The sequence below is a fragment of the Lolium rigidum genome, chromosome 4 (assembly GCF_022539505.1).
Source record: "Lolium rigidum isolate FL_2022 chromosome 4, APGP_CSIRO_Lrig_0.1, whole genome shotgun sequence".
Classification (NCBI taxonomy): Eukaryota; Viridiplantae; Streptophyta; class Magnoliopsida; order Poales; family Poaceae; genus Lolium; species Lolium rigidum.
In genome coordinates, this window is record NC_061511.1 from 20,792,913 (window position 1) to 20,865,001 (window position 72,089).

General features: G+C 44.0%; 1 protein-coding gene and 2 long non-coding RNA genes across 4 annotated transcripts; all 3 read right to left on the reverse strand.

Annotated features, from left to right (window-relative positions):
• Positions 1-22,655: 22,655 nt before the first annotated feature.
• LOC124649287 lies at positions 22,656-25,688 on the reverse strand. Of its 2 annotated transcripts, XR_006986601.1 has the most exons (6): positions 25,655-25,688; positions 25,059-25,121; positions 24,377-24,479; positions 23,620-23,919; positions 22,856-22,897; positions 22,656-22,767 (listed from the first exon to the last, which is right to left on the reverse strand). It is a non-coding gene; the product is annotated as an uncharacterized LOC124649287 (long non-coding RNA). The 2 variants fall into 2 exon arrangements; XR_006986600.1 differs by lacking the exon at positions 25,655-25,688 and having other exon boundaries at positions 25,059-25,601.
• Positions 25,689-26,276: 588 nt separating this feature from the next.
• On the reverse strand, positions 26,277-28,222 carry LOC124646751 (chromatin assembly factor 1 subunit FSM-like). Its single transcript, XM_047186823.1, has 6 exons — positions 28,090-28,222; positions 27,693-28,021; positions 27,472-27,571; positions 27,076-27,220; positions 26,842-26,968; positions 26,277-26,450 (listed from the first exon to the last, which is right to left on the reverse strand). Exons 1-6 carry the CDS (start codon positions 28,220-28,222, stop codon positions 26,391-26,393), a joined length of 894 nt encoding a protein of 297 aa, XP_047042779.1. The 3' UTR covers positions 26,277-26,390.
• A 7-nt stretch (positions 28,223-28,229) lies between these two features.
• Positions 28,230-30,217, reverse strand: LOC124708796. The gene is made up of 3 exons (XR_007005326.1): positions 29,544-30,217; positions 28,626-28,675; positions 28,230-28,534 (listed from the first exon to the last, which is right to left on the reverse strand). It is a non-coding gene; the product is annotated as an uncharacterized LOC124708796 (long non-coding RNA).
• Between the last annotated feature and the right edge of the window lie 41,872 nt (positions 30,218-72,089).

Sequence of the window (72,089 nt, forward strand, 5' to 3'; positions counted from 1 at the left end):
ACAAATAATAATGATTTCCTATGCACACCTATTCCTCCACCTGCTACTACAGCAGAATTCTTTGAAATTAAACCTCGCTTTATCGAATCTTGTTATGCGAGAGCAATTTTCTCGGTGTTAGTTCTGATGATGCTGCTACCCATCTCAATAATTTTGTTGAATTGTGTGAAATGCAAAAGTATAAAGATGTATATGGTGACATTATAAAATTAAAATTGTTTCCTTTCTCATTAAGAGGAAGAGCTAAAGATTGGTTGCTATATCTGCCTAAGAATAGTATTGATTCATGGACTAAATGCAAGGATGCTTTTATTGGTAGATATTATCCCCCTGCTAAAATTATATCTTTGAGGAGTAGCATAATGAATTTTAAACAATTGGATAATGAACATGTTGCTCAAGCTTGGAAAAGAATGAAATCTTTGGTTAAAAATTGCCCAACCCATGGACTGACTACTTGGATGATCATCCAAACCTTTTATGCAGGACTGAACTTTTCTTCGCGGAACATATTGGATTCAGCTGCTGGAGGTACCTTTATGTCCATCACTCTTGGTGAAGCAACAAAACTTCTCGATAATATGATGATCAATTACTGTGAATGGCACACGGAAAGAGCTCCACAAGGTAAGAAGGTAAATTCTGTCGAAGAAACCTCTTCCTTGAGTGATAAGATTGATGCTATTATGTCTATGCTTGTGAATGGTAGGACTAATGTTGATCCTAATAATGTTCCGTTAGCTTCATTGGTTGCTCAAAAAGAACATGTTGATGAGAATTTCGTTAAAAATAACAATTACAATAATTCTAGGCCATATCCTGCTAATGGTAACTCTTATGGTAGATATGTTTCACCTAATGAGGAAAAGATGTTAGAAATTGAAAGATCCACCAAGAGCTTTATGCAATCACAATATGAGCAAAATAAATTGTTTACTAAAACTATGAATGAACAATCTACCTTGTTGAAGAATATAGGAAATCAACTAGAAAATCTGAATATGGAGATTTCTGGGTTGCAAACTAAACTTGCAAATGCTGAAAACCGAATCTCATACATGTCTACGTCACAATCTTCTTTAATTAATAAAATGGCTGCTAAACCTCGAGGATATTGAAAATAAAATTGTTACTACAGCAAATGCCATCCAAGTTAGAATTAATGAGAATATAAGATTGATGGCTGAATTGCATGCTAGGTGGGAAAGAGAAGAAAATAAAAAACTAGCTAAAGAGAATAATGTAGCTAAAGTTTGGACTATTACCACCACTAGTAATGTTAATGTTCCACATGTTGCTGCACCTCCTACTATCAATGGTAAATAATTGGTGTTGGAAATGTTACTACTTCTAGTGCAAAGCCTGCAAAATTGCCTGAAACTGCTAAAACTGCTGAAACTGCCTGTGATAAAACTGCTGAAATTTTTTCCAACATTGGGGATGATGATCCCATTGCTTTAGATTGTAATGGTTTGGATTTTGATGATTGCCACATCTCTGAAGTTATAAAGTTCTTACAAAAACTTGCTAAGAGTCCCAATGCTAGTGCTATAAATTTGGCTTTCACAAAACATATTACAAATGCTCTCATAAAAGCTAGAGAAGAGAAACTAAAACTTGAAACTTCTATTCCTAGAAAGCTAGAGGATGGTTGGGAGCCCATCATTAAGATGGAGGTCAATAACTTTGATTGTAATGCTTTATGTGATCTTGGTGCAAGTATTTCCGTTATGCCTAAGAAAATTTATAATATGCTTGACTTGCCACCATTGAAAAATTGTTATTTGGATGTTAATCTTGTTGATAATGCTATAAAGAAACCTTTGGGGAGAGTTGATAATGTTCGCATTACCCTTAACAATAACCTTGTCCCCGTTGATTTTTTTGTCTTGGATATTGAATGCAATGCATCTTGCCCCATTATATTGGGAAGACCTTTTCTTCGAACTGTTGGAGCTATCATTGATATGAAGGAAGGTAATATTAAATATCAATTTCCTCTCAAGAAAGGTATGGAACACTTCCCTAGAAAGAGAATGAAGTTACCTTTTGATTCTATTATTAGAACAAGTTATGATGTTGATACTTCGTCTCTTGATAATACTTGATATACACTTTCGCGCCTAGCTGAAAGGCGTTAAAGAAAAGCGCTTATGGGAGACAACCCATGTTTTTACTACAGTATTTTTATTTTATATTTGAGTCTTGGAAGTTGTTTACTACTGTAGCAACCTCTCCTTATCTTAGTTTTGTGCATTGTTGTGCCAAGTAAAGTCGTTGATAGTAAGGTTCATACTAGATTTGGATTGCTGCGCAGTATGCATTTCTTTGTTGTCACGAATTTCGACCTGCCTCTCTGTAGGTAGCTCGGACAAATATGCCAATTTACGTGCGTGATCCTCGGATATGTACGCAACTTTCATTCAATTTGGGCATTTTCATTTGAGCAAGTCCGGTGCCTCGATAAAATCCATCTTTACGGACTGTTCGTTTTGACAGATTCTGCCTTTTATTTCGCATTGCCTCTTTTGCTATGATGGATGAATTTCTTTGTTCCATTAATGTCCAAGTAGCTTTATGCAATATCCGTAAGTGTTAAGAATGATTATGTCACCTCTGAACATGTTAATTTTTATTGTGCACTAACCCTCTAATGAGTTGTTTCGAGTTTGGTGTGGAGGAAGTTTTCAAGGATCAAGAGAGGGAAATGATGCAATATGATCAAGGAGAGTGAAAGCTCTAAGCTTGGGGATGCCCCGTTGGTTCACCCCTGCATATTTTAAGAAGACTCAAGCGTCTAAGCTTGGGGATGCCCAAGGCATCCCCTTCTTCATCGACAACATTATCAGGTTCCTTCCCTGAAACTGTATTTTTATTCCATCACATCTTATGTACTTTGCTTGGAGCGTCGGTTTGTTTTTGTTTTTGTTTTTGTTTAAATAAAATGGATCCTAGCATTCATTGTGTGGGAGAGAGACACGCTCCGTCGTTGCATATGGACAAATATGTCCTTAGGCTTTACTCATAGTATTCATGGCGAAGGTTGAATCTTCTTTGTTAAATTGTTATATGGTTGGAATTGGGAAATGCTACATGTAGTAATTCTAAAAATGTCTTGAATAATTTGATACTTGGCAATTGTTGTGCTCATGTTTAAGCTCTTGCATCATATACTTTGCACCTATTAATGAAGAAACACCTAGAGCTTGCTAAATTTGGTTTGCATATTTGGTCTCTCTAAAGTCTAGATAATTTCTAGTATTGAGTTTTGAACAACAAGGAAGACGGTGTAGAGTCTTATAATGTTTACAATATGTCTTTTATGTGAGTTTTGCTGCACCGGTTCATCCTTGTGTTTGTTTCAAATAACCTTGCTAGCCTAAACCTTGTATCGAGAGGGAATACTTCTCATGCATCCAAAATCCTTGAGCCAACCACTATGCCATTTGTGTCCACCATACCTACCTACTACATGGTATTTCTCCGCCATTCCAAAGTAAATTGCTTGAGTGCTACCTTTAAAATTTCCATTCTTTACCTTTGCAATATATAGCTCATGGGACAAATAGCTTTAAAACTATTGTGGTATTGAATATGTACTTATGCACTTTATCTCTTATTAAGTTGCTTGTTGTGCGATAACCATGTTCCTGGGGACGCCATCAACTACTTTTTGTTGAATATCATGTGAGTTGCTATGCATGTCCGTCTTGTCTGAAGTAAGGGAGATCTACCACTTTAATGGTTAGAGCATGCATATTGTTAGAGAAGAACATTGGACCGCTAACTAAAGCTATGAATCATGGTGGAAGTTTCAGTTTTGGACATATATCCTCAATCTCATATGAGAACATTAATTGTTGCTACATGCTTATGCATTAAAGAGGAGTCCATTATCTGTTGTCTATGTTGTCCCTAGTATGGATGTCTAAGTTGAGAATAATCAAAAGCGAGAAATCCAAAATGCGAGCTTTCTCCTTAGACCTTTGTACAGGCGGCATAGAGGTACCCCTTTGTGACACTTGGTTAAAACATGCGTATTGCGATGATCCCGGTAGTCCAAGCTAATTAGGACAAGGTGCGGGCACTATTAGTATACTATGCATGAGGCTTGCAACTTATAAGATTACATGATACATATGCTTTATTACTACCGTTGACAAAATTGTTTCATGTTTTCAAAACCAAAGCTCTAGCATAAATATAGCAATCAATGCTTCCCTCTACGAAGGGCCTTTCTTTTACTTTTATGTTGAGTCAGTTCACCTATCTCTCTCCACCTTGATACGTCTCCGACGTATCGATAATTTCTTATGTTGCATGCCACATTATTGATGATATCTACATGTTTTATGCACACTTTATGTCATATTCGTGCATTTTCTGGAACTAACCTATTAACAAGATGCCGAAGAGCCAGCTTGTCGTTTTCGTCGTTTTTGGTTTCGTAAATCCTAGTAACGAAATATTCTCGAATTGGACGAAATCAACGCCCGTGGTCCTATTTTGCCACGAAGCTTCCGGAAGACCGAAGAGGAGTCGAAGTGGGGCCACGAGGCGCCACCACCATAGGGCGGCGCGGCCCAGTGCCCCGGCCGCGCCGACCTATGGTGTGGGGCCCTCGTGTGGCCCCCCACGTTGCCCTTCCGCCTACTTAAAGCCTCCATCGCGAAAACCCCAAGCACCGAGAACCACGATACGGAAAACCTTCCGTAGACGCCGCCACCGCCAATCCCATCTCGGGGGATTCTCGAGATCTCCTCCCGCACTCCGCCGGAGAGGGGATTCATCTCCCGGAGGACTGTTCACCGCCATGGTCGCCTCCGGAGTGATGAGTGAGTAGTTCACCCCTGGACTATGGGTCCATAGAAGTAGCTAGATGGTTGTCTCCTCCTCATTGTGCTTCATTGTTGGATCTTGTGAGCTGCCTAACATGATCAAGATCATCTATCTGTAATGCTATATGTTGTGTTTGTCGGGATCCGATGGATAGAGAATACCATGTTATGTTAATTATCAAGTTATTACCTATGTGTTGTTTATGATCTTGCATGCTCTCCGTTATTAGTAGAGGCTCGGCCAAGTTTTTGCTCTTAACTCCAAGAGGGACTATTTATGCTCGATAGTGGGTTCATGCCTCCATTGATACCGGGACATTGGACGAAAAGTTCTAAGGTTGTGTTGTGCTCGTTGCCACTAGGGATAAAACATTGATGCTATGTCTAAGGATGTAGTTGTTGATTACATTACGCACCATACTTAATGCAATTGTCTCGTTGCTTTGCAACTTAATACTCGGAAGGGGTTCGGATGATAACTCCGAAGGTGGACTTTTTAGGCATAGATGCAGTTGGATGGCGGTCTATGTACTTTGTCGTAATGCCCAATTAAATCTCACTATACTTATCATGACATGTATGTGCATTGTTATGCTCTCTCTATTTGTCAATTGCCCGACCGTAATTTGTTCACCCAACATGCTTTTATCTTATGGGAGAGACACCTCTAGTGAACTCGTGGACCCCGGTCCATTCTTTTATACCGAAATACAAATCTGCCGCAATACTTGTTCTTTACTCGTTTTCTTGCAAACAATCATCTTCCACACAATACGGTTAATCCTTTGTTACAGCGAAGCCGGTGAGATTGACAACCTCACTGTTTCGTTGGGGCAAAGTACTTTGGTTGTGGTGTGCAGGTTCCACGTTGGCGCCGGAATCTCTGGTGTTGCGCCGCACTACATCCCGCCGCCATCAACCTTCAACGTGCTTCTTGGCTCCTCCTGGTTCGATAAACCTTGGTTTCTTTCTGAGGGAAAACTTGTCGCTGTGCGCATCATACCTTCCTCTTGGGGTTCCCAACGAACGTGTGAGTTACACGCCATCAAGCTCTTTTTCTCGGCGCCGTTGCCGGGGAGATCAAGACACGCTGCAAGGGGAGTCTCCACTTCTCAATCTCTTTACTTTGTTTTTGTCTTGCTTTATTTTATTTACTACTTTGTTTGCTGCATTATATCAAAATACAAAAAAATTAGTTGCTAGTTTTACTTTATTTGCTATCTAGTTCGTTATATTAAAAACACAAAAAAATTAGTTACTTGCATTTATTTTATTTGATTCATCATGTTTCCTTTTAATTTTACCACAAAAGACATACCGGTAGGACGCGGGTCTATAATTGGGAGAAACAATATAGAAGAATTTTTCAGTCATGTTAGTACCACTGAAGATTTTGAAGATAGACACTTGGTAGAACTTGCTCCTACTTATGAAATTGTTGCTGCTGCTTTAGTTCGCATGTTGGAAACTAAATTTTTTAATCTCAATCCTATAATACAACATATGTTTCTTACACTCGGTGATATGGAAGAGGGGGAAAAGAAAGATTTTGTTTTAGAAACCCTTCTTAGAGAATTTGGTGGTCTAGCAAGAGAGGCTAGAAAGGTCTTTGCTAAATTTAATATGCTTGGTTCTCATACTAATTTTGTTGGTCTCCTTGAAAAAATGGACATGGATAGAATAAGGTACACTAATAATATTAATGATGGTGGGGAGATCAAAGCACCAATACCATGTAAACTCCTAGCTATAAATGATGCACTAGAAAATAACTATGCTTGGCTTGTTCCTGAAAACTTGTTCGATGAGAGTAGCAAGCCCAAGACTAATGAAAAGGGATATCCAACATACTATGCATGGTTGAGAAAACTCCCAACACCCAAGGTAATGTTGATGCTTCATCTCTTGATGTTACTTGATATACACTTTCTGCGCCTAGCTGAAAGGCGTTAAAGAAAAGCGCTTATGGGAGACAACCCATGTTTTTACTACAGTATTTTTGTTTTATATTTGAGTCTTGGAAGTTGTTTACTACTGTAGCAACCTCTCCTTATCTTAGTTTTATGTTTTGTTGTGCCAAGTAAAGTCTTTGATAGTAAAGTAAATACTAGATTTGGATTACTGCACAGAAACAGTTTTCTTTGCTGTCACGAATCTGGGTCTAATTCTTTGTAGGAAACTCAGAAAATTAAGCCAATTTACGTGAGTGATCCTCAGATATGTACGCAACTTTCATTAAATTTGTGCATTTTCATTTGAGCAAGTCTGGTGCCCTAATAAAATCCATCTTTACGGACTGTTCTGTTTTGACAGATTCTGCCTTTTATTTCGCATTGCCTCTGTTGCTATGTTGGATGAATTTCTTTGATCCATTAATGTCCAGTAGCTTTATGCAATGTCCAGAAGTGTTAAGAATGATTGTGTCACCTCTGAACATGTTAATTTTTATTGTGCACTAACCCTCTAATGAGTTGTTTCGAGTTTGGTGTGGAGGAAGTTTTCAAGGATCAAGAGAGGAGTATGATACAATATGATCAAGGAGAGTGAAAGCTCTAAGCTTGGGGATGCCCCGTGGTTCACCCCTGCATATTCTAAGAAGACTCAAGCTGTTTAAGCTTGGGGATGCCCAAGGCATCCCCTTCTTCATCGACAACATTATCAAGTTCCTCCCCCGAAACTATATTTTTATTCCGTCACATCTTATGCATTTTGCTTGGAGCGTCGGTTTGTTTTTGTTTTTGTTTTGTTTGAATAAAATGGATCCTAGCATTCACTCGTATGGGAGAGAGACACGCTCCGCTGTAGCATATGGACAAGTATGTCCTTAGGCTCTACTCTATAGTATTCATGGCGAAGTTTCTTCTTCGTTAAATTGTTATATGGTTGGAATTGGAAAATACTACATGTAGTAACTCTAAAATGTCTTGGATAATTTGATACTTGGCAATTGTTGTGCTCATGTTTAAGATCTTGCATCATATACTTTGCACCCATTAATGAAGAAACACTTAGAGCTTGCTAATTTGGTTTGCATATTTGGTTTCTCTAGAGTCTAGATAATATCTAGTATTGAGTTTTGAACAACAAGGAAGACGGTGTAGAGTCTTATAATATTTACAATATGTCTTTTATGTGAGTTTTGCTGCACCGTTCATCCTTGTGTTTGTTTCAAATAACCTTGCTAGCCTAAACCTTGTATCGAGAGGGAATACTTCTCATGCATCCAAAATCCTTGAGCCAACCACTATGCCATTTGTGTCCACCATACCTACCTACTACATGGTATTTATCCGCCATTCCAAAGTAAATTTCTTGAGTGCTACCTTTAAAATTTCATCATTCACCTTTGCAATATATAGCTCATGGGACAAATAGCTTAAAAACTATTGTGGTATTGAATATGTACTTATGCACTTTATCTCTTATTAAGTTGCTTGTTGTGCGATAACCATGTTTCTGGGGACGCCATCAACTACTCTTTGTTGAATATCATGTTAGTTGCTATGCATGTCCGTCTTGTCTGAAGTAAGAGAGATCTACCACCTTAATGGTTGGAGCATGCATATTGTTAGAGAAGAACATTGGGCCGCTAACTAAAGCCATGATTCATGGTGGAAGTTTCAGTTTTGGACATATATCCTCAATCTCATATGAGAATAATAATTTTTGTCACATGCTTATGCATTAAAGAGGAGCCCATTATCTGTTGTCCATGTTGTCCCGGTATGGATGTCTAAGTTGAGAATAATCAAAAGCGAGAAATCCAAAATGCGAGCTTTCTCCTTAGACCTTTGTACAGGCGGCATGGAGGTACCCCATTGTGACACTTGGTTAAAACATATGTATTGCAATGATCCGGTAGTCCAAGCTAATTAGGACAAGGTGCGGGCACTATTAGTATACTATGCATGAGGCTTGCAACTTGTAAGATATAATTTTCATAACTCATATGCTTTATTACTACCGTTGACAAAATTGTTTCATGTTTTCAAAATAAAAGCTCTAGCACAAATATAGCAATCGATGCTTTCCTCTTTGAAGGACCATTCTTTTTACTTTTATGTTGAGTCAGCTCACCTATTTCTCTCCACCTCAAGAAGCAAACACTTGTGTGAACTGTGCATTGATTCCTACATACTTGCATATTGCACTTGTTATATTATTCTATGTTGACAATTATCCATGAGATATACATGTTACAAGCTGAAAGCAACCGCTGAAACTTAATCTTCCTTTGTGTTGCTTCAATACCTTTACTTTGATTTATTGCTTTATGAGTTAACTCTTATGCAAGACTTAGTGATGCTTGTCTTGAAGTACTATTCATGAAAAGTCTTTGCCTTATGATTCACTTGTTTACTCATGTCATTACCATTGTTTTGATCGCTGCATTCATTACATATGTTTACAAATAGTATGATCAAGGTTATGATGGCATGTCACTTCGTAAATTATCTTTGTTATCGTTTTACCCGCTCGAGACGAGCAGTAACTAAGCTTGGGGATGCCGATACGTCTCCGACGTATCGATAATATCTTATGTTCCATGCCACATTATTGATGATATCTACATGTTTTATGCACACTTTATGTCATATTCGTGCATTTTCCGGAACTAACCTATTAACAAGATGCCGAAGAGCCGCTTGTCATGTCACTGTTTTTGGTTTCGTAAATCCTAGTAACGAAATATTCTCGGAATTGGACGAAATCAACGCCCGTGGTCCTATTTTGCCACGAAGCTTCCGTAAGACCGAAGAGGAGTCGAAGTGGGGCCACGAGGCGCCGCCACCATAGGGCGGCGCGGCTCGTGCCCTAGCCGCGCCGACCTATGGTGTGGGGCCCTCGTGTGGCCCCCCACGTTGCCCTTCCGCCTACTTAAAGCCTCCGTCGCGAAACCCCAAGCACCGAGAACCACGATACGTAAAACCTTCCGCAGACGCCGCCGCCGCCAATCCCATCTCGGGGATTCTCGAGATCTTCTCCGCACCCCCGCCGGGAGAGGGATTCATCTCCCGGAGGACTCTTCGCCGCCATGGTCGCCTCCGGAGTGATGAGTAAGTAGTTCACCCCTGGACTATGGGTCCATAGCAGTAGCTAGATGGTTGTCTCCTCCTCATTGTGCTTCATAGTTGGATCTTGTGAGCTGCCTAACATGATCAAGATCATCTATCTGTAATGTTGTATGTTGTGTTTGTCGGGATCCGATGGATAGAGAATACCATGTGATGTTAATTATCAAGTTATTACCTATGTGTTGTTTATGATCTTGCATGCTCTCCGTTATTAGTAGAGGCTCTGGCCAAGTTTTTGCTCTTAACTCCAAGAGGGAGTATTTATGCTCGATAGTGGGTTCATGCCTCCATTGATACCCGGGACAAAGGATGTAAAGTTCTAAGGTTGTGTTGTGTCGTTGCCACTAGGGATAAAACATTGATGCTATGTCTAAGGATGTAGTTGTTGATTACATTACGCACCATACTTAATGCAATTGTCTGTTGCTTTGCAACTTAATACCGGAAGGGGTTCGGATGATAACCTCGAAGGTGGACTTTTTAGGCATAGATGCAGTTGGATGGCGGTCTATGTACTTTGTCGTAATGCCCAATTAAATCTCACTATACTTATCATGACATGTATGTGCATTGTTATGCTCTCTCTATTTGTCAATTGCCCGACTCGTAATTTGTTCACCCAACATGCTTTTATCTTATGGGAGAGACACCTCTAGTGAACTCGTGGACCCCGGTCCATTCTTTTATACTGAAATACAAATCTGCTTGCAATACTTGTTCTTTACTGTTTTCTTGCAAACAATCATCTTCCACACAATACGGTTAATCCTTTGTTACAGCGAAGCCGGTGAGATTGACAACCTCACTGTTTCGTTGGGGCAAAGTACTTTGGTTGTGTTGTGCAGGTTCCACGATGGCGCTGGAATCTCTGGTGTTGCGCCGCACTACATCCCGCCGCCATCAACCTTCAACGTGCTTCTTGGCTCATCCTGGTTCGATAAACCTTGGTTTCTTTCTGAGGGAAAACTTGCTGCTGTGCGCATCATACCTTCCTCTTGGGGTTCCCAACGAACGTGTGAGTTACACGCCATCATATCTCAAGAAGCAAACACTTGTGTGAACTGTGCATTGATTCCTACATACTTGCATATTGCACTTGTTATATTACTCTATGTTGACAATATCCATGAGATATACATGTTATAAGTTGAAAGCAACCGCTGAAACTTAATCTTCCTTTGTGTTGCTTCAATACCTTTACTTTAGTTTATTGCTTTATGAGTTAACTCTTATGCAAGACTTATTGATGCTTGTCTTGAAGTACTATTCATGAAAAGTCTTTGCTTTATGATTCATCTGTTTACTCATGTCATTACCATTGTTTTGATCGCTGCATTCATTACATATGCTTACAATAGTATGATCAAGGTTATGATGGCATGTCACTCCAGAAATTATCTTTGTTATCGTTTACCTCGCTCGGGACGAGCAGGAACTAAGCTTGGGGATGCCGATACGTCTCCGATGTATCGATAATTTCTTATGTTCCATGCCACATTATTGATGATATCTACATGTTTTATACACATTATATATCGTATTTATGCATTTTCCGGCACTAACCTATTAACGAGATGCCGAAGAGCCGGCTCGTTGTTTTCGCTGTTTTTGGTTTCAGAAATCCTACAAAGGAAATATTCTCGGAATTGGACGAAATCAACGCCCAGGGTCCTATTTTTGCACGAAGCTTCCAGAAGACCGAGGGGGAAAGGAAGTGGGGCCACGAGGCGCCGCCATAACAGGGCGGCGCGGCCTGGCCCTTGGCCACGCGGCCCTGGCGTGTGGGGCCCTCGTGTGGCCCCCCGCGTTGCCCTTCCGCCTACTTAAAGCCTTCGTCGCGAAACCCCCAGTACCGAGAGCCACGATACGGAAAACCTTACTGAGACGCCGCCGCCGCCAATCCCATCTCGGGGGATTCTGGAGATCACCTCCGGCACCCTACCGGAGAGGGGAATCGTCTCCCGGGGGACTCTTCACTGCCATGGTCGCCTCCGGAGTGATGATTGAGTAGTTCACCCCTAGACTATGGGTCCATAGCAGTAGCTAGATGGTTGTCTTCTCCTCATGTGCTTCATTGTCGGATCTTGTGAGCTGCCTAACATGATCAAGATCATCTATCTCGTAATTCTATATGTTGTGTTTGTCGGGATCCGATGGATAGAGAATACTATGTTATGTTGATTATCAATCTATTACCTATGTGTTGTTTATGATCTTGCATGCTCTCCGTTATTAGTAGAGGCTCTGGCCAAGTTTTTACTCTTAACTCCAAGAGGGAGTATTTATGCTCGATAGTGGGTTCATGCCTCCATTAAATCTGGGACAAGTGATGAGAAAGTTCTAAGGTTGTGGATGTGTCAGTTGCCACTAGGGATAAAACATTGATGCTATGTCCGAGGATGCGGTTATTGATTACATTACGCACCATACTTAATGCAATTGTCTCGTTGTTTGCAACTTAATACTGGAAGGGGTTCGGATGATAACCTGAAGGTGGAATTTTTAGGCATAGATGCATGCTGGATAGCGGTCTATGTACTTTGTCGTAATGCCCAATTAAATATCACAATATTCATCATATCATGTATGTGCATTGTTATGCCCTCTTTATTTGTCAATTGCCCGACTGTAATTTGTTCACCCAACATGCCATTTATCTTATGGGAGAGACACCTCTAGTGAACTGTGGACCCCGGTCCATTCTTTACATCTGAAATACAAATCTGTCGCTATTGTTCTTTACCTGTTCTTTGCAAACAATCATCATCCACACTATACATCTAATCCTTTGTTACAGCAAGCCGGTGAGATTGACAACCTCACCGTTTCGTTGGGGCAAAGTACTTTGGTTGTGTTGTGCAGGTTCCACGTTGGCGCCGGAATCTCTGGTGTTGCGCCGCACTACATCCCGCCGCCATCAACCTTCAACGTGCTTCTTGACTCCTACTGGTTCGATTAAACCTTGGTTTCTTACTGAGGGAAACTTGCTGATGTACGCATCACACCTTCCACTTGGGGTTCCCAACGGACGCGTGTTGTACGCGTATCAAGGCTGTATTGAAGAAGTCTTGGGGAAATATATTGACAGCCGAAGAAAAGTTAGTAGCCGACAAGTTATTCGAAAAAGTGCTCCAGATAAAGGAATATGATGACCAGGCGATGATTGGCACCGAAATTGTTGATGTGTTCCCGAAGCGCCGCATCCAACCAGTTATGTCTAGGACTCACCAGATGTGGCTATACTCGGGTCCCATGGATGAGACTCGAGTTAATGTTGAAGAGTTGTCAGGAAAGGAACTGCTAGATGAAGTCAGACGATTGACCCATTTTAGGCAAGCGAACTCAATACCCCTGTTGGCCCGTCATGAACCTTTTGACCTAGCTCACCAACCAACCGAGGTAACCTTCTGTTTTTGTGCGTGTACTTCCAATCGATATGTTTTTCATTATCTCATCGAACAGTTTTTGCCTCGATATACCCTTTCAAATGTCAAATATCTTCCAAACTTGTCAAAAGAGCAAGAAGACCTTGAAGAAAATGAATCCACCGCCAATGTGGAATCTGGCACAGGAATGTTCAAAATCAATGAAGCCCTCTCAAAAGAGGATATCGATCCTACTAGTCTTGAGGCTTCCTCTACCGTTCATAGGACTTGTGATGATGTGTTGTTCGATACAACTGAGTCGAGTCATGGCAATGAACCTGATCGCGCTACTTTTGTTCGGGCAGCTCCGGAGAAGGCCAGTGCCCAGCTGATGTGGGCATTACCCTTTGGGTAACTAATATTGCGTTACCTCCTATGGCCCAGCCAGGGGCCCATGAAGATCATCTGCTAAACAAGGTGGGCCGCCATGTCGGTTCACCGTGAAGGATTCTTGAACGGCAAGAAAAGGAGACGAAGGAATAATGAAGGTTTAGATGTGGCGTTCTTTGTAACCTAGTCGTACTCGAACAGACCTCTCGAGACCTGGCTCACAATATAAGGGCCAGGAGAGGGGCTGTCGAGGGACACACAATCAATCTAGCCATAGACACCGCAAGTCGAGAGTTGGGTCATACACAAATCTAGCTTCCTGCCGAATTCTTAGTCGTAGCCTTCGGCTACCCCATTGTAACCCGATATTCACAATAATCAAGATCAGACAAGCAGGCAGCAAGGGTTTTACCTCATCGAGGGCCCCGAACCTGGGTACATCTCTCTCCCCGTTTGTTTGGTATCTGATGTCTCGTGTTAGCCTGCAGGATTCCGTCAATCCTAAGCCCCTCAAGGTGGGCATTGCCGAGGAGCACCCTCGACAATTGGCGCCGTCTGTGGAAATCCTGTCGGCACAGGACTCGGCATCGGTTCCTTTGGCCATGCTTTCAGCAGCTTCATCATCATCGCCGGCAGTATCGTCGGCCCCTTCGTCACCAAGTTCGGGGAACTCGATTCGATTCGGGTCCTTCGAATTCATGCCGCATGACAACTCGTCTTGCTCAACCTTTTTGGATCTGCAAGGAGGACTGGGCTTGACGTTTGGAAGCATACACTACAACATCAACGCTGAGGGCATCCTTCGACTGCCCGATACAATAACCTCCTGTTCGGCGAAGATACCATCGTCAACAACAACAGGGTCAACCGCAACCACTCCGGACTCGGGCAGCTTATCGACTGAGTATTCCGCTTAAACAAACTCTTCACCACCAACGATCCCTCGGTCAATGTTATCCATGTTAGTTGGATCCGATAATTCTATGTCATCCGACATGACTTCGTATTACTGTACAAACTGCAACACCAGGCATGGGTTAGGCTCAGATGACACACCGCTCCCCTGTAGCGCAAATTATTCTTCGGGTGAGTTAAGTATCGACATCATCATCGGGACAACTACCTGGAGGGTGGTGCATCACCAGATCTATGTCACCCTCAGTGCGGCAAACGGAGGAGAAGATGGAGAATGCACACCACACGCCAATAGGCGCCGTAACCCTAAATATAGCGCCAGCAATGACGACAGCGATTACACTATCGCCAAAGAAGAGTGGGCGGTGGCTCGAGCTGCAATACTTAATAATACTGGGCTTCCCTCTGGGACCTTGGTAGGGACCCTTAATGTGTACCGTTCCATACTAGAGAGAAATCGAGTAGGGCTGTCGAATGAACAGGCAACTCTCGATCGGCGTCAGTTTGTGGCCAATAATCAATCCAGCGAACGGCGGAGGGCCTCACAGGCAGGTGCATCTCGAAGCAATCAAGGATGCCTCGGCTTTCGGAAGAGGATGCAAGGGAAATAACTTCGAACATGTCCAAATCTTTTATGACTACAGACACCGCGGGCATGTTGAGGCCGAAAATTGTTGAAGGAGCCACGGCTAATCTCGCAGCATACTTAATCAATCAGCAACCACCACCCGAAGGACCCATGGCGCAAGCTCATCGGGGTGCGGTAGAGAGCCTCGCAATCCTTGGAGATAAACTTTTCCCTCGTAAAGAAAAGTCCACGCATCAGGGCAGTGGCTCGAAGCAACGTTCGAGAGACGCCCGGGATGACATTACTCAAAGTAGGATCGATAAAGCTCGGTGGCGACGAGCCGCAAGAGGAGGGTATGATAGTAGCGATTCCGAAAAAAATCAGGATTACGGCGGTGAGATGCGAGGAGCCGATTGCTTGAGTTATAAGATTCGAGAAACAATGCCACCCAAAAGGTTCAAACCCACTCCCACTGATGCTACCAAATACGACGGACAGCAGGAGCTGAGATCTTGGATAGACGATTATCTACAAACCATGATTTTACACAAAGGGAATCAGATAGCGGCAATGCAATGCTTGCAGCTTTACCTGAAAGATTCGGCACGCGCTTGGTTGAGGGGTTTACCTAAAGGCTCCATCAAGTCATTGGAGGACCTGGTCAATGCTTTCGTCAAGAACTTTCAAGCAACTTACAAAAGGCCTGTCGGAATCGAGGAATTATGTCACTGCCAGCAGAAACAAAAGGAGTCGATGCAAGCGTACATCGGAAGGTTTACCAAGCTGTTGAACGCTACCGAAGATGTCTCAGTCGACAGAGCAATCGACGCCTTCAGCGATGGCATTCGGCGAGAAGCATACATTGAAGAGCTTGGTCGAAAGAAACCAAAAACTATCACCAAGTTGATGGAAATCGCCAATAGTTGGGCTGATGGAGAAGATAATGTGCGAAAACCGCGTCCGGCAGCGACGAAGAAGATGACGATCACCCGAGGAATGACTCGGGTGGTCAAAAAGATCGGCACAAGAGGAGGAAAGATCGCGGGTACGATGACACTAACATGGTAGCTGCCGGATGATCTGATCGACGAGATAATCGGTATGACGACAGGCGCGACGATTGGCAGGATAATCGTGATAATTCAGGAAATCGTGGCAATTACAAAGGACGACCTTCAAGGGTCCCAAAACTACCTTTTGCCGAACAGTTAAATGCTCCCTGTTATCTACATTCATATATCGAATCCAAGGTGACAAGAAGAAGTCGAGTCATCTGCTCAGAGATTGTCGGTAGTTCATCGAGATGCAGAAATTTATTCAGGGGACGCAGCAGCCAAATCCACCACCACCACCTCAACATCAAGTTCAGCAAGTACAGCCTCATAACCCCAATGAGTCCTTTCCTCCACCAAGAGGACACATGAGTATGATTCACAGAACTGGTGTTTCAAAAAGAGAGATGAATAAACTTAAACAGAAAATCAACCTCGCAGAAAGCATCATGGCAAATATTTTTCACCTCTATACGAGGGGATACAACACGGTACAATACATGAGACATATAGTGATACTATAGCTAGTTATACATGATATTTAACATTTATAACTATTGAAGTATTATAAAAATCACACAAAAGTTATCACTGATTTAGTCAACGTCACGAAAAATCAGATTAGATTGCACTACACGAAACCTAGGTTCCGTATCAATCACCTTAAAAGAGCTCATGTTTCAAAAGGGAAACCACGCATGTGGATTACACGACCTGCTGGCCACCTATATATAATTGGAACACGCATAGACAAAAAAATCAACATCAAATTACAGGAATTCCAAATTTAGTACGAGTATACAAAGAAAAAACAAACCCAAAAAATAATTAGTGGTCGTGCGTGCATATCTTGTCTCATTCAAAACTTGGCGCGCGGGCCTGCACTAGGGTTTGTTTTTCGCAGGGTAGGATTCCTGGGTGTCGAAGTTGGTGGCACTGCATATCTTTCGGCTCCCCCTCTCGAATCGGGTCCCCACGGCCGGGAGGTTGTTGCTGAGCTTGGTCATGGCGGCCTTGAAGGCAGCGTAAAACGTGTCGGGGTTGTCCCTGTACGTTACCATCAGGCCTCTCGCGAAGCTGTTGGTCCGCAACTCCCAGTCGGACTTGAAGCGCACCATGTTCTGGAGGTTGGCGTTGTAGAAGCTGTTGTCGAGGGTGTCCACGGGCGCCGTCATGTCCACCTCGTTGGGAGTGTAGTGGGATTCTGCGACGGCTGTGCTTCCCATGTCGCGGATGTTGTTCTTGAAGGAACGAGTCATGTCCCCAGGCGACTGCGCTTCTTCTCTGATGATGACTCCCTGGTACGTGGCGTTAATCTCGTTGGGACCGGGGGGAGGGACGGCGAGGGCCACATTCAAGCGGTCCGCGAACGGCAGCAGGTGGGTGTCGCCGATGCAGTGCGCGCCGGAGAGGGCGACGAGGTCCGTGGCGGTGAACTTCTTGGCCGTGAAGTTTCCCAGGAGCTGTGCGTAGGTGAAGCCGGGCCCCGGGAGGTTACTACCTGGCTCGTCGGCCATGGAGAAGACGCCGTCTAGGCGGCCAGGCCCGTCGATGGCGTATTTGATTTTCGTCTTGCTCAAGACGTAGGTGGCCTCGCGCGCCGCGAACGCGACCACGTCGGCGCATGAGGCGTTGACGTTGATGACCTTGAGCGCTTCCCTGATTTCGTCGATCATCCCCAAGCCACGGAGGCCTCCGTTGCTTGGTGATCCCTGCTCCGTTGGCCCAGTAAGGTTTGCCTTGGTACCAAAATTCGTGGTGTTGAACGGCGTGCTTGTCAGCAACACGGATCCGTCCAGACCCTGGCAAGTATTATCAAGCCATATATTAGTATTCGGTTTTGCTAGTTCGATCTCCGCTAGCTTGTGCTTGTCCTACACTATTCAACTGAATTGTGATCTGTGCATATAATTGGCCTGTTGGGTTGCAACAACTGAATTTTTTCAGTTGCAAATGGCCAATGGGATGCCAACTGGATTTTTTTGGTGTTGTTTATTTAGCTAGCCTCCCAATTTGCACTACGGAGATAGTGCTTCTGATTTTCAGCTTACTATGTAACTAACCGTTGAACTTTAATACAGGATAGTGAACTGAACTAAACTCACTGCAAGAAATGTACATGTGCTATATAGAAGTATAAAAAAAGAGTGTTTCTAACAAACTACACCGCGAGATGCCAAAAACAGCAAGAATTTACCCTGACAAAGGCGTCGTGGAACAGGAGCCGGACGAGGCCTGGCAAGTCGATTCTTTTTTCGGGTTTCTCCAATATTCCCCTAACACATGTCTCCATTTCAGTTGTGTACAGGGTTGCCGCCACCGCCGGCTTCACCTGTGCAGCAAGGAGGGCAACGACAGCGACGAAGGCCGAGAGCAGGAAGATAGACCTTTTCTCGTTGAGATTCGCCATGATGACCGCCTCTCTCAATTCAGCTCCAACTATTCGCGAGAAGCTAGAGCTATATTATCGCTTGGGGGATCGCTAGCTAGAGATCGAATGCTTTGATCTCAGCTGTGGATGGTTTAACTTCGGTGAACAAGGGGTGTATATATACTGCTTAATAAGATGATTATCTATGCACCTTCTGATCCGCGGATCTGATAATTAAACACCTATGGAATGTTCGGTCGAACGTGCACGACAATCATTCTCTTACTACTCTTCATCATCTCCAATCAAAATAATTAACTTGAAGAGCTGCCGGGCGCCGCGTAATTAAGAAAGCTAGGTCAACATATGGTCCAGCTGTCTGGAATTCCAGCAAATTAAGAGGGATTTCTCGTCAACTTGGGTAATAGTATTGCTCCGATCATGTCAATGTCTCTTGTTTCTCTAGTTAATTTGTGTTGGGTGTTTACACAATCTAATGCAACATACTCGACAACCCAACAGTTATGGAGTCCGATTGCTTTTGACTTTTTGTTTAGGCGTTGCCAAACTCGAACAGAAACAGATCCCTCAAGTTGGTGAGGACGACTTCGTGGTTTGTTCGGAGGAGGTTGTCCACTCCGTCCCATCCGCCTTGCGCAAGGGATATTTGTCCAATCCAATGCACATGGCTGACAACCTCACAACCCACCACTTGACTCCGGTTGCTGCTCAAGGAATTACAAACCCGAAAACAAACAGACCCATTCAGTATTGTTATTTGTTAGGGACCATCTAAGGACTTCTTTGTATTGCAGGAATTTCAAAACATAGAAATAGGTAAAATGTGTCAGGTACACTTAATTCCTACATGATTTCAGAAAATTGGAATTCAGTAACATGCCTCTTAATGGTGCACATCAAGGAAACATCGGAATTTCACAGGATTGGACAGAGAGAAATAGAGTACTACCCAAAGTATAAAATTGCGAGCTATGCTTTCTAGGGGAGGCATTGTCGAGACATGAAGTAACCTATAGCAAAACTATAGCGGCGCTAATTAAACCACTTCGCGGATTACCCAAAGCAGGGGAAACTTCCGGAAAATGGGTATGATTTTTTTCGATAAAGGGAATATATTAATATCAAAACAATACCAATTACACCCAGCCTCTGCAACAACGCACCACCCTAATGGCACTACGGATGCCCACAGCCAAAAAAAGAAAAGAAAACTAAGAAACAAAAGTCCCGCTACAGTATCTCGGTCCTAACAACAGCAATACATCAACCGCCAAGACAACACCTGAAATACAGAATCTCCAAAAACGACGCCTCCAAGAAGGGAACAGTGCACGAACACCATCGTCGCCCGATCAACGATCTTAGGTTTTCACCCTGAAGATAGTCCCCGCTCTCAAAACAATGCCTCCAATAAGGTCATTGCCAGGCACAACCAGTTAAGGCCAGACCTTGGATTTTCACCCTGAAAAGTAGGACTCTGAACTTCACCTGTGTTGTCGCCCCCACTTTCATACCGCTGCTGTGAAGCCCGGAACACCAAGCAAGTCCCTCAACAACGCGAAGACTTGAACCTCCCTTAGCTAGTCCTCCCCTCCGACCTTCATGAACTTCTCTTCTTCCGACTTTCATCATGGATCCATAGTCACTTGATGTCAACACAGAAAAAGAGCTTCGCGCCGCTCCCTCCAGAATCAATCGGTCGGAATAAAAGCATGGGTGCGCACGACCGAATACCACTGATCCAGCAAACTCCAGGCAAAAAGCACTGTTACATTCGCCGGTGGAGCCTTCCAGAACTCAACACTCCGGCTAGATCACGAGTCCATGCCTCCGGTAGGTCTTCCTCTTCACGCAAGAGAGACCCTAGGACCACCGCCTTTATTCAGGTCGGACCCCCACGTCGACGACCATCCCGGGCTGGCCACTCCAACCCTCCACCGGCGACTCCGTCGCCGGCTTCCAAGCATCTCCATCTCGCCGCCGGAATGCGGTGATAGATCGATAGATCCACCACCACCAACCGCAGGCCAACCCTCTCCGGCGAAGAAGAGGACCACCTCCACCGTCTTACCCAAGGCTGCTTCCCCGGGCGACCTCGTGTCGCGGGTGAAGCCCGAGATCGCCTCCACTCACCAGCGAGGCGGGGGAAAGTGGCGCGAGGCCATGAGCCCGGCCGCCGCCCACCACCGGTCCCTCGTCGGAGTGCTGCGGAGAGCCGACCGGAGGAGGGAGGCCGCAGCCGCTGGCCGCCGCCGCCCATCCCAACCGCGCCGGCCGAGGGAGAGCCGACGGGAGAAGGGGGCGCAGGCCGCCGCCGCCCAACCCATCCGCGCGCCCGCCATGCGTCGAGGAAGGGGATCCGGCCGCCGTCCACCAGGCGTCGACGAGGAAGGGCCCCCGCCGCCGCCACGCCCCGAGGGTCTTTGCCCCGGCGGCGTTTAGGGCTGGGAGCTACGGGAGGCTGGGGAGTTACGAGGCTGGGAAGTTACGGCAAAAACATCCTCCAAAAACATGACAAGAAAACTGGCGTCATATATTTATATCATCTCAAATATGACTTCCATTCGTGGGTTCAGAAATAAGGGCTAGAGGGAGGTCGAAGATGTTCTCCGCATTCACATCCTCTCCATCTTCTTCCACCGGAGGTGGACCAGCCGGTCGCAGCTTTTTTTTTTGACACAAAAAAATAGTAGGGAAGGCCCCTACTGTGTAATTTTATATATACTAGATGACCCGTTGCGCTATCGCGCAAATGCAGAATCTAACCTATAAGTTTTAGCTTATTTTAGTATTAAGAATTATCTTGGAATTTAGCTGCTTTAGTATAACTATAGACACACCATTCCAATCCGTTGACCAAGTACTATGTCGTAGCCATCCACACCATCAACCACAGTCACCCGCGCCATCAGCCACCTACGCCATCAGCCTTCTATTGCTCGCCCCAAGATTTACCATTTCAGAATTCTAAGACAATATGTTGTCATTCCAGAATCCTAACATAATACCTTTTTTTATAGAAATAGTAGGAAATCCTAAAACCCGTTGCACCACTGGCGCAAAAGGGTGAAGCGAGGCAATATTCAAGTCATAAGTTTTATAATAACTTATTTTAAATTAGCTCGTTACTTGATCTAAATGGATGGCCATTCCCTATCTTTAGCCGACAATATTGCAACCATAAGTTTTATCCATGATATTATATATGTCTGAGATTTATATCTAAGCCATAAGCAGAGCACATTGAACATAATATGTAGGCCATGATTGAAGAACATATGATTGCTTTGACCAACTTACATGTCAATAACAGTACAACCTGTGTACCTTATGAAGAAAGGAGAAGTTAATCAAAAGATTTAAATAAACAAAATGTTGTCAGCGGGTGGCTTTTTAGGAACCCTCCCCTATCTGATAAGGTTCTACTTAGAAAAGCTTACGTAGTTACCACATGAGATTGATTTCACAACAAGAAGATAAACCAGGTGGCAGCGTGAAGGCAGATAGGTAGGGCATCACATTATCTTAACAGCTTAGCAAACAACCCATAGGAGAAGCAGCACATGACAGGGCCCCGGCACAAAGACACAAGCAAGAAAATATTATACCATAAGCTTTATCCATGGAATTATCTATGATTTGTACTAAGGAATACTTTGTGTTTGCACACTGAATAGTTTACTCTATTCGGTTCATATAAACTTATATCTTATATTTACAGATAAAACACATGTACTCCCTTATGGCACTGCCAGATCATTGGCAACAAACAGTGTGCATCGCAAGGAAAAATTGTAACCCATACATTATGATTGCCAGGACAACCTCCCACATGTAATGCCTCGAGAGCATGAGCTGACTTGTGACAGTTTCATAAGACATATTGAAAGCTATGTTTGATAAAAGAGAAATTCAACAAGAACTTGGCTTGAATAATGCGCACTCCCAACCTTGAGAGATCATCCATTGCCCGCTTGAGAATCAGTCTATAGAAAAAAATAGCCTGACTAATACAATATTGTTCAGTAAATGGAATTGAATTGCATGCACAAGTGTCGTCTAATGCACAAGTGAGTTGACCATTCCAGCTGCAACAAAAACCTAATAACCCGTTGAGTCCTCGGCAATTGTACCCCAACCTCCAATTTCCAACTCATCACGAAATGCCCCATCTATATTGAATTTCACCATGTCAGTGGGAGTAGGTTTCCTACGAACACATTGCGGTTAAGATTCTTCTATTCACAAGAGAGAAATTACCTTGGTCTTCTTGATACTTCCTTCTTCTCTTCTTCCTCAAACCTGCACACATCGTGTTATCGTGTTTAGAAAAACATCTGTTAGCAATTGAAAACCAGAGTGCTGGAGGCAGAGAAAAGAGGAGGCCCCATGTCCACAGGCTGCAGCTGTTGTTGGCTACAACAGGCCATGCAATTGCATGCGCTAGGATTTCCTAGCCACCGCCTGACAAAAGTCTGCCGCCCAACAAGTTTACACATTATTAATGAGGCCAAAGTTTTCTTCATCAACTTACAGGCTGACCAAGCAGAAAGAAATGCAACATTTTATATATAGTTCTTGATCCATCCACATATTGTACTTACGACCTACAACATAATTCTAGCACACTTCCTTTCTAGCCTATGATTGTTGTCTATAAAGTATCAAAGCCAATGAATAAAGCAAGGTCGAATAAAAGAAACGATATAAGTTTAGTAAAGCCATCGCCGGCACAAAGACAAAAGCAAGAAACTATTGTAACTATGTTTTATCCATGATGTTATATATGACCTCAGTAAGCATTTGTATTTGTATTTGCAGACTGAATAGTCTACTTTCTTTGAATCATATTATGCGTACTGTGAAGCAGGTACTTTGATCTCAGGCAAAAAAAAGTATATATCATTATTAACAGGAATGGAAAGAAAATATCCATAATAGCACCAAACTGAATAATTATTCAAGTAATAACACAAATTTTGAAGGAGTAACAATACCATATTCAAGAAATAACACAATCCCACCTCCGCTTGCACTCTCCGGCCTCCCTCCCCCATGATTTGAGGAGGACCCTCCTGCGTTATAGGAGGGTCCATGGCGGTGGCCACTTCTGAAAGGCAGAGATGTAGCAGGCCCATCGAGCTTCGTAGATGGTCCACTCCCCAAGCGGCACCCGTGGTCTTGACCGCCATTCCTAACGCATGTCCAGTCTGCTGCACCGTCCGACGCTCGCCCCGCCCAGTCTCGCTTGAGCCACCGCTCGCTGATTCCTATGATGGGCCGCGCATGAGCAAAATACTGTAAACACTAACCAACTCAGGGACCTACAAAGGAGAATAGGACATTAAATTTCTGCAAGTTACATATATTAAACATCTCCGGTGCATATTGATGAACAAAGCACAAATGGGGCAAAGAACCACATGGAGTATCCTCTTTCCAATAACCCATTTAGAAAATAAAAACTATAGATTTTCTATTGATAACCAGTAGGAAGCAGCCTAAAGGACTACAGGTTTTGTGTTGATACCCAATAGAAAACATTTTGCACATAAGCATGTCGTTGGCACAGTTAATTGTACATTATCAAGCACTTCCACAACAAAATGGACCGGTGCTTATATTATTGCAAGCTAAATGCACAGATGTACGGAATCATAGCTAGTAGGAAAGAAAGCCAAATGTTCATGATCACTGAAATAATTACATAAAAAATGAATGTTTATGAACGGGAGATGAATTTTCGCCTGAGATTTAATGAACAAAATAGGATGAACTCACCTTGGATCTGCAATAGCACATTTAGCAATTAGGAATAACCAGTTTCTTTCTCTATCATGCAAGTACACTTCCAGATCATTAGTGAGCAACCTTGCCAATGCTCCTACAAATAGGGACCAATAACTGTCAGATATTGCCATGCTGGTATAGTGGCATGGCTTGCAATATAGAGTTGTTTCCATTTGCAAAATTGATACTCATATCAGTTGTAGCGATAAGCAAAAGATGCAGCAATATATAAGGTCAGGCCTATGTAAGCTAAGATGCATCTCTACATGGAAATAAAAGCCTTAAAAATGTAAGAGAACAACGCAGTTGTATTTCCTCTGGTTGAGAAACAATTTTCAGCTCTAATGATAAACAATAGCAGAAGGGGAAAATAGGACTAAAGCTACCATGCCAGACAATAGCATTCAAGCTGTGTCGAACTGTCCCTATCAATATAAGCAACTAAAAATTATTATTTCATTGCTATCATCTCTAGACTTTGACACCCGAAGTCAATAGATCAACATTATTCTTAAATACCCAAGGTTCATAGATTGAACTTTGCTAGCACGGATACAAGCACATGAGATTTAATCCTATAAATAGCACAAGATATGTTGCCGAACTGGGTTGCGGGCACACTGGAAAAATGAGTACCACCATGCATGATTATCACAGAAGGGATAAGAACTACCTGACCCTCTGGCTTATTTAGCACATAGGTACCACCATAAACAACACTTATACATGCAGAAGCCTGACCAAAAAATGTAAAACGTTAGCATATATATTCCAATAGGAGCACAACTATGTAGAAGAAAGCTGCAAGGTAATACAAATAATTGAGGTGCACCTTTAACTTTAAGCATCCTTTCCATTAAACAGAAGAAAAAATGTAGAATGGAAAAAGCTAGAAGAAGGAAATCAAGCCATGCTCTCTAAGAATAAGTAACTAATATGCAAGGGGAAAGAGAAGAATGGCCTTTAACTAAACAAGATGGATGTACATATGAGATACATGAATAAACGTGATTTCTAAAGGTAATCAACAATGGTTTGATTTGAAGAAAAGTAGGAAAATAGCTTGTAAGTGGATTCTTCACATCCCAAGCTAGAAACCATATATGCACGCCGACAACGAAGCCAGCTGAGGGGACAATGTAGTTCACACGGGAGTTAAAAACCATTAGCAACATGCAAATTAGAGCTCTAGAACATGAACAGAGGCCGGGTTTAGTAACTTTGCACCCAAGGTAAATTCCAGTAGGTAATGGAAGTTAGAAAAGGTACGTGAACAGGCCGGCGAGCGGCGGCGTGACGGCGCTGCACCTGGCTGCGCTGCACGGGCACGTCGACTGCGTGCACCTGCTCATCGACGAGCACGCGGCCCTGGGCGCGCAGACGCTCCCCATCGCTGCGGCGCCCATGGCGGCCATCGGCGCCGGGAGCACGCCGCTGCACTACGCGGCCTCCGGCGGTGAGGTCAAGTGCTGCCAGATCCTCGTGTCCAGGGGCGCCGACAACTGCAACGGGTGGCTGGCGGTGGACGTGGCCCGCATGTGGAACTGCAACTGGCTGGAGCACGTGCCTGAAATATATAAATAGTATCAATTATTCGGGTTCACTGGAACGTATGAAATAATAACAATGAATCCAAGGTAATGACCCTTTCTAGTATCTCTTTTGAAGAAGGCGGGCGTTGGGAGAAGCTCAAGTTAGCATCTTGACATCAGCTGTGATCGTAGTCGCTCGACAAGCACCGCTTCCAAAGCCGCGCTTGTGGTCTTGAACTCCACTCCCGCGGTCCCACCGCCTGCCAGGCTGCTGCACAGCAGCGGTATCACCTCGCCCCGCTTCAATTGCGCTCGGCGCCAGTCTCTTACCTACCCCAAAAAATTACACTACAATTTAAATGCAAGTAATCGAAAAGAACATAAACAGTCTAGTAAAATCTGGATTATGATCTCAAGACAAACACAAATAAAAGGTGGACGATATAGAAGCTAATAATACCATATGTAAATATTCATCTTTGCACCATGATCATCTTTGATAAGAAGCACATATCAAGTACTCCCTCCGGTCTCTTTTAATTACGAGAAAACAATATATCCACAGAATCAGTATACTTAGCTCAAACATTAAACCAATAACCCTTGCTTAGCAGGTTGCATTATGATATCCTAATTTATTTTGGAAGAAACTAAGCTATCTTGCAAGTGATGGGGCTAAGAATAAACACTGCAATAACCTTAACCACCAGTATAATGACACCATGGTTATGTATATGTATTGAGAGTTAAAGCAAGAAAATTAAAAAAAAGTCACTGGAAATTTGAGAAACATGCATCAACTTCATGTATAGGAATTTTAGCATTATATGCATACCATATATATAATACCTAACCACATTTCTTATAATTCTTTAAATAATTGAATGAAATATCTTAGATGATGCAATGGAAAGAGACACTAACAGTCATAGAGGCATTTCCATTTGGCAACTCAGAACCATGTAGAGTCTCTATTCTGCCAGCAGTTCCCTCAGTTTCTCTCATCTCTTGCATTGACTGGTTAGCTGTTGATTCTACATCTTTGGCAACCCTTTGATCACAAATAAATACAAATATTAGTGCTTCAGAGCCTCAAACCTTTAAATGAGGTGTGCATGCCAACATCAATAAAGAAAACAAAGTGCAAGAGGTACACACTGTGGAATGTTGTTCTTTTGTGTCAATCTTTCCACCATTGATCTGATCCCTTCCAAGTTCAATGCTTTGCTTAGCTTTATTGATACTTTTCTAAGCTCATTTACTTGAGCTTCAGCTCCTGGAGATTTCAGAACTGACAAAGATACTGAAATATACATTCACTTAGAGGGCAAAAAACAAAGGTATGGAGTAGGCAATTTAACTGAGTTCACAGTTCTAAGTTCTTGCAGTTAAATATCAAGACCAAAGCTAATTTACAACAACATTTGGAGAGTAATTTAACATAAAAACATGTTACATATGCAAAGAATAGGCACAGATTCAGCTACAAAGACCAAAGGAAAATCAATTTGGAAGATTGAAGTTGAGACATGGTAGTAAAAAGAAAAGACTTACAGTGGATAGCATTGATCCTCTCATGGATCTTCTTTCTGGCAGCTCTTCGCCCACTTAAGAAACCACGAATTTTCACAGGCATTAACTTCAGATATCTCACCTGCCACAATTAACAACAACCAAGTGAGCAACCACAAAGCATCAATACATAATTTAAGCTTAAGAAACACGTAAGTAAACTGAATTATTACGACACCAGCTTGTAACATAGTAGGATTTACCTCCCAGCACCAAAGAGACAGGTCTGATACATCAGCATCCGGGCTGGACTGGCCATACATCATCCTCTGCCCAATGAGCAGCACGGAGCTGCGGACCGAAGCCACCGAGACACCCTCGGTCTCCTTGAGATTCTCAAACGCCTCGTCCACCAGCTTGGTCAGGCCAAGGTTGCTCTCCTCCAGGAGGCACCCAATCATGGCGTTGCTCGACAGGTTCCCGCCCTCCAGCTGCATCCTGTGGCCCGAGACCTCCTTGTAGTACTCGAACAGGCCCTGGAGCTCCTGGCGGCACCCAGCGACGAGGGCCTCCCTGTCAGCGTCGCGGGAGGCTGCGTCAGCAGCGGCACCGTCTGGCTCGGCTCCTGCGCTGGGGCCGCGTCGATATCCATCGCGTTGCTTGGCTCAAGCTCAGCGGATCGGTTGAGCGCGACGGGGCCGTCGACCTGCATCTGCGACTGGTCCGGGCCGGCGGCGTCGCCGCTAGGGGCTTCGGAGTGAGCGACGCCGAGGACCGCGCCGCCGCCCTCCATCGTGGGAATTAGCGGCGGTTAGGGTTCGGATCGTGGATTAGGGAGGGGTCCAGTTGTCGCGGACGCTTGCGCGGGATCCGTGGCGCATTCCTCCGCCCAGCCCCTGACAGCGAGCAATCCTCTGCAGCTAACAATATATAAGTTGGGTACTCTTGTATAGGCACTAACACACATGCACAATATTTGTAGAGATATATGTATCATCCCTGGTGTTGGAAGACGGCAAGCGAGGGACGGCGGTGATGAAGCTTCCTCCACACATTGATATTCCTCTTTGTTTTCTGTGTTAACAGCATCCTCGCCCTCTTGTCCCTGCACATATGAATATCACGCAAGCAAAACATAACTAATAGTGATAAACCATGTTAATAATGGATAAAATATTAGATGGCCCATACCATACCTCTGATTCACTACTTCTTTGGGCCCTTGACAGCAACATCATAGCTAAATCTGCAAGAGAATCGACAACATTACAAGAAAGGCTAGTAACAGCAGGATTAACATATCTATCTAAATTGCTCACCAATTCTATGACAAAAGCATGCATATTTTAAAAAAATATGTCCTTTGAAAAGATTCAGAAATCCAAGGCAAGTGGTGACGTTCTGAATGCTATATCCAACTGAAGCTATATAGTTTTCCTAAGTTTACTCAGAATAACATGTTCTAACAGACATGAAATGAAGGCAAAAAAAATACATATAAAAAATACGGAATATCTTGGTATTTTACTTGCCATGAGCAACATCTTGAATCTCATGCGAGAAATTCTAAAGCAGTAATTTTTTAACCCAACAGAGAATCTCATTACCAGATCAAGTACATGTGTATGCATCAATGGGAAAAGCGGCAAAGGAAGTCGCTGAACCTATATTGCAACCTATTGCTAGTTTCATCATAATAAGAGCTCTACCCATGAAAAATACGCATATACATGAAAGCTATTAGTCCAAGTTCACTTCTCAATTTGGCCAAACAATGTAAAGATTCTATGCTAGTAACCTGTTGAATGGGAGAAGCCATGAGAAACACAAACAGAGAAATCATGTGACTTATTTGTTCACACAAGATATTAGACCTGCAATCAGGCCACCACTAAGACTGTAACTTCCAATATATTTATACTGACCAAAAATAGGGTTACAGGTAAAAAAAGCAAGGGCGAAATATCCATAAAAAATTTGAGCAACCTTTTCATTCATGACGATTCCAAAAAGACGAGCATATATGTGAATGCCAGGTCATACATTAATGTAAAATATATCCATCAGGGCTTCAACAACATGCTTGCAAATATATTTCTCAAAATCACCATTACCTGTATAACCAGCACGGAGAACTCAAAACTATCACTTCCAGACAGCTAAGAATTTTCAAAATAGATAGAAAATGTATCTCTTGATGTGTCTCCCTAACTCATCTATCTTCTGCGTATCTATTTATAGGATCATAAGTATGAGTTAATTCCAATAAAATCAATACAAGAAATAAGAGACATCATTGTATATGGAACCAGTTCCACATCTGCACATAGTATAGCATTGGGACAACAAATAGATCTAAAAAAATAAGAAAAGTACCGAAAAGCAGGAATTTCGAGTAACTTTTTTACTTTGCAAATATCATGCCCAAGTGAAACTGAACAACTTCAGATGTAAATAAATAACGGTAAAAATATATTTTCCATGTGTTCTGATTACTCGCCTTTTGTGCAAGTACAGAGGAGCAAGGATCCCCACCTAAAAATATACCTCAAGAACAATTCAGAGAATGCCTATTTCCCATATATTCTGTTATTATATGTTTATTAATTGCAGAGAACAAATCTAGAACCCGTAGTTTGACATCCTTTATAAACTGAACCATAAGCCAACTAAAAACTGCTCTAGATTTTCTCATCCTACATAATATGTTGACCCGGGAAACAAATGAAAGAAGCTAAGCCACACCATAACCAACCTTCAACTTAGTAAGCAAGAGGTAGCTATCTAGGACAACAAAAAACATTTTTTGGAACAAACTCAAGTAAGGGTGGGATTTCTTGAAAATTTCATGAGCAGCCTTTAAACGGCAGAACGTCACTTTATGGAAATATATCACAGGCACATAATTTTCAATAGATACAATACTAACTTGTATAATATATTTGTTTCAAACGGTCGTGTGGAGATCTGTTCGAGATATCTTTGTCTAAGATTGGAAGTAGTCTTGCGCATCTCTTGAATGCGTATTGACATGTTCATACATAGATGAGTATTATGATAATCTTACACACATTTTTTTTTTGTTTTTTCAGATATTGATCGAGCTTGGGGCAACAGACCTATTGGTACCTGGAATTCTCCCGATTGGGTGCTTCCCTCTGTACCTCACACTGTACAACAGCAGCAAGAAATCGGACTACAATGCGCGAACTGGGTGCCTCCGGAGATACAACCGTCTGGCCTTCCATCACAACAGGGATCTCAAGCAGAAGCTTGATGAGCTTCAGAAGAAGTACCCAAAGACAAAAATCATGTACGGTGATTTTACTTCAAAGCTGCAATGCAGTTTGTCGTCAGCCCTAAAAATTTCGGTGAGCAATTCTTTCCTCTGGTACCTGTAGAACTTCTTGACAGAGTTTGACACACAATCTGCATTACAAGATTATGGTCTGCGTTCATGATGGTGTGCATTATTAGGAAGCATGTGACATGGTCTAACTGAATCTTACACACCATTGCAGGTTTCAGCACGGCTTTGCAAGCATGCTGTGGCGCTTCAGGGGAAGGCAGCTACAACTTCAACATGAAGAAGAAGTGCGGCGGGTTTCTTACCAGCGGAGGAGATCCCGCGCGCCTCGGTTGGGGGCCTGAAGGGGATCCGGCGGCGGGGAAGGGGGAGGCTGGTGCCTGGGAGGCGACGGAGGGCGGAGCCGGGAGGCGGCGGTGGGACAAGAAGGGAGGAGAGGGGCGCGCGGGCGGGCGGGTTTGGAGAACTCACTGTCGCCGCTGCTGCCGCGTCCAACCGCCCCCGTCGCTCGGTGCTGCCTTCCATCGCCGCTGCCGGCCGCCGCCTCTTCCAGCCGCGGCGTCCTCCCTGCCGGCGGCGGCTCCCGCATCCAGCCGCCTCCGAGAGGAGTGCGGCGTCGCTCCTGCCGATCGATCTGGTGCGAAAGGCCAAGCAGGGAGGTGGGGATAGCTGAGGGGAGGAGGTGCTGGCCTGCTGGGCTGGGGAAAGACGGGACGGCGCTGGACCGGCCGGGGACGGCGAGGAGAGACGTGTAGGCGGCGGATTCGGGAGGAGGAGAGTGGGGGAGAATGAGAGGAGGCGGGGCAGGGGATTGGGAGAGGAGAGGAGGCTCCCGATAGGCTAGGGTTTTCACCGTGGGCGCACACGACGAGAGAAAGGCGACCTGAGCGAGTGACTTCGCCGCCTCTGCTCGCTGACCCCACGCCTGCAAGGCCCCATCTGTCATGAACCTACTTAGACAAGTAAAGAGTGAAAGAACAATTACCGTATCCGACGGCTGTGGTGAAAAGTGGGTTTGCAAAGTTACTGTTCATACCAGATTGGACGAACCAGATTGATTTGCCCCTCTCAGATGGCCTGGTTGGGAGGGTAGTCTAGGATCATTTATAGGAGAAATTTATAAACAAAACAAAACATTACAAACAACGTTCAAGTTCTTCGACCTCCGGGTGGAAATACTACTATTACCTGTCTATAATAAAAGTAACAAATCATGAATAGCTGTAAGAATAGTGGCATGATATACATAATTAAATATCTAAAAGTAATGTGAGTGATGCACGTAGTTGTTATCTTGTCGTCAAAATTATCCTTCTCAAAAATTAGAAGCTCATTTCTTCGTTAGTAATTAAGCATTTCTTTTATACAACTAACTTTAACAAGTACTCCCTCCTTTTTTTATTTTGTCGTGGTTTCTAAACAAAGATCGTGATTAAAAGTATGTAACGCGGATGGAGTACATATGAAAACCATGATTTATTTTCCGGATAGGTCGTGGCTTCCATGTTTGCCGGATAATAACATCGTGGGTCATCATTTATTTGGCTTAGCTAGCTATAGTGAGCTGCCCTGCACGTTCCCAGCTCACTGGCTTATAATTTAATTTCTGCGATTTTATATGTAATAAAGCTGGCAATTTGTACTATTCATTCACAATTTCATACATACATACCATGAAACCCAAAACGTTTTTCCATCTTCTTTTCGAAATGGAGATTGTACACTCAAATAGTTCTCATGTAACTATCTACTACTAAGAAAGCACTAAGCTCTCTAGAAACTAGATTTTGGGGCGCGCCCAGGCACGTGTTCCCCAGGTTTCATTTGGGTAAACCTTTTGTAAAAAGAGTTCATTAACACAACAATCGCTAAAATGATTGAAATGTGTTCTTCAGGTTTTGTTTTGGTAGGCGAACGAGGTCAAATACTCAAACCTACAAAAAAAGCCTCGCTCCGGAAAAAAAAGGATCGCACAAGGCGACCTAGGAGGCAAACGAGGGTTCCCTTGCGTGCCACCGGCGGCGCTGCCGTTTCCCTCTCTCTCCGTCGGCCGCTCCGGCGGCGGGAGGGAGGGAGAACCTCGGGTCTGTCCGTTTGGCGGGTGCGTGGTAGGGTTAGGGTTGTGGGAGACGCTGCCGAGGCCGTTGCGGCGGTGTCGCGTCCGAATAATTCCCTCTGGGCTCCGTTCGCGGTCAGACAAGGCTTCTGCCTTCCTCTAGGAGTCAGCGGGGTGAGGTATCCCCGGATCTCGTCAAGGTCGCGGGCTATGGGGTCTGGAGGTCCATCGGCACCGGTCGGTTGGGTCCTCAGATGGGCGATGGTTGCATGGAGGCGAAGACCCTTCTTCCTCCTTGTCGGTATGATTTTCTACTGTTGTTCTTCTTCTTCCTCTATGCTGATGCTGGAGGGAGATCCTGGTATGCCCGGCGGATGGCCCGGCCGCGGTGCTGGACCGGCCGGTTGACTCGAGTTCCCTTCCTTCCGGAAGGGACACTTTTCGCGGTACTCAAAGCCAAAGATGGCGATGGCTGCTGCAGGTGTGTTGGATTGGTGTACATGCCTTCTCGGCGCTGGTGTCAAGGAAGGAGGAAGCAGCGTGGTGGCAATTGTACCGTGGTCGAAGATGATGACCTGCTTGCGCTTGGTTGTAGTTCTTTCGGGTATTCTCTCAAGATTCTGGGATGATGACAGAGGGCTCGGGAGATCGTCATGGGTTATGGTTGTCTTAGGGTATTCTAGGTGTTCTTGGTCCTTTGTGTTTGTGTTTCTCTGTACTTGTAAGGGTCAACAACTATGTATTTTCCGTGATCTAATGCAGAGAAATTCTAAAGAAAAGTTTTGTTTTGCTAAACCTTGTGTAAAAGACTTAATTAACACATGGTGATAACAATCAATAAAATAGTAGGAATGAAAAGGCAATAAACAATACTATAGACAATGCAGCTGCATAATAATGTATAGATGTAAGATGTGACGGTCTATATACAAACTGATGCTAATAGTTGGCAAATATTTCGGATTCAGGAGCGTTATTTGGTGCATTCTCCAACTTTCACACCGGTATATTAACCATACAAGAAAAATCTAGCATGAATAAACAAAAAGTCAATAACACACATGACCATGTCGTTTCAAAAGAAAGTAAAAAAACAATCAAGCACGAAGGAATGGCATTATAGAAATTTAGTAGAAACGGAACGGACGTGCAAAGGAAGATAAGCAAACAAATTTAACATAAGGTAGGCTTAATAGTTGGAAGACAGCAAATAATGCAGACACCCAAGTTTGCCATTTTATTACAAATTAATAATACGATATCTCCACTTTGTCAGGCCAGCATTGCCGACATGCCTGCCGACCCAATCGCCCAAAAGCCCTCGGAACGTGTCTCACGCGCGCACCATGCCAGTTCCTTCTTTGTCACCTCCGCCGCATCTCCCCAATCGCTTAGCCTTGGCCGTTCTCTGCACCTCTGATCTGTGTCCTCCACTCCGCCTTGATCTGCATTCACCTCTCGAGCTCATCTCCGCTACAACCCCTCCACTGCTCTCTGCCAACACCTGATATCTACTGCCACTACAGCGAAATAGATGACAAGGTTAGTTGGTAATGTCAATTTCAAATGAGGATTTTAGTTAGGGTACTGGATTGAAATAGGTGACAGGCTCATCTTGTACAACACTGTTGATTTTATGGGCCTACTTCATCCCGTTGTGCCTGCAAAGTCGCTACACATGTGCATCAGCGGTGCTGCCCAGAACCGTTCTTCCAGCATGGTCATGAAGGAAAACCAAATTAGTATCCTTAATAGGTTTTAGAATAAGGTGCATGCTGGTGGCACATGTGCAAAATCAAGATACTAATAGTGTGTGTTCTACTACCTCGGTTGGTCAATGATTAGAGACAGCAAACTGGAAAATTTTACTCCACATTTAAATGAGATATCCATAAAGACTATTCAACTTGGCTGCTTCGGATATGGAAAATGAAGTTGTTTGGCTGAGAAAGTTCATCATTTAACTTGGTGTGTTCCCGAGTATGCATGACCCTATTATTCTCTACTGCGATAACAAGGATGCCATCGCAAATACAAAATACCCAAGGGCACACTTAGTGGCAAGACACATTCCCTGAAGATATCATGTCACATAAGGGATTATGTACGTGACAAGGAACTAAATTGTGAAAATACATGCAGATCTGAATGTTGCCGATCACAAGCGACACTAGTAGGAAAACCCTTATAGGCGAAGCTTAGTTCTGTGGCGCACCGTTTTGAATGCGCCACAGAAACTTATTTTGTGGCGCACAAGGCACGGTGCGCCACAGAAATAGCTTAATTTTGTGGCGCACTACTCGAACCGTGCGCCACAAAAACTTGGTGGGCCCCACAACCTGTCACCCCCAATCATTGGTTTTACTATTTCTATGGCGCACAAACCGCGGTGCGCCACGAAATTACTTCTACGTGGCGCACGGCAACAGTGCGCCACAAAAATAAGGTGATTACGTGGCGCATTGTATTGTGTGCGCCACGAAATAAGGTATTCAGTGGCGCACTCGCGCTCGGTGCGCCACGAAATAAGGTATTACGTGGCGCACCGCGGTCGGTGCGTCACGGAATTAGCGAACCGGATCTACAAAAGTGAGCCAACCTCCCACCTACCACACTACACAAGCCATTCTTCTTCCTCCATCTAGCTCGTCCCCCCTTCTCTCTCATACCATTTTGACTCTACTTTTCACTTGCTTGGGTATTTATTGCACTTACTTTGGTTGATACTTAATTGGAGTTGAGGAGAAGGCTCTCCATACTCTCTCCTCCTCTCGAACTCATCGATCGCGGTCTCGTCTCGGTATCGAATCTAGAAGGTGAGTAGTTGGAGGAGACATACATATGCTTGGAGGAGACATGCATATGCTTGTAGATCTTGTGTGGCCGTCGTGTGTATGGATGCTTGTTGCAGGTGAACGCTTGTGTGTGTGCTGGTGTGGTGCATGGATGTTTGCCGAAATGTTGATTCATTTCACGTTTCGGCAAGTTTTGCACTACCCATATGTCCTACTTTGAGGAGAGGTCATACCGAATTTTTCCGCTCCATGTAATACCTTGAGGAGAGGTACGGCCCATGCATGTGTGTGCATTTGGTGCGGTTCTAATTTCCTGTTCTAAGTATACCATTTGCAGGCAAGCATGGTCCTCTCGATGAGTTCCGCTCGAATCTCTAGATACAAGATAGACGCGAAGGAGGACATGATTCGGAACAATAGGCGCCGAGATAAGATGTCCGTGTCGATCATGCAAACTCGAGCGGCTGGATCAACCACGATTCCGGACAAGCTGGAGGAGCACCTGTCGAGGCGCGGTTTCATGCAAGACAACCGGCGCGGCCGGCCCCATCAAATGGTGCGCATGAAGACCATGTCGAGCGAGATGACTATCATCATGAAGAAGACTATCATCATGCCGACGGGGACTATCATCATGAAGAAGAAGTCGGCGGAGAAGATCATCATGAAGAAGAAGATGCCGGCGGAGAACATCATCATGATGAAGAAGAAGATTCCGGCGCGACCCCGCTAATTTCGGCCTTGCGGGACTCTCATGTTCAAGATATTCTCCTCCGGGAGACGAGCAACGATAGAGTTGCGGCTAGAGAGAGAGCCAAGGCATGCCGCAAATGGAGAAAGACGGGATGACTCCGATCTTTCCCGGGTGTCGTCCGCAGGATACGCGCTTGCATGTAACGCTTGATTACCTGCGAGATGAAGACGCGGAACAAGTGGACCGATTCCAGCTTCAGCAAGAACTTAAAATTCGGCACGATCGTCTCCGGAGGGGAACACATTGCCAAGTAGTACCGAGGAGGCCAAGAAATTCGTGTGTCCCCTTGACCTACCGCACGAAAAATACCACGCCTGCATTAATGATTGTGTGATTTATAGGTGCGAGTACAAGGACGAGAACCACATGTCGGTGTGTGGCCACGGACGGTACAAGGTTGGGAACAAGAAGGTACCTCGAAAGGTGGTATGGTACTTTCCTATCACTCCCCGTGCAGCGGCGGTATTTCGTGGACCCTAAGGAAGCAAAGCTCATGCAATGGCACGCGGAAAGCGCGAAGCCCGAAGAAGATCCGGAGATGGGCTATATGCCTGACACACCCTTCAGACGCTGGACAGTGGAAAACATTGGACATCGCCTTCCCTAGGTTCGGGGCGACGCAAGGAACATCGAGCCGGGTATGAGCACCGATGGACTCAATCCGTTCGGCAACCAGAGTAGCACGCATAGCACCCGGCTCTGTGTTTGTATGGCCTTACAACCTACCCCCGTGGCTGTGCACCAAGCAAAGGTACATACACCTGAGTATTCTCATTCAGGGGCCGAAACAACCAGGTGTCGACTTGCATTCGTATCTCGGGCTGCTGAAAGAGGAGTTAGACACATTGTGGAAGACACCACCCCGTACGTGGGACGCCTACACTAGAACTTATTTCGATATGAGAGCCGCGTTGATCACGACGGTCACGGACTATCCTGGTTACGCATATGTATCTGCCCAGGTGGGCCACGGATTCAACGGCGTGTGAAGTGCATGGACGATACCCCGCATCTACAACTACCAAGGGATCCCGGGTCCTCGAAAACCGTCTACCCGGGTGCTCGAAGGTGGCTTCGCTTGGATCACCCGTGGAGAAAACGCGGTGATCTGTTCAATGGTAAAGATGAGCCCGATGGACCCCCACGCCCGAGGAGCGACGCAGAAATCGATGATCTTCCGAAAAATTGGAAGGAGTGCCCAGCGCCGGGAAAGAAGCGACCGAAGCGTAGCCGTCGCTCGGTGTATGGAAAGCGAGGTCTGTTTTCCATGACTTGGAGTACTTGGAAGGTCCTCCACACGCCCCACAGCCTCGATGTCATGCACATTACGAAGAACGTTACCGAGAGTCCGCTTGGCACTCTTTGCAACTCGGAAAAGTCCAAGGATGGACCGAAAGCAAGATACGATCTTAAACATTTTGGCATCGGAAAGATCTTCAAGCCCCGATACCGACGATGATGATGATGATGATGATGATCGGACGGAAGGGACTCAACGTCTCCGTAAAAGGGCTAAGAAGAACGCGGTGCAGCTTCCCGCTGCACTGCTTCATAACGAGTCCGGAGGAGCTCGAGCGGTTTTCAGTGCCTCCTAGGAGTGAAAGTTCCTCACGGTTACTCGTGGAATATAAGCGAGATATCCGGACGTAGCGAAGAAGAGGTTCACCGGGATGAAGTCTCACGATTGCCACGTGCTAATGACGCGAGATACTTCCCGTTGCGATCCGAGGCATAATGGACGAGCACGTCGGTGATACGCTGTTTGGCCTATGCAACTTTTTTGACGTTATCACCGGGAAGTCGATCGGCGTGAGGCAGCTCAAGATGCTACGAGGATGAGATCGTGGTGATACTATGTGAGCTCGAGATTTACTTCCCGCTCTGCATTCCGTGATATATGCGTCCATCTCCTTCTCCATGTTGTTGAAGACATCAAGCAGCTCGGCCCAACGTTCCTCCACAACATGATGCCTTTCGAAAGGCAGAACGGTGTCATGAAAGGATACGTTCGCAATAGGGCCCGTCCAGACGCAAGCATGGCCAAGGGGTTTCTAACCTACGAGTGCATCTCCTTCGCCGGAATTATCTAAGCACCGAGGACGACGAGGATCATGTTGGTCTACCCCCAGGACGCACCTCGGGAGGCTCGCTGGAGTCGGTCACCGCGAGGGCTACCGCTCGGTCCATGTCGGCATTGAAAATCGACGCGACGACTTTGACAGGGCTCACCGGGTCGCGCTACAACACTTAAAACTGACCGAACCTTTCGTGCAAGAGCACAAAAGCATGGTCGAGCAGAATTACATCGATATGGGCCGGCCGAGGAAGATGGGAGACGTAACCAAAAAGCACAACTCCAGCTTCACGCGTTGGTTCAAGCAAACTCAAGCTGGTTGAAGCACGGAGAAATACGCCTTCTACCGAAGATGAAAAACTCATATACACCTTATCACGGGGACCCGCGCATAACGTAAGGACCTATCGGGGTACGACATCAACGGTTACAGATTCTACACCGAAGAAAAGGACAGAAATAGTGAAAATCAAAACTCGGGAGTAACTATCTTTGTCATACGCCGATGACGAGACTAATGTCAAGGAAAGATTTTTGGAAGGATCGAGGAGATATGGGAGCTCAATTACTGTGGAGAGACGGTGCCAATGTTTCGTGTGAGATGGGCCAAGAAGGTCGAAAAATAAGGCCGATATTTCACAACCATGGTTATACCCGATGCAAAATCGAAGAACGCATCCGCGAAAAATGAGCCATGGGTACTCGGTAGCCAAGTTGACCAATGCTTCTTCATCACCGATCCGTCGAGGCCTAGCCGTGTTGTCGTGAGGAGGGGCAAGAGGAGCATCATAGGAATGCAAGGAGACGCCAACGAGGAAGACTTGGACAAGAACGGTGACCCGAAGATGGAGGAGGAATTCGACGGGCACTTCGACATGCCTACTACTAGTAAAGTAAGAAGGAAGACCTCCCTACCCTCTAAAGGTTGTCCGTTCACGCGAAGAAATCTCAAGGTGGCCGGCATAAAGTATTCAACCACCAACAACCGAAAGGGCAAGAAGATTGCGAAGAGACGCTAGAGCTCGTTGCCGGGACGAAGAAGATCTTTTTTTGTTCTATCACATGTGTGTGAGTGTGTGTGTTAGACAAGTACATGCATGTGTGTGTGAGAGAAACAAGAACATGTTTGTATGAGACAAGTAATTTATAATTCTCTCTACTAATTACTAAATAATGTTGTGTTATTTATTGAAATGTAACTAAAATATGAAAAAAAGGAAGAAAAATTGTGTGGCAGCCAGGGTTCGAACCTGGCTACTAATGGGCTAACATTGGCCTTAACCACTAGGCTAGTACTATGTATCTGTTAGGACACAGCAGTAACACGTTTTGTTTTGCTAAGTGTCTAAATTCTGTGGCGCACGACCCTTTGGGTGCGCCACGGAATTAAGGAATTTTGTGGCGCATGTCTAAGCTGATGCGCCATAGAATGCTTAGTTCTGTAGCGCATGTATAGGGGGTGCGCCACATAATTAAGACACTTGGTGAAATAATCGACTCGTTTCTTTCTTCCCCACTCAGAAACAGTTCTTCCCCGACGAGCCAACCCTAGCGCCCAGCACTCTGCTCTCGCAACCACCGCCACCGCCTAGCGCCGCCGAGGAGGAGGAGGACCGGCCGCCACGCCACCGCCGCCGAGGAGGAGGAGGACCGCCACGCCACCGCCGAGCAGGACGCCCGAGCACGAGCCGCCGCTGCAGATCGAGGAGGAGGAGGACCGCCACACCGCCGCCGAGCAGGGACGCGCGAGCCCGAGCCTCCACCGCAGAGGAGGAGGAGGACAACGCCGCTGCCACCGCAACCCTTGCGTCGCCGCCATTCGGTGAGAGCCCCTCTCCCCTGTCCCCACTCCCTTGTCCCCCTCCTCACTGCCCTGTGCCCATCCCCAATCCTGCCACCGCGAGCGTCCTGCTCGATTTCCTTCTTGCTCGCAACTTGGAATTTGTCCATGTAATCGTCTGATTGAATGTAGTTAGTGAATTGGCAGATACAAATTGGTTAGTGAATGTAGTTAGTGAATTGGTTGATTTAGGTTTTGAATGTAGTTAGTGAATGTAGATACAAATTTACTACTTGCTAGGTAATGTTTTGAATGTGATTTAGGTTTTCGAATTAGCGGAGAAATGTAGATATTAATCTTGTCATTTAGTAAGAACAGAATTAGGGTGAGAGTTAGTGATCATGTGTGTGTTGCATGTGCTAGTGAATCACTTGTGTCTCCTGCTTTATTGCTTCCTAACTTGGAGTAATCAACCATATATCTAAATAAATGATCATGCTCATGCTCCCTGGTTGCAAGATGAGAATGCATAAATGGTTTTAGTTCACCTCTGGCCACTGATTAAATAGATGGTTTTAGTATATATATATAGTATATATTGCTGAACCAAAAATGCCTCTGCCTAGCAAGAATATTCCTCTGCCTATCAATATGACAGACCTACCAAAATCAAAGCTGGAGTTATCTTGTGCTGGCTGAGGAAGGGCATGAAAAAAATCAATGATTTGCTATCCTAGTTTGTTGTAGTTAGTTGTAGTTTCAGCCATCTAGTTTTAGTGTGTCCTAGGTTGTCTGAATAATTATGTAATGTAAGGGTTGATGTAATGCTTCCATGCAATGATGAATAAAAGGGTTTATGTAATGCTTCTATGCAGATGGTAGGAAATAATGTATGTAATGTAAGGTTAAATGATGCTCATGCTCAAATGTTGGCGGTAGCTATCTGGTTGGCTTGCTCTATATCGCCTTTTTAAATTTAAGTAATTATCTACTAAAATTTGATTAGCTATTGGTATAATTCTCTTTGAATTTATAAAAAATTGAAGTCACTAGCTACTGCCTTTTGTAATGTATATTTATGAGTAATAGCATTTTCATTTGAAGTCACTAGCATTTCCATATGATGCTCAAGCTTACGCTATTTAATTATATCCGGAATAATAGCATTTTCATTTGAAGTCACATGTTGGCGTAGCTACTTGGTTGGCTTGCTCTATAAGCTTGTATGCTTGTTTATGCTCTATAATGCTACTAGTACATGAAATGCTACTATTTGAATTCATTTATGAAATGATCATGCTCATGCTCATGCTCATTATCTTGTATATGCTTTTGTGCGGTGTTCGCTATATGCTTGTACCAATGGTTTTTGTAGTGCTCCGGGTTGTGTAGTGCTCAGTTTGTAGTGCTCCAGGTGGTAGTGCTCCAGTTTGTAGTGCTCCGGGTGGTAGTGCTCCGGGTGGTAGATGCTCCAGGTTAAGAAAGTCATTGTTGTTGTACTTGCTCCAACTAGGTTAAAAAATATGCTTTGAAATAGATGCTCCGGGTTTATGTTGGCTTTTGTTTGATGTATTGTAGATGGGCAAGTTTGTATGGTCGATATATGGTGGATATTTTTGCGGGGATTTCATTGAGTTGCCCATTTCTCCCGAAGCGTTGATTAACTTCCGTTTCGGTTGAGAAATGGGCACTCCTACGTAGAAAAATTAGCAAAAGTCATGCCGAATTTTTTGGTTGACTTTTGTACTAACTTGTTGCCTCTTTTTAATGAAGTGCAAATAAACATGTCGGGCAACACTTCTAAGCCTAGGAGCCAGAACGAAGAAGCGAGAGAGGCCAACAAGGACTTCTGGGAGGGCTACGAGCAGCCCCGGAAGGCCGCCGCCGAGTCGCCCGACGATGAGGAAGAGGGCCGGGACGCCGCCTCCGAGGGAGAGGGCCGGGACACTGCCTCCGAGGGAGAGGGTCGGGGGTCCGCCGCCGACACCGGCGACGATGACGATACCAGGGACGATGCCGCCCAGACCGGTGAAGAGACGACCGGTGAAGAGAACGCGGCCAACCACACGGAAGGTGATAGCGGCGGCAACCCTCAGGAGGGTAAGAAGAAGAGGACGGCGAGGAGGCCAAGGAGGGATCGGAGGCCGCAAGTGCTCGCCAACGTCACCGATCATTTCACGGTAGTCTCCGAAAGTGGCCTACCCTTGGAGCCTTCGTGGGTTGCCAAAGGGTACGGCATGCAACTAGGGTGCATCGTCCGGTGAAACCGTGCCGATCCTAACTCGGGACCTCGAAGCAAGGAGAACGAGGCTATCGCCCAATCCCTCCTCCAGAAGCTTCACCAACGATACACGTTCCCGGAGCCGTTAAATAAGAAGGTGGACTCTTTAGCTCTCACGAAGATGAGCACCGCCTTGAGCAGTTGGAAGAACCGGCTGAAGGGAAAGATCGAGGCCGGTGAAAGCTGGGAGAGGATAAGTAGCAAAGACCCGTCGCTCTCCTTAGAAGACTTTAATGCATTCAAGTCTTACTTACGGAAGTGACGTTGTTAAAAAATGGACCGCTCGGGGAAGAAAATGCGGGATTTGAACTTAGGGACCCACCATTGCGGAAGCGGCGGCTACCGAGGAAAACAGCCCACTTGGGACAAGGAGGATGCCGAGATGGTACGTCCGGGGAAAGAAAACCCCGGCACAAAATCCGGGATGAACGAGGCTAGGAACTTTGTCCGGTCCCGCTACTACTTAGACTGGAAGACGAGGGAATTTATTACGGATCACGAAGACGTGAGGGATTTCGAGAAGTACCTGGTAAGGATAGTTCTATATTATTTCGCTCATCTTATTAGGCAATGAAGCCAAATGGGCTAACCTTAAGTTCCTTTGTCTGAAGGATGAAGAGTTGATGAAGGTTGGCCCGTCGTCCCAGGGGTCGACGGAACCGTGGGACACGCCTTTCAACAGGGCGATGAACAAATACAAGGAGAGGGAGCTAGACAAGCCACCGACGTCGGGTGGCCGTGTGTCCGGCTTTGGCACAATTATGAAGCTATCCGAGTACTACGGATTGGATGCCAAGACGAGAAAGCTGGAGAGGAGGTCATCGGCTAAGGATAAATCCGAGGTTCAGGAGCTGAAGAAGAAGGTGGAGTCACTAGAGAAGCTGGTGGCCGAAAAGCTCGTGGAGAACACGGAGATGATGAACAAGTTATTGGACGAGAAGATCCGGCAGATCATCCCCCCTGGGTTGATGGAGGGGTTAGCTACTTAGAATGCGGGAGGTCAAGTGGGGCCGATACATGTGCCCAGCATTAGCGGCAGAAACTCAAGCTTCCACGTGTCACCGACGGTGCCGCTCCACCCGACGCCGGCGTCGGGGCTCCACCAGACGCCGCCGCAGCTCCAACCGCCGCCGCAGCTCCAACTGGTCGCATCGACGAAACCCAACCGCCGCCCTTGTATCGACAGTAGCCGAGATCGACGCTATCAAGGAGGTAAACTCATTAGTTACTCCTTCGTGTCATCTTCTTTAACTATATATGCCTTTCATGACTGCCATCTCACGATGCCCAACATGGCGCCCACGACTCGGGATGAACAATGCATACTTACGCAAACGGTGGAGCCCGGCGGCAAGTTGGTGGAAGTTGCTAGCGGCTATGTCATGGCTTCCAGCGTTATGAACGGCGCTACATTGGCGGAAGACGTGGCGAAGGTCAAGTTGGTAATGGTAGTGCCGGAGTACCGCTACGCCATCCCCCCTTTCAACCTCCGGGCACAGAAGAAGGCGACGTTTTGCCCCTTGGGGATTGCACCTCATGGCTTATGACATGGCCGAAGAACCAGATTCGTGCGGGGGGGTCTTCAGAGTGGTAAGAAAAGCACCGGCGCCACCTCCCCTATCATCCGGCCCAAGATCGCCAGCGCCGACGACACCCTTAAGGAAACGGCGGTCGCCGCCCCCACTACCCTGAAGGAACCGGCGGTCGCCGCCGCCACCCGGAAGGAACCAACGATCGCCGCCACCACCAGACGCCACAAACAGTTGTTGGGAGCGCTACCGTAACGCCCGTCTACTAGAAGCACGGTACGCCAAGCGGCGGCATCGCAACCGCCACCACCTAAGGTCCAGGACATGGCGCCACTTGATGGCAACGATGTAGATGATGATGATGACATCGATGCCTACATCAACACTGGCGCCTGCAGCCAAGATATGTACATGCCTCCTATGGATGAACAAGCCTTCCGCACACACGGCGATCAACTTAGTCGTCCCCCTACGAGTCACGAAGCGGCGCACGGTCTTCACGGGTCTTTCTCAAGACACTCCTCCGGAGGCTGGCAATCCAGCTCAAGTCAAGCACTGCTATCGTTTTCAGCCCTAACACGCTGCGTAAGACGATCATCGGGGAGCCACCCAAATCAACCCCGGCAACCTCGAAGCACCACCGGCACCCGAAGCACCACCATCAGCACCACAAGCACCCCCGGTGAGGTCGAGGTGAAGAAGGGAAGGAAGAGAGGAGCCAAGAAGGGCGCATCTTCGAGCCAGCTTGCTCCTAAGAGGATCCGGGCCGACGACATAGTACCACCTACACCGGATGGCTTGCCCCGGTGTCATGAAGCCGAGTAAACCTATACTGCCTCCGGACATGGAACACCTCGCAAGTGGACAAATGCTCCCTTTGCAGCACTCTATTCATTATCAAGAGAGCGTCCTTCTTAAAGAAAAGGATCCAAATTACCCGGTGTTCTCGGTCAAGGTGCCGTCCAACCAGAACTTCGTCAATGAAGACCCCGCGGATATCTTCTTCATAGCGTTCGAGGACGTCTTCAATCTATTTCACTCGAAACGGCTCGACTATAACTTGGTCCGCCTATACGCGATCAATCTTCGGATGAAGATCAACGAGAGAGAGACCCCGCCACATCGCGGTAGCGGATCCCTACTACATGCGCGATAGCCAGCTCCGGGACGGCTCAAGGACACGGACCAAGGCGGTGCGTTACCTCCAGAACTTCATGCTCATGCACAAAGAGAGCAACACCATTCTTACGCCTGTCTTTCCCGAGTAAGTACACATCCGCTCACGGCCGTCGTAACTTATGCTTTCTTATATATTTCTTCCATTGCCGATCATTTCCAACATTCCATTTCAATTGCATGTGTTGAGCAGGGACAAATACTGCACACTCATCATCCTAGATCCAAAGTGGTCACTAGCCCGATGATTTCGACTCGTCGAGTACGACGACGAAGAAAGACTACACGAGAATAAGGGGTGTTCTCGATGAGGCTATCCTTGGCTACTCCAAAAGTGGAGGCACCTTCGATAAGAATGGGCAATATATCAGGCCGGACACTAAAAAGATCGGGTTCAAGCACGTGATCAACTTCCCTTGTATCAAGCAGCCAGCTGGCAGCATTAAGGAGGCCTTCTATGTCCTCCATCACCTTAAAGGGTTTGTCGAGGATGCAGAGATGATGTCTCTGCCACCTAGTAAGCGAGACCCCATTAAAATGTCGGGGGAAATTAGTGATGATGATCTTAGAGAAGACTTCCATCGCATCCAAGTAAAGCTCTCGGAAATTATCTTACAAGATGTATCCAACGGATCGGGGCTCTTACACGCAGCCAGAGCGTTGCCTAAGAGGGATATCGAAGAACGCCTACATAAGCAGGGTGATGGAAGGACGTGGACGACGAAGGACTTGTACAAGCCGTTCCCGGAGCCGCTCAAGAAGACGTCTCGTTGACCGAGGCCGGTGTGCCTAGCATTACTTTGAATCGATAGATAATTTGTACCGTGTTGTAAACTAAACTTGCTTAATTTGCTCGAAACGGTGGTCGTCGTTGTTGGACTTCAATTACTATTGTAGTCGTTATCGTTGAACTATATTACTTATGTGATACCGATGCTATATTTCTTTTAGGTTTATTATTATTTCCTTGGTTTAATTCTTGTGAATATGTATGCATGTGAACCCTCTAACTCTTTCCATTGCGTTATATACTAATATGCCTTGTGTCCATAGAGATGACGTACTACGTCGTGTTTGAGGGGCGGGTTCCAGGAGTGTACGAGGAGTGGGAGGAGTGCAAGAAACAGGTGCACAAGTTCAGCGGCAACTGCTACAAAGGGTACCCGACTAGACACGAGGCGGTTGCCAAGTGGAGGGCGCACCAAGCGAAAAAGAGCAAGATGAAGACCTTCCTTGTGCTCTCGCTCTTGCTCACCATCGTCGTGGCGGTACTCTATTTCATCCTAGTGTAGGCGGCGGCCGGTGTCACTTCGTTTGTATCTAGAGATGATGAGAACTTTCTTAATTTGCATGGATTATGAGTTGTATGGAGCTATATGTATAACTCGATCGGGCTCTAAGTAATGTGATGATGATGTGATGATTATATATGTCCATATTATATCTGTCTATATTATATCAGTATATAACTCTGTATACGGTGTATAAAACCGGTATAAAACCTGTATAATACACCGGGGAGCACAAAATCGAGTATACCTGTAGATAGTTCCGTGGCGCACCAAAAAATAATTCTGTGGCGCACCTATTTACGTAGGCGCAGCTACATCACATGCGCCACGGAACTACTTATTCTGTGGCGCACTCGGTCCGGTGCGCCACGAAACCTTATTTCTGTGGCGCACGACCAGGTGCGCCACAGAAAGCTTATTTTTGTGGCGACGTTTCTGTGGCGCACCACCCGTGCGCCACAGAATCAAATTTTCGTGCGCCACTGATGAGACTTTTCCTACTAGTGCGAAGTGAAGCATAATGAGCACCAAAGGTCCATGGGTGTTGTAGATTTGCCAGATGTAAACTAGTTTTATTTGTAATATACTAGTGTAAGTCGTAGAATGTTAGATATGTGCCCTAGCGGCAAATAATTACAGAGTTTTTCCTTTATCATATCCGTCTTTGTTCATAATATGTTTATGCCATGCTATAATTGTATAATCGGAAACACTAATGCATATGTGGTATGTAAACAAAACCCCGTCCGTATTGATATAGTCCATTGATTAATAAGATGATTAAGGTTTTCTGATCATGTGACTCATAGACATTAATAATGGAGTCATGTTGGTGAACATGATGGACTCACACCCATAAGGTATTACGATGTGATCAAGTCACAAAGTTCAGTATTGTGATACCATCGTCAAATGTTGTAACCTAATCCTCAAACCGTGAGACCATGTTTAATCACTATCACATGTGGCTACTTTGATATCATCGACACTACACCATGATAGGGTAGTCATAAAGGTGATGCTCAAGTATTCTAATGGGATGGGTTGAGGCGTATGTGTGAAGAGGGGAATTTTTACAATCATATAAAGGATAGATACGGCAAAGGGCCCACTCGGTAATATCATATCAACACCGCTTGCAAGAAAGTGACTAGGTCACAAGAGATATGATATTATGTCAACGATTTGAATTGTGTTTGCCAGTAACAAGATAGAACAAAGGTATGGTGAATACCGAAGATCAAGTCTCGGACAAATAAAGGTATCGTGTTACAAAAGAAATAGGATTCCAAGTTAAGGTTCGAAACGATAACTTAATTCGTGTTTGCATAGGGACCGTTATGGTTTTCCAAAACCCTCTGATTGTCATTGATCGGAGAGTCATCTCGATCATGTCTACGCATTCCTGAACCTGTAGGGTGACACACTTAAGGGTATATGACGCTTTGGGATTGATTATGTATTGTTAGAGAATATGGAGAGAACACCAGAATTATTCAAATCGGAATAAGTTCCGGGGTCAAAGAATAGTTCAAAGACTCAAAATATATGTTTACATTAAATTGGAGGAATTAAATAATTACTATAAAAAGAAAAATAGGAAACCCCTAAAAAGGTTCCCTCTCCTCATTCGATCCATTGAGTTCTCTCTCCCTCTCATCTCCTCTCCCTCTCGTGTGTTCCCAAGTTTGAAACATGCGTAGGAATTGGAGTATTCTCATCCGATTGCACGCTGTCGTGCTATTCGGGACTCCAGTCTAAATCTTCTTCTTCCACTGCACCGCTGGACCGAAGCTTGGGAGACGTCTATACACCGTACTTGTGTAGAACTTTGGAGGCGCAACACTTGGAGAGCTTCATCATTGGACTTTGATACGTCTCCGACGTATCGATAATTTTTTATGTTCCATGCCACATTATTGATGATATCTACATGTTTTATGCATACTTTATGTCATATTTATGCGTTTTCTGGAACTAACCTATTGACGAGATGCCGAAGAGCCGATTCTTCGTTTTCTGCTGTTTTTGGTTCCAGAAATCCTAGTAACGAAATATTCTCAGAATCGGACGAAATCAAGGCCCAGCATCCTATTTTTCCACGAAGCTTCCAGAACACCCGAGAGTCGCCAGAGGGGGGCCACAGGCCCACCACACATGACCCTGGCCGCGCCCCCCTATTGTGTCGTCGCCTCGTTGACCCTTCGACTCCGCCTCTTCGCCTATAAAAAGGTCCCTGACCTAAAACCTCGATACGAAAAAAACCACGATACGAGAAACCTTCCAGAGCCGCCGCCATCGCGAAGCCAAGATCTGGGGGACAGGAGTCTCTGTTCCGGCACGCCGCCGGGACGGGAAGTGCCCCCGGAAGGCTCCTCCATCGACACCACCGCCATCTCCATCAACGCTGCTGTCTCCCATGAGGAGGGAGTAGTTCTCCATCGAGGCTCGGGGCTGTACTCGGTAGCTATGTGGTTCATCTCTCTCCTATGTACTTCAATACAATAATCTCATGAGCTGCCTTACATGATTGAGATTCATATGATGATGCTTGTAATCTAGATGTCATTGTGCTAGTCAAGTGGGTTTTACTTATGTGATCTCCTGGAGACTCCTTGTCCCACGTGTGTAAAGGTGACGAGTGTGTGCACCGTATGGGTCTCTTAGGCTATATTTCACGGAATACTTATTCACCGTTATGAATGGCATAGTGAAGTGCTTATTTATATCCCTTTATGATTGCAATGTGTTTTGTATCACAATATATCTGCGTGCTACTCTAGTGATGTTATTAAAGTAGTTTATTCCTCCCGCACGGTGTAATGGTGACGAGTGTGTGCATCGTGTAGTACTTGGCGTAGGCTATGATTGTGATCTCTTGTAGATTATGAAGTTAACTATTGCTATGATAGTATTGATGTGATCTATTCCTCCTTTCGTAGTGTGAAGGGTGACAGTGTGCATGCTATGTTAGTACTTGGTTTGGTTATGTTGATCTGTCATGCACTCTAAGATTATTTAAATATGAACATTGAATATTGTGGAGCTTGTTAACTCCGGCATTGAGGGTTCGTGTAATCCTACACAGTTAGTGGTGTTCATCATCCAACAAGAGGGTGTAGAGTCTAGCATCTATCTATTTATTCTGTTATGTGATCAATGTTGAGAGTGTCCACTAGTGAAAGTATGATCCCTAGGCCTTGTTCCTAAATACTGCTATCGTCTGTTTGTTTCTTGTTTTACTCGCATCTTTACTTCCTGCAATATTACCACCATCAACCGCACGCTAGCAAGCACTTTTCCGGCGCCGTTACTACTGCTCATATTCATTCATACCACTTGTATTTCACTATCTCTTCGCCGAACTAGTGCACCTATTAGGTGTGTTGGGGACACAAGAGACTTCTTGCTTTGTGGTTGCGGGGTTGCATGAGAGGGATATCTTTGACCTCTTCCTTCCCGAGTTCGATAAACCTTGGGTGATCCACTTAAGGGAAACTTGCTGCTATTCTACAAACCTCTCGCTCTTGGAGGCCCAACACTGTCTACAAGAATAGAAGCACCAGTAGACATCAAGCTATTTTCCAGCGCCGTTGTCGGGGAGGAAAGGTAAAAGGCACTCATACTCCGGTCCCAGGTAAAGTACTTTTCTGTTGCCGTCGTGTGTGTGCTCGAAGCTATTTCCTTTAGGTCCTGCAATTGCATCTTTTTGTTTCTTGTTTACACTAGTTTGGCATAATGGACAACAATGAGCTTCTTATTCTATTTCCTGATTTAAGACATGGATGGTTTGATGCGAAAATTAAAAAACCTATGGAACATATTAGTATGAACGCCTTGAACACCATTGTTGCTAATGATATGGAAAATTCTAAGCTTGGGGAAGCTGGCTTTGATGAGCATGATATTTTTAGTCCCCCAAGCATTGAGGAGAAAATTTACTTTGATGATACTTTGCCTCCTATTTATGATGATTATTATGATATTGGTCTTTTAGTACCGCCTGTTATGGAGGATAAATTTGATTATGATTACAATATGCCTCCTATATTTGATGATGAGAATAATAATGATAGCTACTTTGTTGAATTTGCTCCCATTACAACTAATAAAATTGATTATGCTTATGTGGGGAGTAATGATACTTTTATGCATGTGAATAAGAATGCTTTATGTGATAGTTACATTGTTGAATTTGTTCATGATGCGACTGAAAGTTATTATGAGAGAGGAAAATATGGTTGTAGAAGGTTTCATGTTACTAAAACACCTCTCTATATGCTGAAAATTTTGAAGTTACACTTGTTTTATCTTTCTATGCTTGTTGCATCATGCTTCATGAATTTGTTTATTTACAAGATTCCTATGCATAGGAAACATGTTAGGCTTAAATTTGTTTTGAATTTTCCTTTTGATGCTCTCTTTTGCTTCAACTACTATTTCTTGCGAGTGCATCATTAAAACTGCTTGAGCCCATCTTAATGGCTATAAAGAAAGCACTTCTTGGGAGATAACCCATGTGTTTATTTTGTTACAGTACTTTTATTTTGTATTTGTGTCTTGGAAGTTGTTACTACTGTAGCAACCTCTCCTTATCTTAATTTTATTGCATTTGTTGAGCCAAGTAAAGTCTTTGATAGTAAGGTTGAAACTAGATTTGGATTACTGCGCAGAAACAGATTTCTTGCTGTCACAAATTTTGATCTACCTCTCTGTAGGTAACTCAGAAAAATCTGCCAATTTACGTGCTTGATCCTCAGATATGTACGCAACTTTCATTCAATTTGAGCATCTTCATCTGAGCAAGTCTGGTGCCTTAATAAAATTCGTCTTTACGGACTGTTCTGTTTTGAAAGATTCTGCCTTTTATTTCGGATTGCTTCTTTTGCTATGTTGGATGGATTTCTTTGTTTCATTAATGTCCAGTAGCTTTGTGCAATGTCCAGAAGTGTTAAGAATGATTGTGTCACCTCTGAACATGTGAATTTTTGATTATGCACTAACCCTCTAATGAGTTGTTTCGAGTTTGGTGTGGAGGAAGTTTTCAAGGGTCAAGAGAGGAGGATGATATACTATGATCAAGAAGAGTGAAGAGTCTAAGCTTGGGGATGCCCCCATGGTTCATCCCTGGATATTATAAGAAGACTCAAGCATCTAAGCTTGGGGATGCCCAAGGCATCCCCTTCTTCATCGACAAATTATCAGGTTCCTCCCCTGAAACTATATTTTTATTCCATCACATCTTATGTACTTTACTTGGAGCGTTTGTTTGCTTTTGTTTTTGTTTGAATAAAATATGATCCATCATGCTTGTGTGGGAGAGAGACACGCTCCGCTGGTTCATATGAACACATGTGTTCTTAGCTTTTAATGTTCATGGCGAAGGTTGAATCTTCTTCGTTAAATTGTTACATGGTTGGAATCGGGAAATGCTACATGTAGTAATTCTAAAATGTCTTGAATAATTTGATACTTGGCAATTGTTGTGCTCATGTTTAAGCTCTTGCATCATATACTTTGCACCTATTAATGAAGAAATACATAGAGCTTGCTAAAATTTGGTTTGCATATTTGGTCTTTCTAAAGTCTAGATAATTCTAGTATTGAGTTTTGAACAACAAGGAAGACGGTGTAGAATCTTATAATGTTTTCAATATGTCTTTTATGTGAGTTTTGCTGCACCGGTTCATCCTTCTGTTTGTTTCAAATAACCTTGCTAGCCTAAACCTTGTATCGAGAGGGAATACTTCTCATGCATCCAAAATCCTTGAGCCAATCACTATGCCATTTGTGTCCACCATACCTACCTACTACATGGTATTTCTCCGCCGTTCCAAAGTAAATTGCTTGAGTGCTACCTTTAAAATTTCCATCATTCTCCTTTGCAATATATAGCTCATGGGACAAATAGCTTAAAAACTATTGTGGTATTGAATATGTACTTATGCACTTTATCTCTTATTAAGTTGCTTGTTGTGCGATAGCCATGCTCCTGGGGACGCCATCAACTACTCTTTGTTGAATATCATGTGAGTTGCTATGCATGTCCGTCTAGTCTGAAGTAAGAGAGATCTACCACTTTAATGGTTAGAGCATGCATATTGTTAGAGAAGAACATTGGGCCGCTAACTAAAGCCATGAATCATGGTGGAAGTTTCAGTTTTGGACATATATCCTCAATCTCATATGAGAACACTAATTGTTGCCACATGCTTATGCATTAAAGAGGAGTCCATTATCTGTTGTCCATGTTGTCCCGGTATGGATGTCTAAGTTGAGAATAATCAAAAGCGAGAAATCCAAAATGCGAGCTTTCTCCTTAGACCTTTGTACATGCGGCATGGAGGTACCCCTTTGTGACACTTGGTTAAAACATGTGTATTGCGATGATCCGGTAGTCCAAGCTAATTAGGACAAGGTGCGGGCACTATTAGTATACTATGCATGAGGCTTGCAACTTGTAAGATATAATTTACATAATACATGTGCTTTATTACTACCGTTGACAAAATTGTTTCATGTTTTCAAAACCAAAGCTCTAGCACAAATATAGCAATCGATGCTTTCCTCTTTGAAGGACCTTTCTTTTACTTTTATGTTGAGTCAGTTCACTTATTTCTCTCCACCTCAAGAAGCAAACACTTGTGTGAACTGTGCATTGATTCCTACATACTTGCATATTGCACTTGTTATATTACTCTATGTTGACAATTATCCATGAGATATACATGTTATAAGTTGAAAGCAACCGCTGAAACTTAATCTTATTTTGTGTTGCTTCAATACCTCTACTTTAAATTATTGCTTTATGAGTTAACTCTTATGCAAGACTTATTGATGCTTTTCTTGAAAGTACTATTCATGAAAAGTCTTTGCTTTATGATTCAGTTGTTTACTCATGTCATTACCATTGTTTTGATCGCTGCATTCATTACATGTGTTTACAATAGTATGATCAAGGTTATGATGGCATGTCACTCCGGAAATTATCTTTGTTATCGTTTACTCGCTCGGGACGAGCAGGAACTAAGCTTGGGGATGCTGATATGTCTCCGACGTATCGATAATTTCTTATGTTGCATGCCACATTATTGATGATATCTACATGTTTTATGCATACTTTATGTCATATTTATGCATTTTCCGGAACTAACCTATTGACGAGATGCCGAAGGGCCGGTTCTTGTTTTCTGCTGTTTTTGGTTCCGTAAATCCTAGTAAGGAAATATTCTCGGAATCGGACGAAATCAAGGCCCAGCATCCTATTTTTCCACGAAGCTTCCAGAACACCCGAGAGTCGCCAGAGGGGGGCCACAGGCCCACCACACATGACCCTGGCGCAGCCAAGGGGGGGCCCGCGCCCCCCTATTGTGTCGTCGCCTCGTTGACCCTCCGACTCCGCCTCTTCGCCTATAAAAAGGTCCCTGACCTAAAACCTCGATACGAAAAAAACCACGGTACGAGAAACCTTCCAGAGCCGCCGCCATCGCGAAGCCAAGATCTGGGGGACAGGAGTCTCTGTTCCGGCACGCCGCCGGGACGGGGAAGTGCCCCCGGAAGGCTCCTCCATCGACACCACTGATACGTCTCCGACGTATCGATAATTTCTTATGTTCCATGCCACATTATTGATGATACCTACATGTTTTATGCACACTTTATGTCATATCCGTGCATTTTCTGGAACTAACCTATTAACAAGATGCCGAAGAGCTAGTTGCTGTTTTCTGCTGTTTTTGGTTTCAGAGATCCTAGTAACGAAATATTCTCGGAATTGGACGAAATCAACGCACAGGGTCCTATTATGCCACGAAGCTTCCGGAAGACCGAAAGGGATACGAAGTGGGGCGACGAGGCGCCGCCACCATAGGGCCGCGCGGCCTAGAGGGCCCGCGCCGCCCTATGGTGTGGGCCCCTCGTCAGCCCTCCGACTCTGCCCTTCCGCCTACTTATAGCCTCCGTCGTGAAACCCCTGATACGAAGAACCACGATACGGAAAACCTTACTGAGACGCCGCCGCCGCCAATCCCATCTCGGGGGATTCTGGAGATCTCCTCCGGCACCCTGCCGGAGAGGGGATTCATCTCCCGGAGGACTCTACACCGCCATGGTCGCCTCCGGAGTGATGAGTGAGTAGTTCACCCCTGGACTATGGGTCCATAGCGGTAGCTATATGGTTGTCTTCTCCTCATTGTGCTTCATTGTTGGATCTTGTGAGCTGCCTAACATGATCAAGATCATCTATCCGTAATGCTATATGTTGTGTTTGTCGGGATCCGATGGATAGAGAATACCATGTTATGTTAATTATCAAGTTATTACCTATGTGTTGTTTATGATCTTGCATGCTCTCCGTTATTAGTAGAGGCTCTGGCCAAGTTGATGCTAGTAACTCCAAGAGGGAGTATTTATGCTCGATAGTGGGTTCATGCCTGCATTGATATCTGGGGGAGTGACAGAAACCCCTAAGGTTGTGTTGTGATGTTGCCACTAGGGATAAAACATTGATGCTATGTCTAAGGATGTAGTTGTTGATTACATTATGCACCATACTTAATGCAATTGTCTGTTGCTTTGCAACTTAATACTGGAAGGGGTTCGGATGATAACCTCGAAGGTGGACTTTTTAGGCATAGATGCAGTTGGATGGCGGTCTATGTACTTTGTCGTAATGCCCAATTAAATCTCACTATATTTATCATGACATGTATGTGCATTGTTATGCCCTCTCTATTTGTCAATTTCCCGACTGTAATTTGTTCACCCAACATGCTTTTATCTTATGGGAGAGACACCTCTAGTGAACTGTGGACCCCGGTCCATTCTTTTATACTGAAATACAAATCTTCTGCAATACTTGTTTTTACTGTTTTCTTGCAAACAATCATCTTCCACACAATACGGTTAATCCTTTGTTACAGCAAGCCGGTGAGATTGACAACCTCACTGTTTCGTTGGGGCAAAGTACTTTGGTTGTGTTGTGCAGGTTCCACATTGCCGCCGGAATCTCTGGTGTTGCGCCGCACTACATCCCGCCGCCATCAATCTTCAACGTGCTTCTTGGCTCCTCCTGGTTCGATAAACCTTGGTTTCTTTCTGAGGCAAAACTTGCTGCTGTGCGCATCATACCTTCCTCTTGGGGTTCCCAACGAACGTGTGAATTACACGCCATCAAGCACATTTTCTGGCGCCGTTGCCGGGGAGATCAAGACACGCTGCAAGGGGAGTCTCCACTTCTCAATCTCTTTACTTTGTTTTTGTCTTGCTTTATTTTATTTACTACTTTGTTTGCTGCATTATATCAAAATACAAAAAAATTAGTTGCTAATTTTACTTTATTTATTGTCTTGCACTCTATATCAAAAACACAAAAAAATTAGTTACTTGCATTTACTTTATCTAGTTTGCTTTATTTACTACTGCTAAAATGGCCACCCCTGAAAATACTAAGTTTTGTGACTTCACAACCACAAACAATAATGATTTCCTATGCACACCTATTGCTCCACCTGCTACTACAGCGGAATTCTTTGAAATTAAACCTGCTTTACTGAATCTTGTTATGCGAGAGCAATTTTCCGGTGTTAGTTCTGATGATGCTGCTGCCCATCTTAATAATTTTGTTGAACTATGTGAAATGCAAAAGTATAAAGATGTAGATGGTGACATTATAAAATTAAAATTGTTTCCTTTCTCATTTAGAGGAAGAGCTAAAAATTGGTTGCTATCTCTGCCTAAGAATAGTATTTATTCCTGGACTAAATGCAAGGATGCTTTTATTGGTAGATATTATCCCCCTGCTAAAATTATATCTTTGAGGAGTAGCATAATGAATTTTAAACAATTGGATAATGAACATGTTGCTCAAGCTTGGGAAAGAATGAAATCTTTGGTTAAAAATTGCCCAACTCATGGACTTACTATTTGGATGATCATCCAAACCTTCTATGTAGGACTAAATTTTTCTTCGCGGAATTTATTGGATTCAGCTGCTGGAGGTACCTTTATGTCCATCACTCTTGGTGAAGCAACAAAGCTCCTTGATAATATGATGATTGATTACTCTGAATGGCACACGGAAAGAGCTCCACAAGGTAAGAAGGTAAATTCTGTTGAAGAATCCTCTTCCTTGAATGATAAGATTGATGCTATTATGTCTATGCTTGTGAATGGTAGGACTAATGTTGATCCTAATAATGTTCCGTTAGCTTCATTGGTTGCTCAAAATTTTAGGCCATATTCTGCTAATGGTAACTCTTACGGTAGATATGTTTTACCTAATGAGGAAAAGATGCTAGAAATTGAAAGATCCACCAAGAGCTTTATGCAATCACAATATGGGCAAAATAAATTGTTTACTAAAACTATGAATGAACAATCTACCTTATTGAAGAATATAGGAAATCAACTTGAAAATCTGAATATGGAGATTTCTGGGTTGCAAACTAAACTTGCAAATGCTCGAAAACCGAATCTCATATATGTCTCGCGTCATAATCTTCTTTAATTAATAAAATGGCTGCTAAACCTGAGGATATTGAAAATAAAATTGTTACTACAGCAAATGCCATCCAAGTTAGAATTAATGAGAATATAAGATTAATGGCTGAACTGCGTGCTAGGTGGGATAGAGAAGAAAATGAAAAACTAGCTAAAAAGAGTAATGTAGCTAAAGTTTGGACTATTACCACCACTAGCAATGTTAATGATTCACATGTTGCTGCACCTTCTACTATCAATGTTAAAATAATTGGTGTTGGCAATGCTTCTACTCCTAGTGCAAATCGCGCAAAATTACCTGAAACTGCTAAAACCGCTCGAAACCGCTCGTGATAAAACTGCTTAAATTTTTTCCAACCTTGGGGATGATAATCCCATTGCTTTAAATTGTAATGATTTAGATTTTGATGATTGACACATCTCTGAAGTTATAAAGTTCTTACAAAAACTTGCTAAGAGTCCCAATGCTAGCGCTATAAATTTGGCTTTCACAAAACATATTACAAATGCTCTCATAAAAGCTAGAGAAGAGAAACTAAAATTTGAAACTTCTATTCCTAGAAAGCTAGAAGATGGTTGGGAGCCCATCATTAAAATGAGGGTCAAAGATTTTGATTGTAATGCCTTATGTGATCTTGGTGCAAGTATTTCTGTTATGCCTAAGAAAGTCTATGATATGCTTGACTTGCCACCATTGAAAAACTCGTTATCCGGATGTTAATCTCGCTGATAATGCTAAAAAGAAACCTTTGGGGAGAATTGATAATGTTCATATTATGGTTAACAATAACCTTGTTCCCGTTGATTTTGTTATCTTGGATATTGAATGCAATGCATCTTGCCCCATTATATTGGGAAGACCTTTTCTTCGAACCGTTGGTGCTACTATTGATATGAAGGAAGGTAATATTAAATATCAATTTCCTCTCAAGAAAGGTATGGAACACTTCCCTAGAAAGAGAATGAAGTTACCTTATGATTCTATTATTAGAACAAATTATGATGTTGATGCTTCGTCTCTTGATGTTACTTGATATACACTTTCTGCGCCTAGGCGAAAGGCGTTAAAGAAAAGCGCTTATGGGAGACAACCCATGTTTTTACTACAGTATTTTTATTTTGAATTTGAGTCTTGGAAGTTGTTTACGACTGTAGCAACCTCTCCTTATCTTATTTTTATGTTTTGTTGTGCCAAGTAAACTCTTTGATAGTAAAGTAAATAGTAGATTTGGATTACTCCGCAGGAACAGATTTCTTTGCTGTCAGGAATCTGGGTCTAATTCTCTGTAGGTAACTCAGAAAATTATGCCAATTTACGTGAGTGATCCTCAGATATGTACGCAACTTTCATTCAATTTGGGCATTTTCATTTGAGCAAGTCTGGTGCCCTAATAAAATCCATCTTTACGGACTGTTCTGTTTTGACAGATTCTGCCTTTTATTTCGCATTGCCTCTTTTGCTATGTTGGATGAATTTCTTTGATCCATTAATGTCCAGTAGCTTTATGCAATGTCCAGAAGTGTTAAGAATGATTGTGTCACCTCTGAACATGTTAATTTTTATGGTGCACTAACCCTCTAATGAGTTGTTTCGAGTTTGGTGTGGAGGAAGTTTTCAAGGATCAAGAGAGGAGTATGATACAATATGATCAAGGAGAGTGAAAGCTCTAAACTTGGGGATGCCCCGGTGGTTCACCCATGCATATTCTAAGAAGACTCAAGCGTCTAAGCTTGGGGATGCCCAAGGCATCCCCTTCTTCATCGACAACATTATCAGGTTCCTCCCCTAAAACTATATTTTTATTCGGCCACATCTTATGCACTTTGCTTGGAGCGTCGGTTTGTTTTTGTTTTTGTTTTGTTTGAATAAAATGGATCCTAGCATTCACTTTGTGGGAGAGAGACACGCTCCGCTGTAGCATATGGACAAGTATGCCCTTAGGCTCCACTCATAATATTTATGGCGAAGTTTCTTCTTCGTTAAATTGTTATATGGTTGGAATTGGAAAATACTACATGTAGTAATTCTAAAATGTCTTGAATAATTTGATACTTGGCAATTGTTGTGCTCATGTTTAAGCTCTTGCATCATATACTTTGCACCCATTAATGAAGAAACACTTAGAACTTGCTAATTTGGTTTGCATATTTGGTTTCTCTAAAGTCTAGATAATATCTAGTATTGAGTTTTGAACAAGAAGGAAGACGGTGTAGAGTCTTATAATGTTTACAATATGTCTTTTATGTGAGTTTTGCTGCACCGTTCATCCTTGTGTTTGTTTCAAATAACCTTGCTAGCCTAAACCTTGTATCGAGAGGGAATACTTCTCATGCATCCAAAATCCTTGAGCCAACCACTATGCCATTTGTGTCCACCATACCTACCTACTACATGGTATTTATCCGCCATTCCAAAGTAAATTGCTTGAGTGCAACCTTTAAAATTCCATCATTCACCTTTGCAATATATAGCTCATGGGACAAATAGCTTAAAAACTATTGTGGTATTGAATATGTACTTATGCACTTTATCTCTTATTAAGTTGCTTGTTGTGCGATAACCATGCTTCGGGGACGCCATCAACTATTCTTTGTTGAATATCATGTGAGTTGCTATGCATGTCCGTCTTGTCCGAAGTAAGAGAGATCTACCACCTTAATGGTTGGAGCATGCATATTGTTAGAGAAGAACATTGGGCCGCTAACTAAAGCCATGATTCATGGTGGAAGTTTCGAGTTTTGGACATATATCCTCAATCTCATATGAGAATAATAATTGTTGCCACATGCTTATGCATTAAAGAGGAGTCCATTATCCGTTGTCCATGTTGTCCCGGTATGGATGTCCAAGTTGAGAATAATCAAAAGCGAGAAATCCAAAATGCGAGCTTTCTCCTTAGACCTTTGTACAGGCGGCATGGAGGTACCCCATTGTGACACTTGGTTAAAACATGTGCATTGCGATGATCCGGTAGTACAAGCTAATTAGGACAAGGTGCGGGCACTATTAGTACACTATGCATGAGGCTTGCAACTTGTAAGATATAATTTTCATAACTCATATGCTTTATTACTACCGTTGACAAAATTGTTTCATGTTTTCAAAATAAAAGCTCTAGCACAAATATAGCAATCGATGCTTTTCATCTTTGAAGGACCATTCTTTTTTACTTTTATGTTGAGTCAGTTCACCTATTTCTCTCCACCTCAAGAAGCAAACACTTGTGTGAACTATGCATTGATTCCTACATACTTGCATATTGCACTTGTTATATTACTCTATGTTGACAATTATCTATGAGATATATATGTTATAAGTTGAAAGCAACCGCTGAAACTTAATCTTCCTTTGTGTTGCTTCAATACCTTTACTTTGATTTATTGCTTTATGAGTTAACTCTTATGCAAGACTTATTGATGCTTGTCTTGAAGTACTATTCATGAAAAGTCTTTGCTTTATGATTCACTTGTTTACTCATGACATTACCATTGTTTTGATCGCTGCATTCATTACATATGTTTACAAATAGTATGATCAAGGTTATGATGGCATGTCACTTCGAAATTATCTTTGTTATCGTTTTACCCGCTCGGGACGAGCAGAACTAAGCTTGGGGATGCTGATACGTCTCCGACGTATCGATAATTTCTTATGTTCCATGCCACATTATTGATGATACCTACATGTTTTATGCACACTTTATGTCATATTCGTGCATTTTCTGGAACTAACCTATTGACAAGATGCCGAAGAGCCGATTCTTCGTTTTCTGCTGTTTTTGGTTTCGAAATCCTAGTAACGAAATATTCTCGGAATTGGACGAAATCAACGCCCAGGGTCCTATTTTGCCACGAAGCTTCCAGAAGACCGAAAGGGATACGAAGTGGGGCGACGAGGCGCCGCCACCATAGGGCCGCGCGGCCTAGGGGGGCCCGCGCCGCCCTATGGTGTGGGCCCCTCGTCAGCCCTCCGACTATGCCCTTCCGCCTACTTATAGCCTCCGTTGCGAAACCCCTGATACGAAGAACCACGATACGGAAAACCTTACTGAGACGCCGCCGCCGCCAATCCCATCTCGGGGGATTCTGGAGATCTCCTCCGGCACCTCGCGGAGAGGGGATTCATCTCCCGGAGGACTCTACACCTCCATGGTCGCCTCCGGAGTGATGAGTGAGTATTTCACCCCTGGACTATGGGTCCATAGCGGTAGCTAGATGGTTGTCTTCTCCTCATTGTGCTTCATTGTTGGATCTTGTGAGCTGCCTAACATGATCAAGATCATCTATCTGTAATGCTATATGTTGTGTTTGTCGGGATCCGATGGATAGAGAATACCATGTTAGGTTAATTATCAAGTTATTATCTATGTGTTGTTTATGATCTTGCATGCTCTCCGTTATTAGTAGAGGCTCTGGCCAAGTTGATGCTAGTAACTCCAAGAGGGAGTATTTATGCTCGATAGTGGGTTCATGCCTGCATTGATATGCGGGAGTGACGAGAAACCCCTAAGGTTGTGTTGTCTTGTTGCCACTAGGGATAAAACATTGATGTTATGTCTAAGGATGTAGTTGTTGATTACATTACGCACCATACTTAATGCAATTGTTTGTTGCTTTGCAACTTAATACTGGAAGGGGTTCGGATGATAACTCTGAAGGTGGACTTTTTAGGCATAGATGCGGTTGGATGGCGGTCTATGTACTTTGTCGTAATGCCCAATTAAATCTCACTATATTTATCATGACATGTATGTGCATTGTTATGCCCTCTCTATTTGTCAATTGCCCGACTGTAATTTGTTCACCCAACATGCTTTTATCTTATGGGAGAGACACCTCTAGTGAACTGTGGACCCCGGTCCATTCTTTTATACTCGTTTTCTTGCAAACAATCATCTTCCACACAATACGGTTAATCCTTTGTTACAGCAAGCCGGTGAGATTGACAACCTCATCTGTTTCGTTGGGGCAAAGTACTTTGGTTGTGTTGTGCGGGTTCCACGTTGGCGCCGGAATCTCCGGTGTTGCGCCGCACTACATCCCGCCGCCATCAACCTTCAACGTGCTTCTTGGCTCCTCCTGGTTCGATAAACCTTGGTTTCTTTTCGAGGGAAAACTTGCTGTTGTGCGCATCATACCTTCCTCTTGGGGTTCCCAACGAACGTGTGAATTACACGCCATCAACCACCGCCATCTCCATCAACGCTCCTGTCTCCCATGAGGAGGGAGTAGTTCTCCATCGAGGCTCGGGGCTGTACCGGTAGCTATGTGGTTCATCTCTCTCCTATGTACTTCAATACAATAATCTCATGAGCTGCCTTACATGATTGAGATTCATATGATGATGCTTGTAATCTAGATGTCATTGTGCTAGTCAAGTGGGTTTTACTTATGTGATCTCCGGAGACTCCTTGTCCCACGTGTGTAAAGGTGACAGTGTGTGCACCGTGTGGGTCTCTTAGGCTATATTTCACAGAATACTTATTCACTGTTATGAATGGCATAGTGAAGTGCTTATTTATATCCCTTTATGATGGCAATGTGTTTTGTATCACAATATATCTGCGTGCTACTCTAGTGATGTTATTAAAGTAGTTTATTCCTCCTGCACGGTGTAATGGTGACAGTGTGTGCATCGTGTAGTACTTGGCGTAGGCTATGATTGTGATCTCTTGTAGATTATGAAGTTAACTATTGCTATGATAGTATTGATGTGATCTATTCCTCCTTTCGTAGTGTGAAGGGTGACAGTGTGCATGCTATGTTAGTACTTGGTTTGGTTATGTTGATCTGTCATGCACTCTAAGATTATTTAAATATGAACATTCAATATTGTGGAGCTTGTTAACTCCGGCATTGAGGGTTCGTGTAATCCTACACAGTTAGTGGTGTTCATCATCCAACAAGAGGGTGTAGAGTCTAGCATCTATCTATTTATTCTGTTATGTGATCAATGTTGAGAGTGTCCACTAGTGAAAGTATGATCCCTAGGCCTTGTTCCTAAATACTGCTATCGCTGTTTTTTTACTGTTTTACTGCATCTTTACTTCCTGCAATATTACCACCATCAACTGCACGCCAGCAAGCACTTTTCTGGCGCCGTTACTACGACTGCTCATATTCATTCATACCACTTGTATTTCACTATCTCTTCGCCGAACTAGTGCACCTATTAGGTGTGTTGGGGACACAAGAGACTTCTTGCTTTGTGGTTGCAGGGTTGCATGAGAGGGATATCTTTGACCTCTTCCTCCCTGAGTTCGATAAACCTTGGGTGATCCACTTAAGGGAAACTTGCTGCTGTTCTACAAACCTCTGCTCTTGGAGGCCCAACACTGTCTACAAGAATAGAAGCACCCGTAGACATCAGACTTCTTCACGACCTTGAGGTTGGCGTCGACGTACAATTTGATCGACAAACATTCATTGTAAACGTTAGGCTTTCGGTCTTCAAGGGTATGAACACCGATCCCTCCGTTACATTTCATCGAGTGTTTCAAAGTCGGTTTCGTGTTCCCTTTTTAGCCTTTTTGACGAGTTTTGTGAACTTTTTGCACACATTTGACCATTTTAAAATCCTTTGGGGAGTATCTTCACCTCACCATTTCACACTGCTTTCCTGTTTAAAGTTTTTGGTTTCGACCTTCGTAAACAAGTAGATCTACAACTTCGTATAGTGTACTATGAAGACGTAGATGTACTCGTATAGTAATGTCAAAATGGAAAAAAAATATGAACACAAAAGTTGTGCGTGAGAGTGAGATGAAGCTACTCCTCAAAGGAATTTTGAAACCCGCGGACGGATGAGAAAATTTTGACTAAATTCGGCCAAAAAAGCTTCAAAGGAAACACAAAATTGCCATTCAAATACTCAACGAAATCAAAAAAAAAAAAACGTTCATGGCAATTAATTTGTAACATCAATAAGCATCTTTTTCATGTATAACATATTTTAAACCGACCCACCGTTTTTGGATCGGAGAGGATTAAAATAATGTAGATTATTGACAAGGTTAGGTACACATGCTCGTATATATGCCTTCATCCACAAAGGGTCCACTTACACGCTCGCCAGAGCCTGACCGGGGAGAAACGACTAAATCAACTATTCTTCTTGGGACATTCTTTGTGTGCATCTTGTTTGCTTTAAGAACCGTCCGATGCAGGTAATCTTTTTTTTTTTGTCGTACTAAACGCCCAATTTTTGGCCCAAGTGATACAAGAAAGAGCTTGGTGAGCAACCAATAACGCCCGTGATGAAGGACCCCTGCACACTTTGCATGCAAATGCATGAATCAACACCATACCTATAAATAAAATCAATCTGAAGAAATAAAAAAGGGACAAAGTAACATAACAACTTCTGTTTTTCGAAATGGAGCATGTGTTTGGATGCATACAATTTTTTTAATTGATTTATCCAACAAAGATTGGACAAAGATCATACATGGAAAAACCCGAAACCACCAAGCAACACATACACAACTGACAATTAGTAAAGATTATGTCAGCATGACCTTATTTCCTGGACAACAATAAAGAAAACTCCCATGAAGTAGGAACTGGGAGCATCCCATACCAAGAAACACCCACTAAACGAAACATGAGAGTTTACCATGTCTATATACTTTAGAGAGGATCTCATGCACACGATATAGAGGTTGTCACTGCCATCAACCACTGGTCCATCTTTAGAGCAAAGATTTGCAAAACCCTTGCTAGGCCTGTCGTTGACACCACCATGGCACCAGACATCACCTCCACCCTACACATGTCCGCCATCACGCGACCTAACCCCACGGTCCGCTGCGCCATGCCGCCGACACTTGTTGTCGATGATATGCAAGAAAGCTGCGACCTTCCACCTCTATCCTCTACAGTCAGTATGTGCTCCAAAAATGGTCCTCTAAAGAGGAGGAACGGCGATGAAAGTGTCGCCAACGTCCGATCCGAGAGCCTTGAAAAAGGGTTTCCCTCGAAGAATCCTAATCAATAAAATAGAAGCTACAAAAATGCTGCCTTTGACACGGAAACGACGCAAAGGGTCATCGCCATCGTCTTCCTTGGTTTTCACCGGCTGCTGGACAATTCGAAAACCAACACTGACTAGACCGCGATGCAACCACCAATGAATTTTGATAGACAAGAGTTGTCCAGAGGCGATTTAGGTTTCTGCTCCTTCCGCCACACGGTAGCCAGACGAGAGGGTTACAAGAGGGTTAGCATTGTCAGATGAGAGGGCGTGCAATAGATTGATGCAGTGTTTACCCCACGATGAGAAAAACCTCAGAGATTGATTATGAGGCCCAGAGCTGGTGGTTGACGCAACGGCACTTTTCCTATAATAAATGATGAAACGAACGAAATATATGAACATTTTAGTCAATACAACTAAACATTTTCTGTAAACTAAATGAACAAAATAAAAGTAATAAAAATATTTAATCACACATGTATATCACGATTCAAGGCTGTTGTATTCATGTATGGAAAAATAAAAACAAAATCTCGATGTATTTATATAAAAAGAAAGAAATATACATAAATATATAAATATGTTAACGGGTTACGCCGAATACCATGTATAGAAAGCCTAAGGGCCTGTTCGGCAGCACTCCAGCTCTGAACTCCACAAACGGAGCGCGCGAAGGGGTGCCAAACAACTCCATGAATCTGATAATGTAGGAGCGGCGCACAGTGCAATTTTGCGAAGCAGTCTCTGCCCTGCTCCTCATTTCAGCTGAAGTGGAATCTGGTTAAAATTACAGAAAAAAAATGTCTTCGCCAAGTGCCACTGCAGAACCGGTACCACTGTCTATTTCTCCCCTCTCCTCTCTTATCGCCGATAGGGCTCATGATTCAGGAAACACAGACCAACGAGCGCTGGCGCGCCAAAATCTTGCCACACGCGGCACGCCGCCGGTTGATTCGAGGGCGCCGCCAGTAGAATCGCTCGAACGCCTCCAAATTGAGGGTGTCGTTGGTAGAATCGGCCGCTTCCAAATTGATTCTGCCACCGGCTCATATTCCTCTCTCTGGCACAAATTCATGTATACCCGACGACAAATCGAGACTACCACCGCCTCCTCCTCCGGTTCAGCTTGCTCCGCCACCAGGACCTTGGTCCTCCCCGAGGAGCTCGGCGCCACGACCACGACTCCGCTGCCCGCGCCCACATTCGACCTCCGTTCTCACTTTTTTTTTTCCTTCTCATATTTGTACCATTTCTATTTACGTTTCTAAAAGCTAAAATGTTTTAAAACCCGAACTTTTTAAATCTGGAAATTTTAAAATTTAGATTTTTTAAGAAAATCTGAACTTTTTTTTCAAAGTATTTTTTTAATCTAAACATATTTAGAATTTTAACATGTTTCAAACTTGAACATTTTTTAGCAAATTTTGATTTTTAATTTTTTTCTTCAGAATTTGACATTTTTTATATGAATATTTCTTAAATTTGGACATTTTTTAAACTTGGAAAAAATCGAAAATTTCAACATTTTATACGTATGAACATTTTTTGAATTTGCACATTTTTCAAATTCAAACAATTTTCAAGTATGAACATCTTTTGAATTTGATTTTTTTCAAATTCGAACAATTTTTGGTTTGAACATTTTTCGAAATTAAACAATTTTTAAATTCGATTTTTTAAAATTTTGAACATTTTTAAAAAGCCAAAATAAAACCATCAAAAACCCAAAAAAAAGTTTAAACCAACGAAAACCGAAAAAAAAAACATAACTTTTTTTTTTGAGATTTTCGCTACCGATTAAACGGTAACAAAGACAGGGATGTTCAGACCCACAGGCGGGTCAAGCATCCAGACCTGGCGACCAGGATTATCTAAAACTACACTCCTAGCAAGATTATGTGCTCCTGGCCGAAGGTAAGCTTCTGAAAGTTTCGTCTCACTGCTGTTATCTCCCGAACGATGTGAGTATAAACACCATTCGTTCCTTCGTTGATGACAAGGGATTAACTTGTCAATGCCTATGGATTGTAGGCTAGGGTTTAGTTAGAAGTAGAGGGCAAGTAGATCTCGAAGGTTTCAGCCGAAAAGTACTCGACGATTATGAAATTAGGGTTTGTGAACAATGATTCGATGCCTTTCTCGTCCCTCGACTCCCCCTTTATATACGAGGTGGAGCCGAGGGTTTCGTTTCGTACAAGTTACAGAGTTCGGGACGGTTTCTAACTCGTCCCGCCAAATTTACAAACAACACTTCCTATTACAATTCTACTTCCCTTAATATATCTTGGGCTCTCGAACCTTCTTATTCTTCGGGTAGTGGGCCTTCATTAAACCCCGGGTACTATCTTTGGCAGGCCCATTTGGGATGCCTATGTCGAGTAGTCCCGAGATTTTGCTTGAATCGTAGAATCAAGGAAAATCTCCACTGTTTATTTTTATTTGACAACCTTAAACTGTTCTATATTTCTTCATATAAATTTCTATATTGTACGGGGATTCGGTAGTTGGGGCTAGTTCATCCGACGGATCGGTACTAGTTAACTCGCTCTAGTGGCAATCCGCAAAAACCTACTTCAAGATCACGTCCCTGGACATGATCTCGGGATACTTGGTGCAAACTTCGACGAGTGCCGCTTAAGGTCTTACCATTCTGTCGAGTCCCGGTTAAATTTATCGGGTACCTAACGCGTCCGTTAGGATTTTTCTTCGTATCTCGTTGATACGGATAAAAGTAGCGAGCGCGATCTTCGGCGATGCCACGCCCGGCAGAATAGATCCGGGGTCTTACCTTCGCAAATTTGCGGCATTCAGAAATTGATCGCAACTTTGGCGTTCTGAGAATATATTGTCGAGTGCTTTTCCGGCTGTTGGAATGGCACATTTTATCGAGTCAAATATGACTTGTATTATTCTCCCGATGGGAGTATATGTAGATTACAACTCGAAATATACTCTCTTGACTTTCTATCTTTATTTCTTCTTCCTTTTTAAATTTCATCGGGCACGCGAACAGCGTTCCCGATGGGAGTAGCCCCCGAGGCTACAGCCAAGAACTTGTGCTTGGTTGTAGGCTCAAAATTTTAGTTCATCTTGTCGCTATATTGCCATTGCATCTGATATTCTTTCTCTTCTTTTTCTCTCTTTCTCTCCTTTTTTTTTATCTCTCGGGCGCGCGAACAGCGCTCCCGATGGGAGTAGCCCCCGAGGCTACAACCAAGAACTTGTGCTTGGTTGTAGGCTCTACAATTTCTATATTTGCCATAGTCGAAATTTTTACTTTGATCGAAGTAGCCCCCGAGCATTTGGGCAAAAACTTTGTTTCTGACCAAAGGCTCCCGAAGTATTGAAATAACTCCTTCTATCGCCATTCTCCTTTTATTTTCCTTGTCGACTTATTATCCTTTGTCAAATTTACTTCAATTCCCTGAATAGCCGAGATTTTTCTGCCTTGTGGGTCCATTATTCCTACCACGTTGACACGTCGTGCAGGTGGGGGACACACGTTCTCCGCTTTTCCTAGCGCACGTACAGTAATGCCTGTTCCGTTCCATCCTAGTAAAAATACCTTTTTACCCTTCTTATCTACTAGATCCTTTTCACCGCACGATCTCCTCATCCAACGGTTGATTACTTCTCCCGAAGCCTATATAAACCTTTCTTCAACCTCGGTCTACTCCCTCGCTTGCGCCCGCTATCTGCTCCTCTCTGCGAAAACTCCCCTGCGCCCAACTCTTTCTGATCTTTCGCACGCACGAACACTACTTCTCCAGTGCCATTGATGCCACCGCGTACGCGACTCACCCGCCACAGCACTCCGGAATCCAAGATGGCTGCTGAGGATCGTGAGTGGGAGAGATCCAAAATCTCCAACCAAGATGTCAATGTGCTGAAGAAGCTCGGCCTGATGAAGAAGGAAGACGCCATCCGCTTCCCCAGTGAAGAAAGCTACCCCAATCCTCCAATGGAGTACCGGGTTAGTTTTGTTGATCATCTCATCCGCGGCCTCTCTTCTCCAATCCACGATTTCCTCCGTGGTCTTCTCTTTGTTTATGGGATTCAGCTGCACCAGCTGACCCCCAATTCCATCCTCCACATTTCTATTTTTATCACGCTTTGCGAATGCTTTCTTGGAGTCGCTCCTAATTGGGCTCTTTGGAAGCGCATTTTCTGTCTTCGCCGCAATGGCGCTCACAACGCCACCTACAACATAGGTGGTGTAGTTATCTGTGTCCGAACCGATGTCGATTATTTCGACGTCAAATTTCACGACTCCGTCCAAGGGCTGGCGCAAAAGGTGGCTCTATATACACGAAGAAAGTGCCAATTCCGTGGAACACAACATAGTTCCTTTCGACGGACACGCAAAAATTCAACGCCGCTACTCCTGGGACGCTGAAGCTTCCGAAGAAGAGAAGAAGGCGACAGAAGCTCTTATGTCTCGAATTCATCAGCTCCAAAATACTCGAGGCAAAGAGTTATCTGGTGTCCAAATCACTGCCTACTTTCTTAGGATTAGAGTACAGCCTCTTCAGGCTCGAAAAAATCCCCTTTGGACGTATTCGGTGTCAATGACGCCAATAGGCTCTCCAACGATCTTTCCGTGAAGGACTTGGAGAAGCTTATTCGAAGAATCACCTCGCTGAGCAAGAAGGATCCTATTCCTTCCTCTTGTCGCATTGAGCCATACAGTTCCACCAATCCACTCCCCGAGGTATTTTGCCTTCTCGAGTTTTTATTTTGCTCTGAATTTTCTCTTCATCTCATTGTGTTGATATTCCGCTATTTTTTCCTTTGCCGTTACTTTCCTGCAGGATCATCTTACTATGGCTTCCCTTCCTCCTCTTCCTGAGGATGGAGAAGTCGAAGAAATGGGCATTATTGCTGGCGATAATCAAGAAGCTCCATCCTTTGTGAATGATCCCGTGGATTCTCGAAAATCTGCGGGATCTTCCGAGGACACTGCGTCAGTCCAATCTCCTCCTCCCGCTGTTTCCCCTCAAGGGAAAAGGAAGAGGAACGATGTCGAAGATTCCGGCACATCCAAAGCCGAAGAAGTTGTTCCTTCTCATCCGAAGGCGACTTATGATCCTTATGTTGCATCCCTCGTCAGCTCGTAAGTTACCTTGGTTGTCTTTTTTACGTAGTCGAAGTTTTCTTCTCTTGTCTCTCGCTTTTTATATTATTAATCCTTACTTGCAGTGATGACGAGGAAGAAGTACCAACTCGTGACGTAGCTCCTCGGACGAGCACGTCGCATACTTTAGTTATTTCGGAGAAGCCTGTTGAGGGAGAAGAATCGTCGCCTCCTCAACAGAATATTGATACGTCTACTCCTCCTTCGAGCCCCCTTGTCCCTTCGCCAAAAAGGGCAAGGGTTGAAATGATTGTTGAGCCTCCTCCTCAATTGAGCAGCTCTTCGTCGCAGCTCTTGGATGATGTAAGTTTATCGATGTCTATATTTCTTCTATTTTGCTTTTGTAAAACCTTACTTTTTTTAATGCCGATGTTTTCCCCTTCATTCTTCTTCTTTGACAGCCTATGATCAAAGATCTTATCCGCATCGGGTCCCAATTTATTGGGTACCGCGAGTATGCCGACGAGCCGAAGGTAATAACTTTTATATTTCTCTGTTCTTCCTGAATTTTGCTCCTTTTTGTTTGCCGCAATTTTTGATCTTTCTTTCCCCTTTTTTATCTTGATAGAGAAACTTGCAGAGGCCAACAAGCGTGCCGACGTACTTGCTCAAAAACTGGAGCAAAGTGAGGCGGTGATACGTCTCCAACGTATCGATAATTTCTTGTGTTCCATGCCACATTATTGATGTTATCTACATGTTTTATGCACACTTTATGTCATATTCGTGCATTTTACGGAACTAACCTATTAACAAGATGCCGAAGTGCCGGTTCCGTTTTCTGCTGTTTTTGGTTTCAGAAATCCTAGTAACGAAATATTCTCGGAATCGGACGAAATCAACGCCAAAGTTCCTATTTTTCCCGGAAGCATCCGGAACACCGAGAGCCGCCGGAGGGGGGCCTGTGGACCCCGGATGATAGGGCGGCGCGGCACGGGCCCGGCCGCGCCGCCATATGGTGTGGCCCCCTGTTGACCCTCTCGCGCCGCCTCTTCGCCTATATAAAGCCCCTGGATCGAAAACCACGATGCGAAGAACCACGATACGGAAAACCTTCCGGAGCCGCCGCCATCGCGAAGCCAAGATGCGGGGGACGGGAGTCTCGTTCCGGCACCCTGCCGGAGCGGGGAAGTGCCCCGGAAGGCTTCTCCATCGACACCGCTGCCATCTCCACCGCCATCTTCATCACCGCTGCTGCTCCCATGAGGAGGGAGTAGTTCTCCATCGAGGCTCGGGGCTGTACCGGTAGCTATGTGGTTCATCTCTCTTCCATGTACTTCAATACAATGATCTCATTGAGATTCATATGAGTTTGTATCACAATTCATCTATGTGCTACTCTAGTGATGTTATTAAAGTAGTTCTATTCCTCCCGCACGTGTGTAAAGGTGACTAGTGTGTGCACCGTGTGGTTCTTGTCGTAGGCTATGATCATGATCTCTTGTAGATTGTGGAGTTAATTATCATTATGATGGTATTGATGTGATCTATTCCTCCTACATATGCATGAAGGTTACGGTGTGCATGCTATGCTAGTACTTGGTTTAGTCGTGTTGATCTATCTTACACTAAAGGTTACTAAAATATGAGCATTATTGTGGAGCTTGTTAACTCCGGCATTGAGGGTTCGTGTAATCCTACGCAATGTGTTCATCATCCAACAAAAGTGTAGAGTATGCATTTATCTATTCTGTTATGTGATCAATGTTGAGAGTGTCCACTAGTGAAAGTGTAATCCCTAGGCCTTGTTCCTAAATACTGCTGAGTTACTACTTGCTTGTTTCTTGTTTTACTTGTGTTACTACTCGCTGCAATATTACCACCATCAACTACACGCCTGACAAGCACTTTTACGGCACCGTTACTACTTGCTCATACTTATTTATACCACCTGTATTTCACTATCTCTTCGCCGAACTAGTGCACCTATTAGGTGTGTTGGGGACACAAGAGACTTCTTGCTTTGTGGTTGCGGGGTTGCATGAGAGGGATATCTTTGACCTCTTC

Bases quoted from the DNA above. Each gene is read 5' to 3' on its own strand.
- LOC124646751 (XM_047186823.1), bottom strand. From the start codon at position 28,222: ATGGAGGGCGGCGGCGCGGTCCTCGGCGTCGCTCACTCCGAAGCCCCT. The intron at 28,022-28,089 runs GCAACGCGATGG...CTGCTGACGCAG, and splicing joins ATCCGCTGAGCTTGAGCCAA to CCTCCCGCGACGCTGACAGG. The intron at 27,572-27,692 runs GTAAATCCTACT...TAATTGTGGCAG, and splicing joins TGTCTCTTTGGTGCTGGGAG to GTGAGATATCTGAAGTTAAT.